The sequence below is a fragment of the Triticum dicoccoides genome, chromosome 5B, assembly GCF_002162155.2.
Source record: "Triticum dicoccoides isolate Atlit2015 ecotype Zavitan chromosome 5B, WEW_v2.0, whole genome shotgun sequence".
NCBI classification, from domain to species: Eukaryota; Viridiplantae; Streptophyta; class Magnoliopsida; order Poales; family Poaceae; genus Triticum; species Triticum dicoccoides.
In genome coordinates, this window is record NC_041389.1 from 676149070 (window position 1) to 676221158 (window position 72089).

Genomic DNA, 72089 nt, shown 5'->3' on the forward strand with positions numbered 1-72089 from the left:
ACTCTATGTGCTTCACTTATATAGCTTGATAGTTTTTGCTCTAGTGCTTCACTTATATCTTTTAGAGCACTGTGGTGGATTAATTTTGAAGAAATTGTTGATCTCTCATGCTTCACTTATATTATTTTGAGAGTCTTTTAGAACAGCATGGTATTTGCTATGGTTATAAATTGGTCCTAGAATGATGAGCATCCAAGTTGGGTATAATAAAAACTATCATAGGAAGTGAATTGGATGCTATGATCAACTTGATACTTGATGATTGTTTCGGGATAGGGAGGTAGTGATATTAAAGTCATGCTAGTTGGGTGATTATGAATTTAAAGAATGATTGTGTTGAAGTTAGCAAGTCCCGTAGCATGCACGTATGGTTAAAGTTGTGTAACAAATTTGAAACATGAAGTGTACCTGGCTTGTGCATCCTTATGAGTGGTGGTCGGGGACGAGCGATGGTATTTTCCTACCACTCTATCCCCCTAGGAGCATGCGCGTAGTGCTTGGTTTTTGATGACTTCTAAATTTTTGCAATAATTATATGAGTTCTTATGACTAATGTTGAGTCCATGGATTATACGCACTTTTACCTTTCCATCATTGCTAGCCTCTTCGGTACCGTGCATTTCCCTTTCTCACCTTGAGAGTTGGTGCAAACTTCGCCGGTGCATCCAAACTCCGTGATACGATATGCTCTATCACACATAAACCTCATTATATCTTCCTCAAAACAGCCACCATACCTACCTATTTATGGCATTTCCATAGCCATTCCGAGATATATTGCCATGCAACTTTCCACCGTTCCGTTTATCATCATCATGACATACATTACTTTTGTCATATTGCCATTGCATGATAATGTAGTTGACATCGTATTTGTGGCAAAGCCACCATGCATAATTTTTATACATGTCACTCTGGATTCATTGCACCATCCCGGTACACCGCTAGAGGCATTCATATAGAGTCATATCTTGTTCTAATTTCGAGTTGTAATCAATAGAAGTGTGATGATCATCATTATTAGAGCATTGCCAAAAAAAGGCCAAAGAAAAAAAGAGAAAAAAAGAAGGAAAAAATAAAAATAAATAAATAAATAAAAGGGCAATGCTACTATCTCTTTTTCCACACTTGTGCTTCAAAGTAGCACCTTGTTCTTTATTGAGTCTCATATATTGTGCTTCAAAGTAGCACCATGTTTTCATGTAGAGAGTCTCATGTGTTGTCACTTTTATATACTAGTGGGAATTTTTCATTATAGAACTTGGCTTGTATATTCCTACGATGGGCTTCCTCAAATGCCCTAGGTCTTCGTGAGCAAGCAAGTTGGATGCACACCCACTAGTTTTCTTTTGTTGAGCTTTCATTCATTTATAGCTCTAGTGCATCCGTTGCATGGCAATCCCTACTCCTCATGTTGACATCAATTGATGGGCATTCCCATAGCCCATTGATTATCCTCGTCAATGTGAGACTTTCTCCTTTTTTGTCTTCTCCACACAATCCCCAATCAATATTCTATTCCACCCATAGTGCTATATCCATGGCTCACGCTCATGTATTGTGTGAAGGTTGAAAAAGTTTGAGATTATTTAAGTACGAAACAATTGCTTGGCTTGTCATCGGGGGTATAGAAGTTGGGAACATCTTTGTGTGATGAAAATGAAGCATAGCCTAACTATATGATTTTGTAGGGATGAACTTTCTTTTGCCATGTTATGTTGAGAAGACATGATTGCTTTTATTAGTATGCTTGAAGTATTACTATTTCTTTTGTCAATATGAACTTTTATTTTGAATCATTTGGATCTAAACATTCATGACACAATAAAGAAAATTACATTGAGAATTATGCTAGGTAGCATTCCACATCAAAAATTCTTTTTTTTATCATTTACCTACTCGAGGACGAGCAAGAATTAACCTTGGAGATGCTTGATACGTCTCCAATGTATCTATAATTTTTGATTGTTCCATGCTATTATATTACCTGTTTTGGATGTTTATGGGCTTTATTTTATAGATTATTATCATTTTTGGGACTAACCTACTAACCGGAGGCCCAGCCCGTATTGCTGTTTTTTGTCTATTTCAGTATTTCGAAGGAAAGGAATATCAAACGGAGTCCAAATAGAATAAAACCTTCGGAAGCGTGATTTCTGGAACGAACGTGATCCACAGGACTTGGAGTGCAAGTCAAGAAGCAGTCGAGGCGGCCACGAGAGGGTAGGGCGCCCCCCCCCCCCTATAGGGCGCGCCCCCTGTCTCGTGGGCCCCTCGGGCGGCCACCGACGTACTTCTTCCTCCTATATAAGCCTGCATACCCCGAAAACATCCAAGGAGTAACCGAAACACAATTTCCACCACCGTAACCTTCTGTATCCGCGAGATCCCATCTTGGAGCCGTCGTCGGCGTTCTGCCGGAGAGGTATTCCACCACAGAGGGCTTCTACATCAACACCATAGCCCTTCCGATGAGTTGTGAGTAGTTTACCACATACCTTCGGGTCCATAGTTATTAGCTAGTTGGCTTCTTCTCTCTTTTTGGATCTCAATACAATGTTCTCCCCCTCTCTTGTGGAGATCTATTCGATGTAATCTCTTTTTGCGGTGTGTTCGTCGAGATCCGATGAATTGTGGGTTTATGATCAGATTTATCTATAGATAATAATTGAATCTTCTCTGAATTCTTTTATATGATTGAGTTATCTTTGCAAGTCTCTTCGAATTATCGGTTTGGTTTGGCCTACTAGATTGATCTTTCTTGCCATGGGAGAAGTGCTTAGCTTTGGGTTCAATCTTGCGGTGTTCTTACCCAGTGACAGAAAGGGTTGCAAGACACGTATTGTATTGTTGCCATCGAGGATAAAAAGATGGGGTTTATATCATATTGCTTGAGTTTATCCCTCTACATCATGTCATCTTGCTTAATGTGTTACTCTATTCTTATGAACTTAATACTCTAGATGCATGCTGGATAGCGGTCGATGTGTGGAGTAATAGTAGTAGATGCAGGCAGGAGTCGGTCTACTTGTTGCGGATGTGATGCGTATATACATGATCATGCCTAGATAACGTCATAATTATTCGCTTTTCTCTCAATTGCTCGACAGTAATTTGTTCACCCACCATAATACTTATGCTCTTGAGAGAAGCCACTAGTGAAACCTATGGCCCCCGGGTCTATCTCTTATCATATTTGCTTCCAATTTACTTTTATTTGCATCTTTATTTTCTGCATCTATATTATAAAATACCAAAAATATATTTATCTTATCATATTATCTCTGTCAGATCTCACTTTCGCAAGTGGTCGTGAAGGGATTGACAACCCCTTTGTCGCGTTGGTTGCGAGTTATTTGTTTGTTTGTGTAGGTTCGTGGGACTTGTTGAGAAGCCTCCTACTGGATTGATACCTTGGTTCTCAAAAACTGAGGGAAATACTTATGATACTGTTTTGCATCACCCTTTCCTCTTCAAGGAAAACCAACGCAAGCTCAAGACGTAGCAATTCCCGTTGACGGCTGCGGAGACCAGCGGCGGGAGGCGGCTGTCGATGAGGAGAGCGATCCGGAGACCCTGGAGGCAGAGCGGGCTGAGCGCGGGCGAAACTGTTCGGAGAAATTTCCAAATTTTTTGCCCTTGGGTATATATAGCCCGACCCTATCGGTGTGACCGAGTGGAACAACTCGGTGGCACCGAGATGCATTACTGCAAGTAGTTACTGCAACTCGGTGAGACCGAAATGTGCAAATCAGTTGCACCGAGATTGAAAACCTAGATCGACTTAGTGATCTCGGTATGACCGAAATGGAAGAATCGGTCAGACCGAAGCGCACAAAGAAGTTTTGGAAGTTTAAGTCTATGATGAATTGGGGACTCCGAGTGCTCCTCACACAGAGTGGTTCGAATCTGACTTGATCAAATTTTGTGATGTAGCATGAATAGAGTTTGAGACAAGAAAAGCATAGATAGCTAGATAAGGTTCTTAGGCATTCTTGTCCATCCACTTGGCCAAAGGAAAAAGAAGCCAAACAAACAAAACTACAAGTGGATGTCCTCGAATGAGTAAAATATGCAACCAACATGCTCACACAATATAATGACAAATGAAATATGTGGCAAAGCATGCACAACCAATTCTAGCATCTATCAAGCAATTGGCGATGACTAGGTCATCTATATATGAGTATATTGACTTAGGAGTCAAATGAGAACATTTGATCATAGGTGATACTCATCGTTTAAGCTCAAGTGGGGTTACCACTTTTACATAATGCATTGATGTGTTCACACCATTAGAGTTGCTTTAGCTCAATTCTTAGAGTAAAGCTCCCCCTAGATGTGAGATTCCCCCTATAGAGGGATGAACTATCCTTGGGTTTTGTCGATGATGACTTCATGTAGGTGTTGAAGATGTGGATGCTCAATGTTGATGTAGATCATTTGGAGCAATCCTTTGGAGTGAGTTGCACTTTCAATACCTACACGGGTTAGTCCCACAAGGAACAAACAAGGGTATCCATAGACATAGAGTGATGCACACACAAGATGATGTCTATGAAAGCATTAGGTTACCTTGTCCCTTTTCTTACCAACAAGAGGGTCTGTGACTCCTTGAACTAGTGCAAGATGTGAAATTTGATTGCACTTGTCCTTGCCAAACTGATATGAGTGAAGAATGTTGGCGGAGTCACCCTCAAGAACTCTCTAGTTCTTCTTCTTCGGTATCCACACCATGTTGATGGGAATCCCTGGAGTTGTAGTCGTACTTGATGAAGTAGAGCTTGACGTAGTCTTGGGAATCCACTTGACCAAGGCCTTGGGAGCTTCTTCAAATGCATCAATCTCCTCTTGAAGCTCATCCTTGCCTTTTTGCTTGTGGTCTTGTGGTGGAAGATCATCTTGAGCTTGTGTCCCTTTGAATGAAGTAGGATCATACTTCTCTTGTTGAGGAACAAACTTTGCCTTGGGGTATTGATCTTCTTCCCACTCAACTCCATTGGCATTGAACTTTCGTTCAAAACCAACACCTTGGTTCTTCCGGTGCCTTCCTTGTTTGCGTACAATTTCCTCGAATTGCTTACTCCTGGCAAGGCTCTTGTAAACTCCTTTCTCTATGATTCCCTTCAATAAACTATTTTCTTGCTCAAGTGTAACTTGGCTAAGAGAATCATTAGTGGAATCAAGAGAACTACTAGAAGCAACAATATTGGATTTAGCATGATGATTGTTACTACTAGAGGAAGAATCCTTCTTGTTTTTGTTACTAGACTTGACTTGAGGCATGTAAGTAGATAAGAGTAAACGCTTGGCAATGTAATAAGAACTTTTCTTGCGAAGATCATCATTGATTGCCTTTAAGAACTCATGCTCTTGCTCAAGGTTGAGCTTTTCAAAGCGTAACTTCTCATGAGTCCTTAAAAGTTCTCGATGATCCCCTAAGATAGTTTCATGAGCTAACTTGAGAGTGTTTAGTTCTTTAGTTAGGAGCTCAATCTTCTCCTTATCATCATCATTCGTTTTATCTTGATTAGAATGATTAATTGACGTTTCATCATAGTATTCATCACTAAAGTTGCCAATAAGTAAATCATCATCACCTAGCAAGTCATCTTCATCACTATTGAAATCAACATACTCGGGGTGTGTTACCTTTGGGCCTTTAGCCATGAAGCATCTTCCAAGTCCTTCATTTGGTGAATCAAATATGTCGTGGGAGTTGGTTGACACAAGTGCTAGACCGGCAACACCTTCATCTTGAGTATGTTCGGAGTCGGAGTGATAGCTTCTCTCGGAGTGATGTTCAGAGTCGGAACCGGATACCCATTCACCAACATGAGCTTGATGTCTTCGTTTTGTGTAGCTCCTTGATGACTTGTCCTTCCTTTCCGAATCCTTGCTTCTCCGGGATGTTCTTCGTTCATAACGATCATCTCTACTCCTTCTCTCTCTTGGCGGCGATTCTTCTCTTCTACTTCTCCTCTTAGGTGAATCTTTTCTTCTTTTGTAGGGAGCCGTACACTCATTGGAATAGTGTCCGGGTCTTCCACAGTTGTAGCAATTTCGCTCTCGACTGGAAGATCTTTTGTCATTGTAGGACCTTGACTTGGAACTTCTTTCCTTGCTTCTACTCTTGTAGAATTTGTTGAAGTTCTTCACCATTAGGCTCAATTCTTCATTAAAGGTTTGTTTCTCACTTGATGATGTGGGAGCTTCACATGAGGCTTTGTAAGCACCACTTGACTTGTTGTGCAGCTCCTCCTTATCCTTGAGTGACATCTCATGAGCAACAATTCTTCCGATGACCTCCGTTGGCTTGAGATTCTTGTAGTTGGGCATCATTTGGATCAATGTGCACACGGTATCATATTTTCCATCCAAGGCTCTTAGGATCTTCTTGATGATGAATTTGTCGGTCATCTCTTCACTTCCTAAGCCAGCAATCTCATTTGTGATGAGAGCAAGCCTAGAGTACATTTCAGCGACGCCTTCACCATCCTTCATCTTGAACTTGTCAAGTTGACTTTGAAGCACATTCAATTTGGATTCCTTGACGGAGTCGATACCTTCGTGCATATCAATCAAATTGTCCCAAATTTCCTTTGCATTCTCAAGACGGCTAGTTTTGTTGAATTCTTCGGGGCATAATACGTTGAAGAGGATATCACAAGCTTGAGCGTTGTATTGTAGCATCTTCAACTCTTCCGCGCTAGCTTCACGGTTTGGTTCTCTCCCATCAAAGAATTCACCTTGCAAGCCAATACACACAATAGCCCAAACGGCGGGGTTATGTCCGAGAATATGCATTTTCATATTATGCTTCCAACTAGCAAAATTAGTACCATCAAAGTAAGGACCTCTACGGTGGTAGTTTCCCTCGCTAGACGCCATACTCTCCTAGGTTGTGAAACCAAGGCTATTACCACCAAAAGCTATGGAAATCAATGCAAATGGAGACCAAAGATCTGATACCACTTGTGGGATCTTGAAGTATGTCTAGAGGGGGGTGATTAGACTACTTGACCAAATAAAAACTTAACCTTTTCCCAATTTTAGTCTTTGGCAGATTTTAGCAAACTTAGCACAAGTCAAGCAATCTTAACACAATTCAAGCAAGCATGAAAAGAGTACATGAGCAGCGGAAAATAAAGCATGCAACTTGCAAGAATGTAAAGGGAAGGGTTTGGAGATTTCAAACGCAATTTGGAGACACGGTGATTTTTGAGCCGTGGTTCCGATAGGTGGTGCTATCGTACATCCACGTTGATGGAGACTTCAACCCACAAAGGGTAACGGTTGCGCGAGTCCACGGAGGGCTCCACCCAAGAAGGGTCCACGAAGAAGCAACCTTGTCTATCCCACCATGGCCATCGCCCACGAAGGACTTGCCTCACTAGCGGTAGATCTTCACAAAGTAGGTGATCTCCTTGCCCTTACAAACTCCTTGGTTCAACTCCACAATCTTTTCGGAGGCTCCCAAGTGACACCTAGCCAATCTAGGAGACACCACTCTCCAAGAAGTAACAAATGGTGTGTTGATGATGAACTCCTTGTTCGTGTGCTTCAAATGATAGTCTCCCCAACACTTAACTCTCTCTCATAGGATTTGGATTTGGTGGAAAGAAGATTTGAGTGGAAAGCAACTTGGGGAAGGCTAGAGATCAAGATTCATATGGTAGGAATGGAATATCTTAGTCTCAACAGAGTAGGTGGTTCTCTCTCAAAAATGGTAAGTTGGAAGTGTAGGTTTGTTCTGATGACTCTCTCCACAAATGAAGAGGAGGTGGAGGGGTATATATAGCCTCCACACAAAATCTAACCATTACACACAATTTACCAATCTCGATGGGACCGAATCAACAAACTCGGTCAGACCGATTTAGTAAACCTAGTGACCGTTAGGGTTTTCGGTGGGACCGACATGCAACTCGGTAGGACCGATATGGTTAGGGTTTGGGCATAACGTAATCTCGGTGAGACCGATTACGCAAACTCGGTGAGACCGATTTTGGTAATAAGCTAACCAGAGAGTTGGTCAGGTAAACTCGGTGGGATCGGTTCGCTCTTTTCGGTGAGACCGAAATGTTACGAAGGGGAAACAGAGAGTTTACATTGCAATCTCGATGGGACCGATCGCTCATCTCGGTGAGACCAAAACGTTACGAAGGGAAACAGAGAGATTACAATCCCATCTCGGTGAGACCGAGATCCCTATCGGTGAGACCGATTTACCTAGGGTTTGTGGCAGTGGCTATGCCATCTGAACTTGGTGGCGCCGGATAGACAGAATTGGTGGGGCCGAGTTGGACTTTAGGTTTAGGTCATATGTGGATGTGGGAAAGTAGTTGAGGGTTTTGGAGCATATCACTAAGCAATATGAAGCAAGAACCTTATTAAGCAACACCTCATCCCTCCTTGATAGTATTGGCTTTTCCTATAGACTCAATGTGATCTTGGATCACTAAAATATAAAATGTAGAGTCTCGAGCTTGAAGCTTGAGCCAATCCTTTTATCCTTAGCATTTTAAGGGATCCATTTTTCTCATCCATGCCATGCCATTCATTGAGCTTTCCTGAAATGTTTGTCTTGGAATAGTATTAGCTCAATGAGCTATATGTTGTTAGGAATTACTAAAACCACCTAGGGATAGTTGTACTTTCATGAGTCAAAACCAATGATGGTTTTCTCGTTGCTCATCCGCTTTGCCATGAAATACACCGGGACATGCTTCTTGAAAATGGCCCGAACTAGATTCCAGCTTCGCTTTCGAGGATGAACCTGGTCTCTAAAGTTGAAACAAACAGAGCCTAGTTACTCACTCTGGTCTCTAAAGCTGAAACAAACAGAGCCTAGTTGCCGTTTACATTTAAATATTCAAAACATCTTATACTCTATATTTGTGAACAGAGGAAAGTATTACTACTAGTAGTAATATTGATCCTTTGAAAACATTTGTTTTCTTCGAGTGCACGTCAATGATGTACCATATTTTTATAGAAGAAATAACGTTATTTACAAGAATCTGTGTGCGATGCAAACATCAACACAAGTGAGCCACAACACCTACACCAACACCTAAGCCTAAGCCTACTCTCTCACAAAACGGTCCAGCCTCCTTTCATTCTTTGATCTCGTTCATGATGTGTGTGGTTCGCCAACCGTTTTCTGTTGGCTTGTCTGATTAAACATCCGAGCATCTCTTTGTTTTCAAAGCAACCAAGCTACCGCAATAACAGACGTGTCAAAACCTCTCTTTTCCCGGTTGTGTACTCCCTCCGTCCCAAATTATAAAAACATTTTTGATACTATGTTCTTATATTTTGGGACGGAGGGAGTAGCTTCTTCTAGCTTGTAGCCATCAATCCAGCAAGTTATCTTTGCACTTGTGGATGAAACAACTCCATCCTTTGAAGCTCTGAATACTGCCACTCGAGTGACACGCGTCAACCCAGTCAAGGTCAAGCACTTTGACTTGGTTCGCCGTCACCTGCCCCCTGCTCCCCGGACGAACTCCACCGAAGAAAAAAAAAATCGGCACAGGAGCAAATCCCTAGGCCACTCTCCCCTGCTCCGCGTCCATGGCGACGGACGCCTCCCCCCCTCCGCCGCGCAAGAGCCCGGGGCCTCAGCCGGCGGCGGACCCCCCTGAAGGCGCCTCGCCGCTGCCGGCCGGGTACATCTTCATGTGCAGCGGCGAGACCAGGCCCGAGTGCTTCAGGTACAGGGTGCTGGGCCTGCCGCGCGGGAGGCTGGACGCCGTCTCCCGGATCAGGCGCGGCGCCGCGCTCTTCCTCTACGACTTCCACGCCAAGCACCTCTACGGGCCCTACCGCGCCGACTCCGACGGTGGCCTCGCCCTCGAGCCCGCCGCCTTCCAGGGCCGCTACCCTGCCCAGGTACCGTCCCCATCCCCATCACCTCGCGATTAATGCTCATAAGGTCTGGAGTTCGGTAGATTAGATATGTGGGCGGAGTATGCTGGGAATCATGGTTGATTGTGCGAATCTTTCCACCATAAAGAAAGAATGGAGCTTGATGATTTGCCGCTCGATGTGTCAATGGAATGTGGATCCTGGTGCCACATTTCAGTGGCAAATCACCAGATTCCCTTTGTTAGCGCAGTTTTATGGTTTCCAGAAAGATACATGGTGGCTTTCCTGCTGTGTGATACAAGTAAGAGACAAGATATTAAAGAAAGAGAAGACTTTTCACTCTTCACCAAGTAATTAAGCTACTATCACAAGTTTATGATACGATGATTGATGAAAAGTTGGGAGTCAACTCAAGGACTGATGCTTGTAGCATACAGGGAGAACCTGAAATGCATTGGTTAGAACAGCAATGTTTCATTCTCCAGCCATACAAGCATTTTGGCCGCCCACTGTCGGCCCCTCTTAATCAGTCGTAAACTAATTTTGTTAATTTACTACCAGCTTTGGCAATGAACTTTGCCGCACTTCCTTTTACGCATGATTAAAACTCATTTCCAGTGCTATTAATGATACGTATTTTGTAAGTCTGTTATCTCCCAAAGGAGTCCTGACTATTTTAATTTTCTGAAATTTCGATTCATCTTGGCTCATAATATGCTCTTTAGTTTCCAATGACATCCAGTAATCAACTTTATAGATTTGCTATACATTATTTTTGTTATTCATAAACTGAGTTTTCAGTGTTCTTATACGTGCAGGTCAAATTTGTGGTTGATGGTGATTTCATGCCTATCCCAGAGAGTAGCATAAGAAGTGCCATAAGAGAGAATTATTCCCGTGGGAAATTTTGGCCTGAACTTACCTTTACGCAAGTAAGTGGGAACCAGTGTTTATTTATGTTTTGTATACTTGAGGAGAGTTGAAATGAACTGTGCTGAATCTTTCTTGTATATTTGTAACTCCTGTACAAAGAGGTTCTAACTTCAGGCACTCTGCCAGATGAACCTCGTTCTCTCTTATGTATGCTCTCTTGCATACATCAAAGTATCAAATTAGTCAAATCGTCTTGCTGTGCCTAGTTTGAACTTTGAACAGTAGTTTCCACCCTTACTTCAGTACTTGCTGTTGTGGTGTAAACACATGTAGAAGCAAGTCGAGATTGAGAGGGATTATTATGTAATCTGTATTCCCTATGGTTTAACTTTGAGAACTGAACTTATCTTTTGTAATGCGTTTATCCTCCCATCTTTCTGTTATGTCTTAATTTTATCCTCCATCTTTCTGTTCTGTCTTAATTTTATCAGTGCTTAGCTGTGAACTATATCATGCATTTACCTGCACTGAATTTTCATTGTTATTGGTAATTCTGTTGTAGGTTGAGAAACTGAGAGCATTGTTCCATCCAATTACTTCACTGCCAGTGCCAGAGGCACCACCCCTGCATTATGTTGACAACAGGCATCCCGCTCAATCTGCTGCTTTTCTGCCTCCTTCAGCTTCATACCCAACACAGCCAACTTCTTATGTGTATCACCCAAGCACTTATGTTCCTACTCCAGCTGCTCATCTGGTGCCAAATCAACCATACCCACGCCCAGATTCTCACCTTCCAGTGGCTGCTCAATACACCACACCTGCTTACTATGCAACCCCAACCGCGTATCCGTATCAAGCAGGTTATCAAGCATATGGTCCACCTCCTGCCACCTACCACTACGCCCAAGCGCCTCCTTTGCAATATCACTATGTGCAAGCCCAACACCCTGTGCCAGAACATGTTACAGACCCTGCCTATTCCTCTGATCCCTACTATACTGCTAATCGGAATGATCCACATCGATTTGATGCTGTGAAATCTCATTACCAGGAAACTACAGGGAGGTATGTATGTATGCTAATCGGAATGATCCATATAGATACATACTTTGCGTGTTGGAACTGACCATTTATTCATGTGTTTTTCCTTGTGGCTACATGCACAAATGATTGATGGATTTGCACTTTTGCCTCGTACATTCTTGTGTTTCAGAGCTGCCTATGGTGCACCACTACATGAAGCAGCCGCGACGAACCTGCAACTCGCCAGGCACTATGGGTACGCTCCAGGCAGCGAGGGTGCAGCCGGAGGAACCCCACAGCCCAGTGCTGAAGGAGCAGCTCCGGCGACCGACGATGACTCCTGGCCGCCCGCCCCAGCGACCGACGATGACTCCTGGCCGCCCGCCCCAGCGACCACACAGGCTGCGCCATCGGTGCATGGCGTCGCAGCTGCACCAGCTTACCTGTGACCATTCAGTTCATTTCGCCAACATGACTGACCTGAATCAAGGGTGCTGCTTGCTCTGTGCTGGTGTGCTTTGCCATTCTTTCTACCAAGGGACTGTGATTTCAGATCGGTGAAAGATGGCATCGCTCTCGTTTCTGCTGATGTGTTTGGTGTGATGTATAGGTGGATTCAGCTGTTGCTCTATAGTTTGTTAGACTGGTGGTACTATATTGATCTCTATCCCTACAAACCGCCAAAATGGTGGAAAACCCCACTCTAGCAGGTTAAAAATACACCATTGACCGTTTTGCGCAAGTTGTTGAGATGGGCCGTTGTGGTGTCATTGTGTATGTGGGTGATTTTTGAAAAAAATTGAATCATTTTTGAAAGTTCAGCCAAAAGATAAACTTCTTCTGAAATTTTAACTGAATCTAACTCTTTTGCTCAAAGTGGGCGAGATGAAGTTTCCAGTACAAGATTTTCACCCCTTTTTTTTTATCAAATCGAGATAGCAATCATAATCCAACTCCCAAAGAGATGTTTTTCTTTCTCGAGGTTGGAGATAATCTGGAGATATGATGATAAATCACCAAGGATTATTAGAAGTGTCATCTTGCCTGGTTAAGATGTTCATCATGATAACTCACATGAGAGTCTTGCATATTTAATATTTGATCTTGTTTCCAATGATGAAATTAGGGTGTGCTTGGTAGGGTGCATGAGCTCAAAAGTTCCCTACAAAACTCATTTTTGACTGTTTGGCAGGGTGTATGGGCCAACCTCAACTATGCCCATCTCATGCAAAAAGGACTCTCAGCCATGCTGAGTTGAGCACGCCTAAATAGGGTGCATGGAGGCAGCCATGCTCGCCCTGACACTTAAAAAATGTTTTGAATTTCACATTTTGTTTGAATTCTTTTTTTTTTCAGAATTACCAATTTTGTTTAGAATCTCAAAAGATGTTCATGATTTCAAATTTTGATTAAATTCACAAAAATTGTTTATTTTAAAATGTCCAGATTTTAAAAAAATGTTTAAATTTTCGGAAAATGTTCAGAATTTCAATATTTTTGTATTTTATAATGTTCAGAATTTGAAAGCTTGTTTATTTTTTTTTAAATGGAATTCCAATTTTTGTTTAAATTTTAAAAAACAGAATTCCAAAATGTGTTTAAATTTTTGTTCACGTTTTTAAAAAAAAATCACCATTCAAGAAAAGTATTTGGAATTCGAAATTATTTGTCATTTCTAAATACATGCAAGTTGCCAAACGAAGTCTCAACATGTCTCAGCACATGCACCGCTATCAAACAATAGAAAATGCATGTGCTCAACATGTTTAGATTAGGATGTGTCAAAGGATGTTTAGAGTTAGGATGTCTCGAAGGGAAGCGAACAATGCTATGGGGAAGAAGGAAAGCTAAAATTACAGTTGCAGCGTGTTTGGCAGTCCGTGGGAAAAGGCATGGGAATTTTTAAGTTGGAGTTAGCTGAGAGATTAGACATGGGAAGTGGACTATTAGTCCTAATCCCTCGTTTGGTTTGGGGTGGGAGTTAGTCGTGGGAATCTTGTTTCCGCAGCTTGCGGGATGGGAGCAACGAACATGGCGATTGGTTTTTTCTCTCTCATTTCCCATTCCCTCCTCCAATTACCAGAGCCCCGTGGGAAGAGATAGTGGGAGTTTGACGGGCAACTCCCTTTCCCCGTCCATCATCAATTCCCCTGTTCTCCAATCAAACAAGGGAATTTAAATCCCATGCCCTCCTAATTTCCATTCCCTAATACTACTTCCCCCGAAACAAACAGGCTGTTGGCGTAAAAGTTGTACAGTCAGGAAGGTGTTGACACAGCGAGAGGTTACTAATCATCAGCTTATAACAACGGCCGTTCGATCCTCTGCGCCGGTCGATCTGAACGGCGGAGGAGGCGCCCGCCGCGAGCCCCGCAACCCCATTGGCAATGGCGCTGCCGGCGCAGGTCGCCGCCTCGCGTCTCCTCCTCCCTCCCTCGCGCCGGCTCACGTCGGCTCCGAGTCCGGCGCCTCCTCTCCTCCGCTCTGGCCCTGGCCCCGGCTCCTGCCGGTGGACGCGGCGGGCGAGCGTGCGGGTCCGCGCGGGCGCCGGCGGCGGAGGCGGGCGAAGGAGGGAGTCCCCGCACGAGGTGCTCGGCGTGGCGCCGTCGGCGTCGCCCGCGGAGATCAAGCGCGCGTACCGGCGCCTCGCGCTCAAGTACCACCCGGACGTCAACAAGGAGGTGCGGTGCTCCCCTCCTATTCCCATCCAAGCAGCAGGATTCAGCGACGGAACAAGCTTCAGTACTGCTACACCAATGGAGATTTTGCTGACCAACCTCCTGGTTCAATGCAGGCGGATGCTCAGGCGAAGTTCCTGAGGATCAAGCACGCCTACAACACGCTGATGAACTCGGAGATCCAATCCAAGCACGCCGAGGCAGAAGAGGAGTTCGATTGGCTCGGTACTGACATCTCATCTCATCTCTGCTCTTCTCTTCTCTTCTGCTCCAGCAAACTACATTTCATTCTAGCCAATTTCATGGGCATCACATTGCAGTTTTCTGCCAAGAAACCACTGCTCGTAGATTTAAGGTTCCATTGCAGATTTCCTTCGTCGAATCTGCCGGTAGATAAGATGCTTATTCGGACACAAATAGGCGCGGTTGATCGAAAAATTGTTCATTTTGCTGACACAGCTCCCGTTCTCCTTTTTGTAGCGGCTATCATTGAAAGCATGGAAGCATTTCAGTTTCAGGACTCGGATGATGAGCTGGATTTCGACTGGAGACCTGAAGGCCTGTGGGAACATGTGTTTGCGTATTCTCTAATTATATCCATGCTTATCTACGTTCTCATATAATGCACTTAGTGATGTTTGTTATATATATACTTGGATGTTCTCACACTTCTAAGGATATGTGCATTTGCGTCTCGAAAGCAAATCTTAAAAAATGCACACAAATTGGGGGAGCTCGATTTGTATGGCAATCATCTCGTTTTGATACATTGTTTTCGTAATTATCTCGTGCTATAAGCCATCGATCATCGAAAGGCGGAGATTGAAAGTGGACCTCCGTTACCCTAGTTGGAAGTGAAATTCACCTACAGTCACTGGACTCATCCCCAGAATTGAGACCGGTCACTGGACTTATGAATACCGGGTTATGGTCGTGAACGTTGCATCAGTGAACAGAGACGGTCACCGCGTATGGTTTGACCACTTAACCAGCAACGTGACAAAAGTGTGTGTGTGTGTGTGGTGGTGGTGGTGGGGGGGGGGGGGGGGGCACTCCAACGTGGCGACCCAAATGAACATGCGTTTTGCCTGTTTTTTGTCCGTTTGGGTCGGCCATGAGATCATATAACTCTCGGACTCCGTAGGAATACCTTGGGTGATCATAAATGTGCTCTACAGGTATCTCCGAAGGTCTCTATTGAGTTGGCATAGATCGAGACTGGGATTTGTCACTCTATGTGATGGAGGGGTATCTGTAGGCCCTCTCGGTAATACAACATCACAAGAAGCTTGCAAACAAAGTGACTAAAGAGTTAGTTGCGGGATGATGCATTACAGAACGAGCAAAGAGACTTGTTGCTAACAAGATTGAACTAGGTATGGAGATGATCACAGACATGACGAGGAGCTCTGGAATAGTCCGGAGGTAAAGGTTAATATATGAGATAATAGTGTTTAATCTCCGGAAGGGTTCTGGAGTTCACCGGAAGGGGTTTCGGATGTTTCCCGAAATGTTTGGGGTACGAGAACACTTTATTTGGGCCAGGGGTAAAGCCCACGCGGCTTTTGGAAGGTGCAAAAGGAAGTTTTGCAGAGGCCAGGGGCCAGACGCCAGGGACCCTAGTGTCTGGGGCCAGACGCCAAGGACCCTGGCGCCTGGTCCTAGAGTCCGAGTAGGACTCTTGCCTTGCGGGCAAAACCGTCTTTGAGGATGCTCTTTCTCCAAGTTTCGACGCCGGGGCTCAACATATAAATAGAGGGGCAGGGCTAGCACCCAGAACAGATCAAGAATCACCAAGCCGTGTGCCGGCAACCCCGTCCCCTTTAGTTTATCCTCCGTCATAGTTTTCGTTGTGCTTGGCAAAGCCTTGCGGAGATTGTTCTTCACCACCACCATCACCACGCCATCGTGCTGCCGGAACTCATCTACTACTTCGCCCCTCTTGCTGGATCAAGAAGGCGAGGACGCCATCGAGCTGAACGTGTGCTGAACGTGAAGGTGTCGTACGTTCGGTGCTTGACTGGGACGGACCATGAAGGTGTATGACTACATCAACCGCGTTGATAAAATGCATCTGCTTAGCGATCTTCAAGGGTATGAAGATGCTCTCCACCTCTCGTAGCTATGCATCTCCATGGATAGATCTTGTGTGTGCCTAATTTTTTTTGTTTTTCATGCAATGTTCCCCAATAGTGGCATCATATGCCAGGTCTATGCGTAGATGATATGCTCGAGTAGAACACAAAGGAGTTGTGGGTGTTGATGTTCATACTGCTTACCACCAACGCCTTATTTTGATTCGACGGTATTATGGGATGAAGCGGACCGGACCAACCTTACATGTCCACGTACATGAGACCAGTTCCACCGATTGATGCAACTTATTTTTGCATAAGGTGGATGGCGGGTGTCTGTTTCTCCTACTTTAATTGAATCAAATTTGACTACGGCCGGTCCTTGAAGAAGGTTAAAACAACAAACTTGATAAATCACCGTTGTGGTTTTGCGTAGGTAAGAACGGTTCTTGCTAGAAGCCCGTAGCAGCCACGCAAAACTTGCAACAAAAAAGTAGAGGACGTCTAACTTGTTTTTGCAGGGCATGTTGTGATCAGATATATGGTCAAGACGTGGTGTGATATACATTGTTGTATGAGATGATCACGTTTTGTAATATCGACAACCGACGGGAGCCTTAGGGTTGTCTCTTAATTATTGTATGAAATGCAAGCGCCATGTAATTGCTTTACTTTATCGCTATGTATTAGCAATAGTTATAGAAGCAATAGTTGGCGAGACGACCCCGATGCAACGATGGAGATCAATGTGTCGCGGCGGTGATGATGGAGATCGTGACATTGCTTTGGAGATGGACATCAACAACACAAGATGATGATGGCCATATCATGTCACATATTTTGATTGCATGTGATGTTTATCCTTTATGCATCTGATTTTGCTTAGAACGATGGTAGCATTATAAGATGATCCCTTCACTTAATTTCAAGGTAAAAGTGTTCTCCCCGAGTATGCACCATTGCTAAAGTTCATCATTTCGAAGCACCTCGTGATGATCGGGTGTGATAGATTCTATATTCACATACAACGGGTGTAAGCCAGTTTTGCACAAGTAGATACTTGGGTTAAACTTGACGATCCTAGCATGTACAGACATGGTCTCGGAACACTGGGGATCAAAAGGTCGAACATGAGTCATGTAGTAGATATGATCAACATAGAGATGTTCACCATTGATGACTACCCCATCTCACGTGATGATAGGTCATGGGTTAGTTGATTTGGATCATGTATCGCTTAGATAACTTGAGGGATGTTAATTGAGGTGAGAGTTCATTAGTAGTTTGATTAATTGAACTTAATTTATCATGAACTTAGTCCTAATAGTTTTTGCAAATCTATGTTGTAGATAAATGGCCCGTGCTACTATTCCATTGAATTTTATTATGTTGCTAAAGAAAGCTAAGTTGAAAGATGATGGTAGCAATTACACAGACTAGGTCCGTAACTTGAGGATTATCCTCATTGCTGCACAGAAGAATTATGTCCTTGATCTTGATGCACCACTAGGTGACAGACCTGCTGCAGGAGCTGCTGCAAATGTTGTGAACGTCTGGCAAGCTCGATCTGATGAATACTCGATAGTTCGGTGTGCCATGCTTTACGGCTTAGAACCAGGGCTCCAAAAGTGTTTTGAGCACCACAGTGCATATGAGATGTTCCAAGAGCTGAAATTGATATTTCAAGCTAATGCCCGGGTTGAGAGAAATGAAGTCTCCAACAAGTTCTTTAGCTGTAAGATGGAGGAGAACAGTTTTGTCAGTGAACACATACTCAAAATGTTTGTGTATCATAACCACTTGACTCAGCTGGGAATCGAGCTCCCAGATGAGTGTGTTATTGATAGAGTTCTTCAGTCACTGCCATCAAGCTATAAAGGCTTCGTGATGAACTATAATATGCAAGGGATGATGGAAACGATTCCCGAGCTCTTCGAGGTTGAAATCGGCGGAGGTAGAAATCAAGAAAGAGCATCAAGTGTTGATGGTTAACAAGACCACCCGTTTCAAGAAAAAGGCAAAGGGAAAGAAAGGGAACTTCAAGAAGAACGGAAAGCAAGTTGCTGCTCCTATGAAGAAGCCCAAAGCTGGACCAAAGTCTAAAACTGAATGCTTTTACTGCAAGGGAATTGGTCATTAGAAGCAGAACTGCCCCAAATATTTGGCGGATAAGAAGGATGGCAAAGTGAACAAAGGTATATTTGATATACACGTTATTGATGTGTTCCTTGCTAATGCTCGTAGTAGCACCTGTGTATTTGATACTGGTTCGGTTGCAAATATTTGTAACCTGAAACAGGAGCTGCGGAATAAATAAAGATTGGCTAAGGACGAGGTGACGATGCGCTTCGGAAATGGTTCCAAGGTTGATGTGATCGCCGTCAACACACTACCTCTACATCTACCTTCGGGATTAGTTTTAGACCTTAACAATTGTTATTTGGTGCCAACGTTGAGCATGAACATTATATCTGGATCTTGTTTATTGCGAGACAATTATTCATTTAAATCAGACAATAATGGTTTTTCTATTTATATGAGTAACATCTTTTATGGTCATGCACCCTTGTTGAGTGGTTTATTTTTGTTGAATCTTGATCGTGGTGATACACATGTTCGTAATATTGAGGCCAAAAGATGAAAAGTTGATAATGATAGTGCAACATATTTGGGGCACTGCCATTTAGGTCATATTGGTGTAAAGCGCATGAAGAAACTCCATGCGAATGGACTTTTAGAATCACTTGATTATGAATCATTTGATATTTGCGAACCATGCCTCATGGGCAAGATGACTAAAACTACATTCTCTGGGACAATGGAGCGAACTAATGACATATTAGAAATAATACATACCGATGTATGCGGTCTTATGAGTGTCGAAGAACGCGACGGGTATCGTTATTTTCTAACCTTCATAGATGATTTGAGTAGGTATGTATATCCACTTGATGAAATATAAGTCTGGAACATTTGAAAAGTTCAAAGAATTTCAGAAGTGGTGAATCATCATAACAAGAAAATAAAGTTTCTACAATCTGATCACAGAGGTGAATATTTGAGTTACGAGTTTGGACTACATTTAAAACAATGTGGAATAGTTTCACAACTCACGCCACCTGGAACACCACATCGCAATGGTGTGTCCGAATGTCATAACCGTACTTTATTAAATATGGTGCGTTCTGTGATGTCTCTTACCGATTTTACCACTATCATTTTGGGGTTATGCATTAGAGACAGCCGCATTCACATTAAATAGGGCACCGTCTAAATCCGTTGAGATGACACCGTTCGAACTATGGTTTGGCAAGAAACTTAAGCTGTCGTTTCTTAAAGTTTGGGGATGCAACACTTATGTCAAAAGGCTTTAGCCTGATAAGCTCGAAACCAAAGTGGAGAAGTGCGTCTTCATAGGATACCCGAAAGAAACTATTGGGTATACTTTCTACCACGGATCCGAAGGCAAAATCTTTGTTGCTAAGAATGGGTCCTTTCTAGAGAAGGGTTTCTCTCGAAAGAAATGAGTGGGAGGAAAGTAGAACATGATGAGGTAATTGTACCTTCTCTCAAATTGGAAAGTAGCACATCAGAGAAAGCCGTTCCCGTGATGCCTACACCAACCAGAGAGTAAGCAAACGATGATGATCATGAAACTTTAGAACAAGTTACTACTAGACCTTGTAGGTCGACCAGAGCATGTTCCGCACCAGAGTGGTATGGCAATCCTGTCCTGAAAGTCATGTTGTTGGACAACAGTGAACCTACGAACTATGAAGAAGCTATAACAAGCCTAGATTCCAAAAAATGGCTTGAAGCCATGAAATCTGAGATAGGATCCATGTATGAGAACAAAGTGTGGACTTTGGAGGATTTGCCCGATGATCGGCAAGCCATTGAGAATAAATGGATCTTTAAGAACAAGACAAACGCTGATGGTAATATCACTATCTATAAAGCTCGACTTGTTGCAAAAGGTTTTTGAAAAGTTCAAGGGGTTGACTACGATGAGACTTTCTCACCCGTACGATGCCTAAGTCTGTCCGAATCATGTTAGCAATTGCCGCATTTTATGATTATGAAATCTGGCAAATGGACGCCAAAACTTGCATTCCTTAATGATTTTCGTAAGGAAGAGTTGTATATGATGCAACCGGAAGGTTTTGTCGATTCTAAAGGTGCTAACAAAGTATGCAAGCTCCAGCGATCCATCTATGTACTGGTGCAAGCATCTCGGAGTTGGAATAAGCGCTTTGATGAGGTGATCAAAGAATTTGGTTTTATATAGACTTATGGTGAAGCCTGTATTTACAATAAAGTGAGTGGGAGCTCTCTAGCATTTCTAATATTATATGTGGATGCCATATTGTTGATTGGAAATGATATAGAATTTCTGGAGTGAAGTTGCTTACATATTAGGCCTCAAGATCTATAGGGATAGATCAAGACGCTTAATAGGACTTTCACAAGTTCAAAATGGGTCAGTCCAAGAAGGGGTTCTTGCCTGTTTTGCAAGGCATGAAACTGAGTAAGAATCAAAGCCCGACCATGGTAGAAGATTGAGAGAGAATGAAGCTCATTCACTATGCCTCAGCCATAGGTTTTATAATGTATGTCATGTTGTGTACCAGACCTGATGTGTGCCTTTCCATAAGTATGGCAGGGACATACCAAAGTAATCTAGGAGTGGATCACTGGATAGTGGTCAAGAATATTTTGAAGTACCTGAAAAGGACCATGGATATGTTTATCATTTATGGATGTGACGAAGAGCTCATCATAAAGGGTTATGTTGATGCTAACTTCGACACAGATCCGGATGACACTAAGTCATAAACTGGATACATGTTTGTATTAAATGGTGGAGCTGTCAGTTGGTGCAGTTCTAAGCAGAGCGTCATGGCGGGATCTACGTGAAGGAAATATGCCCTAGAGGCAATAATAAAGTTGTTATTTATATTTCCTTATATCATGATAAATGTTTATTATTCATGCTAGAATTGTATTAACCGGAAACTTAGTACATGTGTGAATACATAGACAAAACATAGTGTCCCTAGTATCCCTCTACTTGACTAGCTCGTTAATCAAAGATGGTTATGTTTCCTAACCATGGACATGCATTGTCATCTGATAAACGGGATCACATCATTAGAGAATGATGTGATGGACAAGACCCATCCGTTAGCTTAGCATTGTGGTCGTTACAGTTTTATTGCTACTGCTTTCTTCATGAGTTATACATGTTCCTCTGACTATGAGATTATGTAACTCCTGAATACCGGAGGAACACCATGTGTGCTATCAAACATCACAACGTAAGTGGGTGATTATAAAGATGCTCTACAGGTGTCTCCGAAGGTTTTGGTGGGTTGGCGAAGATCAAGATTAGGATTTTTCACTCCGTGTATCGGAGAGGTATCTCTGGGCCCTCTCGGTAATGCTCATCACTATAAGCCTTGCAAGGAATGTGACTAATGAGTTAGTTGCGGGATGAAGCATTACGGAACGAGTAAATAGACTTGCCGGTAATGATATTGAACTAGGTATGATGATAACGACGATCAAATCTCGGGCAAGTAACATACCGATGACAAAGGGAATGACGTACATTGTTATGCGTTTTGACCGATAAAGATCTTCGTAGAATATGTAGGAACCAATATGAGCATCCAGGTTTCGCTATTGGTTATTGACAGGAGATATGTCTCGGTCATGTCTACATAGTTCTCGAACCCGTAGGGTCCGCACGCTTAACGTTCGATAATGATTTGTATTATGAGTTATGTGATTTGATGACCGAAGTTTGTTCAAAGTCCCAGATGAGATCACGGACATGACGAGGAGTCTCGAAATGGTCGAGAGGTAAAGATTGATACATTGGAAGGTTATATTTGGAAAACGGAATGGTTCCGGAGTAATTCGGGTATTTTTCGGAGTACCGGGAGGTTACTGGAACTCCCCCGGGGAAGTAGTGGGCCTTCATGGGCCTTAGTGGAAAGGAGAGGAGGGCCGCAAGGGTGGCCGCGCGCCCCCCATGGCAAGTCCGAATTGGACTAGGGAGGGGGCGGCGCCCCCCTCTTTCCTTCTCCCTCTCCTCCTCCTTCCCTCTCCCCCTCTTGGAAAAGGAAGGGGAGTCCAACTAGGATTGGGAATCCTAGTTGGACTCCCCCTATGGCGCGCCCCTCCTGGCTGCCGGCCTCCTCCGCTCCCTCCTTTATATACATGGCCAAGGGGTACCCAAAAGAATAACAGACAATCTCTTAGCCATGTGCGGTGCCCCCTCCACAGTTTAACACCTCGGTCATATCGTCGTAGTGCTTAGGCGAAGCCCTGCGCCGGTAACTTCATCATCACCGTCGCCATGCTGTCGTGCTGACGGAACTCTCCCTCGTCCTCAACTGGATCAAGAGCACGAGGGACGTCATTGCACTGAACGTGTGCTGAACACGGAGGTGCCGTATGTTCTGTACTTGGATCGGTTGGATCATGAAGATGTTCGACTACATCAACCGCGTTACTAAACGCTTCCGCTTTCAGTCTACGAGGGTACGTAGACACACTCTCCTGTCTCGTTGCTATGCATCTTCTAGATAGATCTTGCATGATCGTAAGAATTTTTTTGAATTACTACGTTCCCCAAGAGTTGCATCCGAGCCAGGTCTATGCGTAGATGATATATGCACGAGTAGAACACAAAGAGTTGTGGGCGATAATAGTCATACTTCTTACCACCAACGTCTTACTTTGATTCGGTGGTATTGTTGGATGAAGCGGCCCGGACCGACATTACATGACCGCATTCATGAGACTGGTTCTACCGACGTGTTTTGCACACAGGTGGCTGGAGGGTGTCTGTTTCTCCAACTTTACTTGAATCAAGTTTGACTGAGGACGATCCTTGTTGAAGATTAAAATAGCAGACTTGACAAAAAATCATTGTGGTTTTGATGCGTGGGTAAGAACGGTTCTTGCTAGAAGCCCGTAGCAACCACGTATAACTTGCAACAACAAAGTAGAGGACGTCTAACTTGTTTTTGCAGGGCTTGTTGTGATGTGATATGGTTAAGACATGATGAGATATAAATTGTTGTATGGGATGATCATGTTTTGTAACAGAGTTATCGGCAACCGACATGAGCCATATGGTTGTCGCTTTATTGTATGAAATGCAATCACCATGTAATTGCTTTACTTTATCACTAAGCGGTAGCGATAGTCGTAGTAGCAATAGTTGGCGAGACGACAATGATGCTACGATGAAGATCAGGGTGTCAAGCCGGTGGCGATGGAGATCATGACGATGCCTCGGTGATGGAGATCATGAGCACAAGATGATGATGGCCATATCATGTCACATATTTTGATTGCATGTGATGTTTATCTTTTGTGCATCTTATTTTGCTTAGTACAGCGGTAGCATTATAAGATGATCCCTCACTAAATTTCGATGTATAAGTGTTCTCCCTGAGGATGCACCATTGCTATAGTTCGTCGTGCCGAGACACCACGTGATGATCGGGTGTGATAAGCTCTATGTTCACATACAACGGGTGCAAGCCAGTTTTGCATGTGAAGAATACTCGGGTTAAACTTGTCGAGCCTAGTATATGCAGATATGGCCTTGAAACACTGAGACCGAAAGGTCAAACGTGAATCATATAGTAGATATGATCAACATAGTGATGTTCACCATTGAAAACTACTCCATCTCACATGATGATCGGACATGGTTTAGTTGATTTGGATCACGTGGTCATTTAGATGACTAGAGGGATGTCTATCTAAGTGGGAGTTCTTAAGTAATATGATTAATTGAACTTTAATTTATCATGAACTTAGTCCTGATAGTTTTTTTGCATATCTATGTTGTTGTAGATCAATGGCCCATGCTACCATTCCCTTGAATTTTCATGTGTTCCTAGAGGAGGCTAAGTTGAAAGATGATGGTAGCAATTACACGGACTGGGTCCATAACTTGAGGATTATCCTCATTGCAGCACATAAGTATTACGTCCTGGAAGCACCGCTAGGTGCAATGCCTGCTGCAGGAGTAACTGCGGACGTTATGAACGTCTGGCAGAGCAAAGCTGATGACTACTCAATAGTTCAGTGTGCCATGCTTTACGGCTTGGAATCGGGACTTCAAAGACGTTTTGAACGTCATGGAGCATATGATATGTTCCAAGAGTTGAAGTTAATATTTCAAGCAAATGCCCGGGTTGAGAGATATGAAGTCTCCAACAAGTTCTATAGCTACAAAATGGAGGAGAATAGTTCTATCAGTGAAGACATACTCCAAATGTCTGGGTACCATAACCACTTGACTCAGCTGGGAATTAATCTTCCTGATGATAGTGTCATTGACAAAGTTCTTCAATCACTGTCACCAAGCTATAAAGGCTTCATGATGAACTATAATATGCAAGGGATGACGAAAACGATTCCCGAGCTCTTCGCAATGCTAAAGGCTGTAGAGGTAGAAATCAAGAAGGAGCATCAAGTGTTGGTGGTTAACAAGACCACTAGTTTGAAGAAAAAGGGCAAAGGGAAGAAGGGGAACTTCAAGAAGAATAGCAAGCAAGTTTCTACTCCCGGGAAGAAGCCCAAGTCTGGACCTAAGCCTGAAACTGAGTGCTTCTACTGCAAAGGGACTAGTCACTGGAAGAGGAACTATCCCAAGTATTTGGCGGATAAGTAGGATGGCAAAGTGAAAGGTATATTTGATATACATGTTATTGATGTGTACCTTACTAATACTCATAGTAGCGCCTGGGTATTTGATACTGGTTCTGTTGCTCATATTTGCAACTCGAAATAGGGGCTACGGATTAAACGAAGATTGGCTAAGGACGAGGTGATGATGCGCGTCGGAAATGGTTCCAAGGTCGATGCGATCGTCGTCGGCACGCTACCTCTACATCTACCTTCGGGATTAGTTTTAGACCTGAATAATTGTTATTTGGTGCCAACGTTGATCATGAATATTATATCTGGATCTTGTTTAATGCAAGACGGTTATTCATTTAAATTGGAGAATAATGATTGTTCTATTTATATGAGTAATATCTTTTATGGTCATGCACCCTTGTTGAGTGGTTTATTTTTGTTGAATCTTGATCGTGGTGATACACATGTTCGTAATATTGAAGCCAAAAGATGCAAAGTTGATAATGATAGTGCAACTTATTTGTGGCACTGCTATTTAGGTCATATTGGTGTAAAGCGCATGAAGAAACTCCATGCTGGTGGGCTTTTGGAATCACTTGATTATGAATCACTTGGTGCTTGTGAACCATGCCTCATGGGCAAGATGACTTAAACTCTGTTATCCAGAACAATGGAACGAGCTACTGTCTTATTGAAAATAATACATACTAATGCATGCGGTCCAATGAGTGTTGTGGCTCGTGGCGGGTATTGTTATTTTCTGACCTTCACAGATGATTTGAGAAGATATGGGTATATCTACTTAATGAAACATAAGTCTGAAACATTTGAAAAGTTCAAAGAATTTCAGAGTGAAGTGGAAAATCATCGTAACAAGAAAATAAAGTTTCTACAATCTGATCGTGGAGGCAAATATTTGACCTACGAGTTTGGTCTTCATTTGAAACAATGTGGAATAGTTTCGCAACTCACGCCACTTGGAACACCACAACGTAATGGTGTGTCCAAACGTCGTAACCATACTTTATTGGATATGGTGCGATCTATGATGTCTCTTACTGATTTACCGCTATCATTTCGGGGTTATGCTTTAGAGATGGCTGCATCCACGTTAAATAGGGCACCATCAAAATCCATTGAGACGACACCATATGAACTGTGGTTTGGCAAGAAACCCAAGTTGTCATTTCTTAAAGTTTGGGGCTGCAATGCTTATGTGAAAAAGCTTCAACCTGATAAGCTCGAACCCAAATTGGAGAAGTGCGTCTTCATAGGATACCCAAAGGAAACTGCTGGGTACACCTTCTATCATAGATCCGAAGGCAAGATATTCGTTTCTAAGAATGGATCCTTTCTAGAGAAGGAGTTTCTCTCGAAAGAAGTGACTGGGAGGAAAGTAGAACTTGATGAGGTAATTGTACCTTCTCCCGAATTGGAAAGTAGTTCATCAGAGAAATTAGTTCCAGTGATTCCCAAACCAATTAGTGAGGAAGCTAATGATGATGATCATGAAACTTCAGATCAAGTTACTACCGAACCTCATAGGTCAAACAGAGTACGGTCTGCACTAGAGTGGTACGGTAATCCTATTCTGTAAGTCATGTTACTAGACCATGATGAACCTACAAACTATGAGGAAGCAATGATGAGCCCAAATTCCGCGAAATGTCTTGAGGCCATGAAATCTGAGATGGGATCCATGTATGAGAACAAATTGTGGACTTTGGTGGATTTGCCCGATGATCGGCATGCCATAGAAATTAAATGGGTCTTCAAGAAGAAGACTAACGCTGAGGTAATGTTACTATCTACAAAGATCAACTTGTTGCGAAAGGTTTTTGACAAGTTCAAGGAGTTGACTACGATGAGACCTTCTCACCCGTAGCGATGCTTAAGTCTGCTCGAATCATGTTAGCAATTGCCGCATTTTATGATTATGAAATTTGGAAAACGGATGTCAAAACTGCATTCCTTAATGGATTTCTTAAAGAAGAGTTGTATATGATGCAACCAGAAGGTTTTGTCGATCCAAAGGGTGCTAACAAAGTGTGCAAGCTCTAGGGATCCATTTATGGACTGGTGGAAGCCTCTCGGAGTTGGACTATACGCTTTGATAATGTGATAAAAGCATATGATTTTATACAGACTTTTGGAGAAGCCTGTATTTACAACAAAGTGAGTGGGAGCTATGTAGCATTTCTAATATTATATGTGGATGACATATTGTTGATTGGAAATAATACAGAATTTCTGGATAGTATAAAAGGATACTTGAATAAGAATTTTTCAATGAAAGACCTCGGTGAAGCTGCTTACATATTGGGCATCAAGATCTATAGAGATAGATCAAGACGCTTAATTGGACGTTCACAAAGCACATACCTTGATAAAGTTTTGAAGAGGTTCAAAATGGATCAGTCAAAGAAAGGGTTCTTGCCTTTGTTATAAGGTGTGAAGTTGAGTCAGACTCAATGCCCGACCACTTCAGAAGATAGAGAGAAAATGGAAGTCATTCCCTATGCCTCAGCCATAGGTTCTATCATGTAGGCAATGCTATGTACCAGACCTGATGTGTGCCTTGCTATAAGTATAGCAGGGAGGTACCAAAGTAATCCAGGAGTGGAGCACTGGACAGCGGTCAAGAACATCCTGAAATACCTAAAAAGGACTAAGGATATGTTTCCTATTAACGGAGGTGACTAAGAGCTTGTCGTAAATGGTTACGTCGATGCAAGCTTTGACACTGATCCGAATGACTCAAAGTCGCAATCCGGATACATATTTATATTGAATGGTGGAGCTGTCAGTTGGTGCAGTTCCAAGCAGAGCGTCGTGGCAGGATCTACGTGTGAAGCGGAGTACATAGCTTCTTTGGAAGCAGCAAATTAAGGAGTCGGGATGGAGGAGTTCATATCCGATCTAGGTGTAATACCTAGTGCATCAGGTCCAATGAAAATCTTTTGAGACAATACTGGAGCAATTGCCTTGGCAAAGGAATCCAAATTTCACAAGAGAACCAAACACATCAATAGACGCTTCAGTTCCATCCGCCATCAAGTCACGGAGGGAGGCATGGAGATTTGCAAGATACATACGGATCTGAATGTGGTGGACCCGTTGACTAAGCCTCTTCCACGAGCAAAACATGATCAACACCAAGACTCCATCGGTGTTAGAATCATTACTTTGTAATCTAGATTATTGACTCTAGTGCAAGTGGGAGATTGAAGGAAATATGCCCTAGAGGCAATAATAAAGTTGTTATTTATATTTCCTTATATCATGATAAATTTTTATTATTCATGCTAGAATTGTATTAACCGGAAACTTAGTACATGTGTGAATACATAGACAAAACATAGTGTCCCTAGTATGCCTCTGCTTGACTAGCTCATTAATCAAAGATGGTTATGTTTCCTAACCATGGACATGTGTTGTCATTTGACAAATGGGATCACATCATTAGAGAATGATGTGATGGACAAGACCCATTCGTTAGCTTAGCATTATGATTGTTATAGTTTTATTGCTATTGGTTTCTTCATGACTTATACATATTCCTCTGACTATGAGATTATGCAACTCCTGAATACCGGAGGAACACCTTGTGTGCTATCAAACATCAGAACATAACTAAGTAATTATAAAGATGTTCTATAGCTGTCTCTGAATGTGTTTGTTGGGTTGGCATAGATCAAGATTAGGATTTGTCACTCCGTGTATCGGAGAGGTATCTCTGGGCCCTCTCGGCAATGATCATCACTATAAGCCTTGCAAGCAATGTGACTAATGAGTTATTTGCGGGATGAAGCAATACGGAACGAGTAAAGAGACTTGATGGTAACGAGATTGAACTAGGTATGATGATACCAACGATCGAATCTCGGGCAAGTAACATACCGATGACAAAGGGAATGATGTATGTTGTTATGCGGTTTGACCGATAAAGATCTTCGTAGAATATGTAGGAACCAATATGATCATCCAGGTTCCGCTATTGGTTATTAACCGGAGATATGTCTTGGTCATGTCTACATAGTTCTCAAACCCGTAGGGTCCGCACGCTTAACTTTCGATGACGATTTGTATTATGAGTTATGTGATTTGATGACTGAAGTTTGTTCGGAGTCCCATATGAGATCACGGGCATGACGGGGAGTCTCTAAATGGTCGATAGGTAAAGATTGATATATTGGAAGGTTATATTCCGACACCCGAATGGTTCCGGAGTGATTTGGGTATTTTTCGGAGTACCGGGAGGTTACCGGAACCCCCCGGGGAAGTAGTGGGCCCTCATTGGCCTTAGGAGGGCCGCAAGGGTGGCCTCCCCCATGGCAAGTCTGAATTGGACTAGGCAGGGGGCAGTGCCCCCCTCTTTCCTTCTCCCTCTCCTCCTCCTTCCCTCTCTCCCCCTCTTGGAAAAGGAAGGGGAGTCCAACTAGGATTGGGAATCCTAGTTGGACTCCCCTTATGGCGCACCCCTCCTGGCCGCCGGCCTCCTCCTCTCCCTCCTTTATATACGTGGCCAAGGGGCACCCCAAAGAACAACAGACAATCTCTTAGCCATGTGCAGTGCCCCCTCCATGGTTTAACACCTCGGTCATATCGTCGTAGTGCTTAGGCGAAGCCCTACGTCGGTAACTTCATCATCACCATCGCCATGCCGTCGTGCTGACGGAACTCTCCCTCGTCCTCAACTGGATCAAGAGCACGAGGGACGTCATAGTGCTGAACGTGTGCTGAACACGGAGGTGCCGTACGTTCGGTACTTGGATCGGTTGGATCGTGAAGACGTTCGACTACATCAACTACGTTACTAAATGCTTCCGCTTTCGGTCTACGAGGGTATGTGGAACCACTCTCCCGTATCGTTGCTATGCATCTCCTAGATAGATCTTGTGTGATCTTAGAATTTTTTTTGAATTACTACGTTCCCCAACACTACGTGTGAAGTGGAGTACATAGCTGCTTCGGAAGTAGTGCATGAATTGAAGGAGTCTGGATGAAGGAGTTCATATCCATCTAGGGGTAATACCCAGTGCATCGGGTCCAATGACATTTTTTTGTGACAACACTGGATCAATTACCTTAGCGAAGGAAGTCAAGTTTCTTAAGAGAACAAAACACATCAAGCGATGCTTCAACTCCATTCATGAATATGTCGAGGATGGAGATATAGAAATTTGTAAAGTGCATATGGATCTGAATGTTGTAGACCCGTTGACTAAGCATCTTCCATGAGCAAAAGATGATCAGCACCAAGACTCCATGGGTGTTAGATTCATTACAATGTAATCCAGATTATTGACTCCTGTGCAAGTGGGAGACTGATGGAAATATGCCCTAGAGGCAATAATAAAGTTGTTATTATTATATTTCCTTATTCATGATAAAGGTTTATTATTCGTACTAGAATTGTATTGACCGGAAACTTAAATACATGTGTGGATACATAAACAAATACTGTGTCCCTAGTGAGCCTCTACTAGACTAGCTCGTTGATCAAAAGATGGTTAAGGTTTCCTAACCATAGACATGAGTTGTCATTTGATAACGGGATCACATCATTAGGAGAATGATGTGATGGACAAGAACCAACTGCTAGCATAGCATATGATCATTCAATTTATTGCTACTGCTTTCTTAATGTCAAATACATGTTTCTTCGACCATGAGATGATGCAACTCCCGGACTTCGAAGTAATACCTTGTGTGCCATGAAACGTCACAATGTAACTGGGTGATCATAAAGGTGCTCTACAGGTATTTCCGAAGGTGTCTGTTGAGTTGGCATGGATCAAGACTGGGATTTGTCACTCCGTGTGTGATACGTCTCCAACATATCTATAATTTTTGATTGTTCCATGCTATTATAGTATTTGTTTTGGATGTTTAATGGGCTTTAATATGCTCTTTTATATTATTTTTGGGACTAACCTATTAACCGGATGCCTAGTGGCCAGTTTCTGTTTTTTTGCCTATTTTAGAGTTTTGCAGAAAAGGAATACCAAAAGGAGTCCAAACGGAATGAAACCTTCGTGATGATCTTTCTTGGACCGAAAGCAATCCAGAAGACTTGGGGTTTAAGTCTGGAACGCCACAAGGAGGCCACGAGGCAGGAGGGCGCACCCAGTGGGTAGGCGTGCCCCCACCCTCGTGGGCCTCTCATAGCTCCACCGACGTACTTATTTCGCCTATATATACTCTTATACCCTAGAAACATCAGGAAGAGCCACGAAACCACTTTTCCATCGCTGCAATCTTCTGTACCCGTGAGATACCATCTTGGGGCCTTTTTCGGCAATCTGTCGAAGGGGGAATCAATCACGGAGGGCTTCTACACAAACACCATTGCCTCTCCGATGAAGCGTGAGTAGTTTATCACAGACCTTCGGGTCCATAGTTATTAGCTAGATGGCTTCTTCTCTCTCTTTGATTCTCAATACAAAGTTCTCCTTGATGTTCTTGGAGATCTATTTGATGTAATATTCTTTTGCGGTGTGTTTGCTGAGATCCAATGAATTGTGGATTTATGAACAAGATTATCTATGAATATTATTTGTTTCTTCTCTGAATTCTTATATGCATGATTTGATATCTTTGCAAGTCTCTTCGAATTATCGGTTTAGTTTGGCCTACTAGATTGACCTTTCTTGCAATGGGAGAACTGCTTAGCTTTGGGTTCAATCTTGCGGTGTCCTTTCCCAGTGACAGTAGGGGTAGCAAGGCACGTATTGTATTGTTGCCATCGAGGATAAAAAGATGGGGTTTATATCATATTTCTTGAGTTTATCCTTCTACATCATGTCATCTTGCTTAATGCGTTACTCCGTTCTTATGAACTTAATACTCTAGATGCATGCTGGATAGCGGTCGATGTGTGGAGTAATAGTAGTAGATGAAGAATCGTTTCAGTCTACTTGACACGGACATTATGCCTATATTCATGATCAGTGCCTTAGATATCTTCATAATTATGCGCTTTTCTATCAATTGCTCGGCAGTAATTTGTTCACCCACCGTAATTCATGCTATCTTGAGAGAAGCCACTAGTGAAACCTATGGCCCCCGGATCTCTTTCCTATTATATTATATCTCTTTTCTATTTTATCACATCTTGTTTACTATTTTGCAATCTTTACTTTCCAATCTATACAACAAAAATACCAAAAATGTTTACTTTACTATCTTTATTAGATCTCACTTTTGCGAGTGACCATGAAGGGATTGATGACCCCTTTATCGTGTTGGTTGCAAGATTCTTGATTGCTTGTGCAGGTACTAGGTGACTTGTGTGTCGTCTCCTACTGGATTGATACCTTGGTTCTCAAAACTAAGGGAAATACTTACACTACTTTGCTGCATCACCCTTTCCTCTTCAAGGGAAAAACCAACGCAAGCTCAAGAGGTAGCAAGAAGGATTTATGGCGCCATTGCCGAGGAGATCTACGCCAAGTCAAGACATGCCGAGTACCCATCATAAATTCTTCTCCATCGCATTACATTATCTGCCATTCGCCTCTCGTTTTCCTCGCCCCCACTTCTAAAATGATTTTCGAAAACCTTTGCCTTTTCTTCACCCCTCTTCCGTTCGCCTCTTTTCGTTCTCTTCTTGTGTGCTCGTTTGTTAGAGCGGTTTCTTGCCATCATGTCTAAAACTGGGGAGGTTATCGTTGAAAAAGATAGTAGTAACAATGGGGGAACCTTTGATGCTTTTGATAATCCTCCTGAAGAACCTACTATTTTACACACTAAAAAGTTACGGATTGGTAGTGGTAATATTATTGGAAAAGGAGTCATTCAAGATTTCTTTACTTGTGCCGGTGATTTGCCCACTATGGGTGGGTCTATTCTTCATAGAACTAGTAGTATTGCGGATGCTATATCTTTGCTCGTAATTGAACTTGAAAGACAATTTATCCACATGCATCCTTGCATACAAAGGATTTTTCTAGAGTTTTCTAATATTGAGCATTCTTCTGTTAAGCGAGCGGCTACCATCTTTCTAGCACATGAGTTCAGATTTATAATGAAAGAGGCCAATGAAGTTTTTGTGCACTACAGGGTGGATGCTGGTCGTCCTCCCATAGAAGCAATTCTTTTTAATCAAGAAGACATAATGCGTTTACGATCTTTAGATCATGTTGCTTATAATGAAAACCTTAGAAAAAGGGTTCCTACCGATGTTCTAGTTGATAGGATTGCTGAACTTAATGATAATTTTGCTATTCAGAACAATGGGTTAGGTTTTCCTCTTGATCAAAGGCTCATGACTTTTTGCCAAAATAATGCTTATAATGATGAATTGGTTGTGCAATATGAACGGCCAAAGGAGGAACCAATTCCTCCCGAGCTTGATCTTGGGGACTTTTGCCCCAAATAAATTTAGCCCTTTTGATTACTTTTGCTTTCCACAAATAAAACTTGCTGATGAATGTAGGGTGTACGAGATGACTTTTCGCAATTTGCCCTATCATTATTATGGCAATACCGATCTGTTCGTGTTTTTATGCCTAGCCAGGGGCGTTAAACGACAACGCTTGTTGGGAGGCAACCCAATTTTATTTTTGTTCTTCGCTTTTTGCTCCTATTTAGTAATAAATAATTCATTTAGATTCTGGTTATATGTGGTTTTATGTTTTAATTAGTGTTTGTGCCTAGTAGAACCTTTGGGAAGACTTGGGTGAAGTCTTTGCGATCTTGCTATAAAAAACAGAAACTTTTGCACTCACGAGAATAGATGTCATTTTTTACAGGAGAGTAATCTTTAGTTGATTATTTTTTCAGATGATTAATAGACAAATTCCTCGCATCCACCAATTTATTTCAGAATTTGTGGAGTTACAGAAGTATTCGAAAGTTACAGATTGTTACAGACTGTTCTGTTTTTGACAGATTCTGTTTTTCGTGTGTTGTTTGCTTATTTTGATGAATCTATGAGTAGTATCGGGGGGTATGAACCATAGAGAAGTTGGAATACAGTAGGTTTAACACCAATATAAATAAAGAATGAGTTCATTATAGTACCTTAAAGTGGTGGTTTATTTTCTTATACTAACGGAGCTCATGAGATTTTTCTGTTGAAGTTTTGTGTTGTGAAGTTTTCAAGTTTTTGGGTAAAGATTTGATGGATTTTGGAATAAGGAGTGGAAACAACCTAAGCTTGGGGATGCCCAAGGAACCCCAAGGTAAAAATCAAGGACAACCAAAAGCCTAAGCTTGGGGATGCCCCGGAAGGCATCCCCTCTTTCGTCTTCGTCTATCGGTAACTTTACTTGAGGCTACATTTTTATTCACCACATGATATGTGTTTTGCTTGGAGCATCTTGTATGATTTGAGTCTTTGCTTTTTAGTTTACCACAATCATCCTTGTTGTACGTGCCTTGTCGTGGTATTTCCTTGACATATGCCAATGGGTGGCTAATCATGTGTGGGGTCAAAAGGACATTGCCGGGCTCTAGAACGTGGCTTCAGTGGTTGGGGTGGCCAACACCCCGGCCGCCCCCCGCCGTGTGGACCCGCTTGCCGACCTCCAGGAGGCCACGGAGAGGAACACACAAGAGGCGTGCGAGGAGCGGGAGGCGGCCAGGGCAGCGCAGGCGGAGGCCGATGCCGTAGCCAAGGCGCAGGCCGAGGCGGAGGACAAGGAGCGGGCGGACGCGGCCGCCAAGGCGCAGGCCGCCAAGGCGCGGGAGACAAAGTCGTCCCGTGGCCAGGCCTCCGGGCCGATCGACTTGCAGCACCCGAAGCCGCCTTCTCCGGAGGCCCCGGAGCCGGCCGGCGGAGCCGGCGTTGTCCAATCGGTCGTGGAGAAGGAAGGAGGTGGCCCCGTGCTCGGGGAAGAGGTGGCTCCGCCCCCACCGACTGCCGACACCTAGGTCGGCCAGCCCGAAGGGCCACAGGCGGTGCTAGCTGACGGCCAGCTGACGGTGGGGCCGCTTCCCATGGTCCGCATCCCGGCGCACCGGCGTCCGGCGAAGGCGAGCTCTGCGTCGCGGCCGAGGGAGACTGGAACCTCCAAGTTGGTGATGCCCGACGTTGAGGCCACTACCGCCAACACGGTGGACTGGGCGGCTGGCGATGGTGGCGGCGCCCTGAACATGTCGGTGAAGGACGTCCAAACCCAGCTCGCCGCCGAAGGCGCCGCTCTCTAGAAGTTGGTGTGGGAGTTCCTGGCGTCGCGAGCGGTTGTTCGGGTACGCACTCGCTTCTTGTTTTTGTCTTCGTGCAATCTTTGGTGGGGGCGGGCCAGCACACCCATCGGGTGTAGCCTCCGAGTTCTAGGCCGGCTGCTGAGCAGGCAGCCCGGAACTTTTAGGTGAGTTCTGAGTGTTAATCTTGCTTTTCTTTTCTTCTTTTGTCCTTGCCGCAGGACTACCACAACCTCCACGCAGACACCTACAATTCCCACGTCAAGGAGCTGGCCAAGCGGACCAGCGACTTGAACGAGAGCCGGAGTGAGTGTTCCGCCTTTCTTCTCATGGGGGCGCGCCAGCGCATCCGCTAGGTGTAGCTCCCGAGATTCGGGCCGACTGCTGAGCAGTCGGGCCGGATCTTCCGGCAACTACCTTCTTTTCTTTCTGGCTGATGCGGATGTCTTCTTCTTTATCTTTGCAGAGGCGGCTACCACCCTGCAGCAGCGCTTGGGCGAGCTCGAGACCGAGCTCCGTGCCAAGGAGGTGGAGCGCAGTCAGGCGGCGCAGGAATGCGAGCACTTGAACAAGGAGCTGGCCGACCAGGCGGAGCGGCACAAGACGGAGGTCCAGCAGCACAAGGCCGAGATCCAGCAGCTGAAGGACGGTGAGGACCTCCTCAAGGCCGAGTTCAAGACTCAGTGCTCGAACTGGGCCGAGAAGGACGAGTTCCTGAACGCCGGCTATGGGGAGATCAAGGACTTGATCGATGGTAAGTACTTCTCATCTTCTTAAGTGGTTGCCAACTGCTGTGGGAGTCGGCTTCCATCTTCTCATTTCTTGGTCTTTTTCCTCTTTAGAGTACTTCCCGGGCTACTCCGTCGCCGTCACCTAGGCTATCGAGGCGCGGCGCGTCATGCGAAGGGCGGGGGGCGCAGACATTCCGCCAACGCGCCCTGGAATCGTGGCGAGCAGCTCCTGACTGTCAAGACTCGCCTGCAGCCGGCCCATCGGGTGCTCCGCCGCCTGCAACGCGCCGGTGCTCTGGTGCTGGCTGCTTTGTGGCCGGGTGCTCAGATCCCGCGCACCCCAGGCCGAACCACCGAGTGGCTGGAGGCTGCAGCCAGCCGCTTCGAGGCCTGGAAGGGCGTCACGACTCGAGCGGGTGCCCAGATAGCCTTGGAGTTTGCGAAGGCGTGGTATCCCAACCTTGACTTGAACTAGCTGGCTACCTTCCAGCTGGAGGCTGCAGAAGAGCTAGTGGAGGCAGGTCCTGAGCTCACATGGTGCACGGCGGCGCTCGCCGATTACACCAACACGGCCATCTTCGTCCCCGAGTTGAATATTGACGGCAACGTGGTGCCGCAAGCTGGTTTGGGTTGGACCAACTGGGCTAGGAGGACTCGGTGGAAGAAATTGCCTCCAGCAATGAGGGAGATGACGACGATAAGGACGAGGAGGGTGAAGATGATGCGCCGGTCAGTGGGGCGGGCGGCCAGCCTCATCCTGACCAAGCTTCAACCAGCGAGCCGCGGGTGGCTACGTCGGCTTCCGCCAACCAGACCGAGACCAGCCAGCCGACCACTCCACCAACCGGCGATGCCGCCTCTGCTGACCCCTCGAACCCACCTGCTGCTCCTCTTGCCTAGGCGGTCGTACTTACTTTGTCCCACGGCTTGAATCAACTGTAAAATGGGCGGAGCAGATTCGCCTTCCATGGCCGCTCCGTCTCTTCGCCGGATGTGCATCTCTTGCGTGCTCTGGGCTTCTGAGCGGCAATGAGGTAATATGAGTCGTTGCCTAGGGCCTTGTTGATGATGAAGGGGCCTTCCAAAGGTGCCGCGAGCTTGTGCTGTCTAGCTGATCGCTGGATCGGGTGGAGCACAAGGTCGCCCTCACGGAATGAACGCGACCTAACCTTCTTGTTGTGGTAGCGATGCAGGCTCTGCTGGTAGATGGCGGACCGGCTGCATGCTAGCAGTTGGGCCTCTTCCAGCAGATCAACGTCGTCTTCTCGCACCTCCTTGGCCTCCGCCTCCGTGTACATGGCAACCCGAGACGAGTCGAACTCGATATCTGTGGGGATGATCGCCTCGGAGCTGTACACGAGGAAGAAGGGCGTGAAGCCGGTTGATCTGTTCGGCGCAGTTCGAAGACTCCAGAGGATGGTCGGCAGCTCATCAATCTAGCAGCCGGCTGACCGCTCTAGCGTCTTGATCAGGCGGGGCTTGATACCGGACAATATGAGGCCATTTCCTTGCTCCACCTGGCCGTTTGACTGCGGATGGGCAACAGATGCTAAGTCCAGTCGGATCCCCTGATTCGCGCAGAAGCAGGCCAAGGCGCCTTTGGCAAAATTGGTGCCATTGTCGGTGATGATGCTGTGAGGAACGCCATATCTGACAGTGATGTCGGCGATGAATGTGATAGCAGTCAGCCCATTCAGCTTCTTGATTGGTTTTGCTTCTATCCATTTTGCGAACTTGTCCATGGTAACCAGCTGGTGGGTCATGCCGACGCGTGCTGTCTTGAACGCGATACCATATCCAATCCCCACACGGCAAAGGGTCAGGTGATGGGGATGGTCTTGAGGGCAGAAGCCGGCAAATGTTGCTTGGCGCTAAACACTTGGCACCCCTTGCACTTCTTGGCTAGCTCTTTGGTGTCGTCCAAAGTAGTCAGCCAGAAGAACCCATGGCGGAAAGCTTTGGCCATAAGGGATTTGGAGGCGGCGTGGTGTCCACACTCGCCTTCGTGTATATCTCTAAGGATCTCTATGCCTTTTTCTGGTTCTACGCAGCATTGGTGGACGCCAGTCACACTCCGCCTTGCGAGCTCTTGGTTCACAATGGTGTAGGAGCCTGCTTTGCGATGGATCTGTCTTGCTAGCACCTTGTCGGTTGGCAGCACGCGGCTGACCAAATAGTCGTGGATAGGCTGCACCCAAGATGCAGCTACCACCACTGTGAACATGGCGACTGTACGAGGGGGGATGGGTTGGGAGGCGACGGGCTAGAGCCGGCCGCTTCGGATGGTGGTGAGCAAGTCCCTTGGCCGACTGCAGCAGCACCCAGGCCGCCTGCTGAGAGCACGAGGCCGGGTGCTGGTGGTGCAGTCCCCGGGCCGCTTGGCGAAGTCCTTGAGCCCGCCGCTGAAGTCCCCGCGCTGTCGGGGAAACCGATCACCTATGGGGTTGCCAGGATCCCCTTTTACGTTGGGCAGGGAGTTAGTTGCATGAAGAGCAGGTCGCAAAGGATTTTCATCCAGGTTTGGGCTGCAGAGATGCGTAATACCATAGTCCTGCTTTTCTGGTTATATGTGTGTTCTTGAGCTTTTGAACTAGCTACGATGCGTGCCTTGTCCAAAAGTCTGAATCCTTTCTCTGTATGCCTCGGGCCTCCTTTTATACACAAAGGGGTTGCCATAGCGGCATACAGGAGGTGGCAAGCTATGGTGATCAAGCTTATCACTTGGTCCACGTAGGACAGACGCATTTAATGTGCTGCTTAAGTGTCCTTCCACTTTATTGGGGACGGCAACAGAACCCATCCTGTCCTTCGCCGCTCCTCCTTGCTCCGACACGCGTCCAAGCTAATAAGGCATGCAGCGCCACACTGGCTAACTAGCTGTTGCGTTGGCGCAATGGTAAGCATCCACGAAGATCTGCATGCCGCCACGCAGTTGCCTGCTTGGTTGGCATGCTTATCATCGCACTAGAGTGGTGGTGAGGTGGCGAAGCCTTGCCGGGCACGGGTCTGGCCGCGGTCCAGCGATCGTCCAAGGCTTGCCGGGGGCCTTGGGGTCATCCCCGGCAAGGGTCTTGCCGGGGGTCTTTGTCTTCTGGTCCCTCGTGGACCCGCGGGCTGCCAATCTTTGTGACGGGCTGCATGCTACCAGGCATGTGCTCTCCAAACCTTGGTCTTAACGTTGTCGATGGTTTCAGAGCTCTCAACCCCAAGGGTGATGAGCTTGCTGGTCTCTTCGCAAGCTGCCCCAGCAAGGAGCTTGTTGGGGGCCTTGCAGGTTGCCTCGGCAAGACTTGTTGCCGGGCATGGCTCTGCTAGCCTTCTGCTACTTGTTACTTTGAGCATATGTCTTGGTGGACTTCGTGTCTTGTCTTGCTTCCTGCCATCTTCCTCTGCCTCGCCAAGCCCTGTCGTGGGAGTGGCTGCGACCGTCCGTGCACAAGTAAGGGGTACAGAAGTACCCACACTTTTGTACACCAACAGGAGCCCCCGGGCCTGGGCCACACATAAGTGCAAGGCGTAGTTAGGCCAGGCCCAAAGCAGTGCACGGGCGGGCGTGGCAGAGGCGAACCGCCATGATCTTTCTGGCAGTTCTCTTCCCCACGAGCCGCATTGAGCGCATGACGTGGGGGTCATGCGTGGAGTGAGCATGGCACACATGCGTCATCTGCAGTAAATGGTAAAGAGGCGGCCCGCGCCTTCCCCATAAAAGGGAAAAATCCATGAGGCGCTGCTCATTTACCCTCTCTGCCATTGTCACCTTGACTTGCCTGTATCCTTCTGTCTTAAATCTCTTTGGTTTCTGGCCTTGCCTCACTCCTCTCTTTGGCGCCAGATCCTCCCCTGGCGAACCAGGCGGATGTTGATGCTGTGATCATGGAGACCGCCAAGGACGCCAAGGCCGAGGCTACCAACATCGCTACCGAGGAGGCAGCCAAGGCCACCGTCATAGACACCGACAAGGCCACTGCCGAGGAGGCCTCCAAGGCTGCCGCCGCAGCCACCGCCAAAGCTGCCACAAAGGAGGCTGCCAAGGGGCCTGCCAGAGGAACTAGCGAGGCCTTTGCTGAGGAGGCCGGCGAGGCCGCTGCCGGGGCAGCCGGTGGGGCTGCCACCGAGGAGGCTGCCAGGAAGCTTGCTGGGGAAGATGTACTCCACGACCAACCCTCTTCCTCCTCAGCCCCCGGCCCAAGCAAGTATCTGAGGGTTGGTGACGATCTATTTGTCAGCCTCCTAGGGATGGCAAGCACCGAAGCGCCAGTCGAGGGGGAGGTGTTCGACGATAAGGTTCTCACTGCCGCCGGGCTCCAAGTTGTTGATGAATCGAGCACTGGTAGCAGCGGCACCAAGGAAAATCAGCTCCTTCAGGCCATGAGCGCAAACTTCCAAAAGCTCCAGGCACTCTACCGCGCCCGCCAGGACAAGGTGATCTCCAGGATGGCCACCATGGACAAGGCCGAGGCGGACTTTCAAGAGCGTGTCACCTAGACGCAGATATGGTTTGCCGAGGCCCGGGAGAATCTGAGGGCCACCCAAATCCAGCAAGATGAGCGCCAGAGGAAACTTCTCCTGAAGCAGGCCGACATTGAGAAGGCCCAGGATGCAGCAAAGGCACAGGCTGCCAAGGACAAAGCTAAGCAGCGGCAGCACGAGGCTTCGCTCGACTCCTAGGAAGAGGACCTGGCTACCCTTGAAGAGGCGCTTGTCGCCAAGCTCCATGCCAAGGACGAGGAGATTGACAGGCTCGTCGCGCAGCGAACCCAAGAGCTGAAACAGAGGCACAAAGAGGCGCTCGATGCTCTAGCCCTGGATCAATCCGGCAAGCTAAAGGAGGTCGTTGATGACGCCGAGGCCGCAAAGGCCGCCAAGGACGAACTGGCCGCCAAGGTGGAGAAGCTGGTGCTAGAGCTGGTGGGGCTGAGGGAGGAGACCTCGAAGATGAAGGAGGACAGGGACATGACTGCCCATACCCTGGCAGAGCTACAGGTCACCATCTCCGACAAGACCAAACTGCTTACTATTGCCAATGAATCCATTGATGATCTGAAGCTGAAACTAGAGTCTTAGGACAAGACGCTCTTGGAGTCCCAGGCTCGTGAGCGGACCTTGGCCAAAGATCTCGCGGACGAGCAGCTGCTATTGCGGACTGCCATTTCTTCCCACAACAAACTCGTGGAGAGCACGAAGCTCTAGACCGGCCACCTGGTGGACGTCGCGGAGAAGCTCACCGCGCAGCTGACCGCCATGGGCATGCCAAACTTCAGGTTCTCCCGCGAGGCGAGAGTGGCCGAGAGCGCCAGGCTATCCGAGTTCTTCGAGCGCGTTCTTGACGCCGTGAAGCTGCTCCAGTCCACCAGGGCGGCCTACCTGGCCGAGGAGTCCCGGCAACTTTGCCGGGATGCCTTGATCAAGGTGCTCACCAAGGTGGCGCACTGGAACCCTAGCATCAACTTTGCTCATGCACTTGATAGCTCGCCGGAGGACGTCGACCGTCAGGCGCTCGAGGAGTGCATCGAGCCCATCATCACCTATGTTAGCGAAGTCGCGAGGCTGGAGGGCCACCATTGGGATTAACTGCTTTGTTCCTTGTAGTTGCTACGAGTTCATACCCAAGACAGATTATCTTAAGTTAAAATCGCGGCAACTTTTGATGTAATACAACTTTTGCTGCACCCTGAACTGGTTGCATGTTATCTTCCCTGTTTAATTTATCCTTGTATTTTCTGCACCCTACGCCTAGTTGGATAGGCCCGCCGGCATGTGGACCCCTCGCCGCAGGCGCTAGAAGGATGGATCCTTAGCAGCCTATGGAGGGCATCGACGCCAGCGGGCTACCCTGGCGCTCTTGGTGAAGCACCTGGACTGTTGAGCGGACTCGAGGCAGAACAAGGGCGCTGTCGATTACGGCAAGGTACCCCATCGTTCTTAGCAGAGCACAACACCCGAACTGTTGAGCGGACTCAAAACAGAACAGGGGCGTTGCCAATCGTGGAAGGGTTCCTTTTGTGTGCAGGCTCTCCATACAAGGACTAAAACCATTGAGGGGGATAACCTCATAAAAAGGAAGTTAAGATAACTTAGCTTTTCATTGTTGTGCGAATCATCGTTGCGAACATGGACGCCGTCGCTTGCCTGGCCCTTCGCACCAGGATGGCATGGACGGTCTCGATCGGGCGGGCCACTGCGGTCGTCTTCTTCTTCGGCGCCATGGCGACGAAGAAACTATGGCCCTAACCAACGGACCAGATTCTCACAACTAATGTCGTCCCTACCTGGTGCGCCAGCGTTGTCGGGGAAACCGATCACCTATGGGGTCGCGAGGATCCCCTTTTATGTTCAGCGGGGAGTTAGTTGCATGAAGAGCAGGTCGACCCGTTAGCGCACAAAGGATTTTTATCCAGGTTTGGGCCGCAGAGATGCGTAATACCCTAGTCCTGCTTTTCTGGTTATATGTGTGTTCTTGAGCTTTTGAACTAGCTATGATGCGTGCCTTGTCCAAAAGTCTGAATCCTTTCTCTATATGCATCGGGCCTCCTTTTAAACACAAAGGGGTTGCCATAGCGACATACAGGAGGTGGCAAGCTACGGTGATCAAGCTTATCACTTTGTCCATGTAGGACAAATGCATTTAATGCGCTGCCTACGTATCCTTCCACTTTATTGCGGATGGCAACATAAGCCATCCCATCCTTCGCCGCTCCTCCTTGATCCGACACGCTTCCAAGATGGTAAGGCATGCAGCGCCATGCTGGCTAACTAGCTGCTGCGTTGGAGCAATGGTAAGCTTCCACGAAGATCTGCATGCCACCATGCAGGCGCCTGCTTGGTTGGCATGCTTATCGTCACACTGGAGTGGTGGTGAGGTGGCGAAGCCTTGTCGGGCATGGGTCTGGCCACCGTCCAGTGATCGTCCCCGGCAAGGGTCTTACCGGGGGTCTTCGTGTTCTAGTCCCTCGTGGACCCACGGGCCGCCAATCTTTGTGAGGGGCTGCATGCTACCAGGCATGTGCTCTCTAAACCTTGGTATTAACATTGTCGATGGTGTCAGAGCTCTCAACCCCAAGGGTGATGAGCTTGCTGGTCTCTTTGCAAGCTGCCCCAGCAAGGAGCTTGCCGGGGGCCTCGCAGGTTGCCTCGGCAAGGCTTGTTGCCGGGCGTGGCTCTGCTAGCCTTATGCTACTTGTTACTTTGAGCATATGTCTTGGTGTCCTCCGTGTCTTGTCTTGCTTCCTTCCATCTTCCTTTGCCTCGCCAAGCCCTGCTGTGGGAGTGGCTGCGACCGTCCGTGCACAGGGGTACAGAAGTACCCACTCTTTTGTACACTGACACGCGCCGACTGCTAAAATCCCTGAGCCGGATCCGGCTGCTCCTGGGGCAGTCAGCACAAAGATGGAGTCGGACTCTGGTGAAGGCTTGATGGATGGCTTGCGGAGGTGCTCGAGGGAGACGACGAATGGAATGGCCTGCCGGATGGATCCCGAAGATGAGCGCTTCATACTCGGCTATGTTGTTGGAGGCAGCGAAGTGGATCTGCAACGTGTACTTCAACTTGTTGCCTTTGGAAGAGGTGAGGACGCTGCCGGCTCCCAGCCCGGTGCGCATCTTTGAGCCATCAAAGTGCATCCGCCAATGCGTGGAGTCCAGAGCTGGCGGCAGGTACTGGGACTCAGCCGAGTCAACGAGGAAGTCGGCCAGTGCTTGGGACTTGATGGTGGTGCAGGGCTCGTAGAAGGTGGTGTGCAGGCCCAGCTCGATGGTCTACTTGGCCACCCGGCCCGAGGCATCTCTATTGCCTATGACCTCGACAAGGGCAGCGGTCCAGACAACCATGATGGAGTGCTCTTGAAAGTACTTCTTCAGCTTCTTGGCGGCAATGTACATGCCATAGCACATCTTCTGGTAATGGGGGTAATTCTGCTTGGAGGCCGACAGGACCTCGCTTAGGTAATACACCGGCCTCTGGATGGCTATGCCATGCCAGCTTCTGGGCGCTCGACGATGATCACCGTGCTAATAACTCTGTTGGTAGCAGCGATGTAGAGGAGCATGGGCTTTTTAGTAGCCGGAGCCGCTAGGATAGGCGGTGTCGACATCATCTGCTTGTGCTGGAGGAAGGTGGCGTCCGCCTGGTCGTTCCATTCGACGCAGGTGGTTTTCTTCATGAGCTGGTACAAGGGGAGTGCCTTTTCACTCAGCCGGCTGATGAAACGGCTGAGTGATGCCAGGCACCCGGTGAACTTCTACACATCACGCAGCTTGGTGGGTTTCTCCATCCTCTCAATGGCCTTGATCTTCACAAGGTTGCACTCGATGCCGCGTTCTGAGACTAGAAAGCCCAGGAGCTGGCCGGCTGGCACACCGAAGACACACTTCTCCGGGTTGAGCTTGATGTTGAAGCGGCGCAGATTTTCAAAGGTTTCTTTCAAGTCCTCCATCAGGGTGCCATGCTTCTCCGTGTTCATCACAATGTCTTCCACGTAAACAAGGGCATTTCATCTGAGTTACTTAAGCAAGCACTTCTGCATACAACATTGGAAGGTGGTGCCGGCATTCCTCAAGCCGAACATCATGGTGATGTAACAGAAGGCGCTGAATGGCGTGATGAAGGCGGTCTTCAGTCGATCAGCCGAATCCAGCTTGATCTGGTGGTAACCAGAATAGGCATCAAGGAAAGATAACGGCTCGCATCCGGCTGTTGAGTTAATCACTTGATCTATTTGCAGCAGAGCGAATGGATCTTTGGGGCAGGCTTTGTTGAGACTGGTGTAATCAATGCACATGCACCACTGGTTATTCTTCTTCAGCACAAGGACCGGATTGGCAAGCCAGTCCGGGTGGAATACTTCCATAATGAATCCGGCTGCTAGCAGTCAGGCGACTTCTTCTCCAACAATTCTTCTCTTTTCTTCCGACAGGCGGCGGAGGGGTTGCTTGACTGGCTTGGCATCTGACCTTACATTAAGTTTGTGCTCGGCAATATCCGTCAGGACACTCGGCAAGTCTTTGGGGGACCATGCAAAGATGTCTCGATTCTCACGGAGGAAATCGACGAGCGCGCCTTCCTATTTGCTGTCGAGGCTAGTGCCCATGACGGCAAACCTCTCTGGGTGGTCCGGGTCCAAGGGAATCCGCTTGGGTTCTTTAGCCGGCTGGAATGAGGCCCCTGCTTCGGCTTCCTGGGATCAGTCAATATGGCCGGCTTCTCGCTGGCCATTGCTACCATCCGATCGAGGAGCCGTCTTTCTTGACCTATGACGAGGGACTCAGCCAACCGGCTGCTGGCAGCCGCACAATCTTGTGACTTATTGTAATCTCCAGCAACAGTGATAATGCCCTTGGTGCCTGGCATCTTGGCTTTCAGGTATGCATAGTGAGGGACCATCATGAACTTTTCCAGCACGGGGCGGCCCAAGAGTGTGTGGAAGGGCCTTTCCAAGTCCACCACCTCAAACCAGATTGGCTCGCGGTAGAAGTGGTTGCTATCGCCAAACATGACGGCAATCTTTATCTTGCCGATTGGGGAGCAGGACAGGCCTGGGACTATGCCATGAAAAACAGTCCGGCTTGGATGAAGTTGCTTTGCTTTGATGCCCAGTCGGTCCATGGTCTCCTTGTACAGGATATTGATGTTGCTGCCACCATCTATCAACACTCGGCTGAAACGACAGTTCCGCCTCTCTGTTGCAAAGGTCATCTCAAGCACTAGGGCATATGAACCCGGATTGGGCATCACAGCCGGGTGGTCAGCTTGGCTCCAAGTGATAGGCTTTTCCGACCAGTACATGCGGGTGGGAGCTTCTGTACTGACAGCATTGACCTCTTTGTGCTGCTGCCGCCTGCTGTGCCTGTCACCGGCTTGGCTTGTGAAGACGACGTAAGCGGCATGCTCTTCAGGAAACTCATCCTGAATGGTGCCGACTCGCCAGGCTGCTGGCTGCTGACCGACTAGAGCTAGAGGGCCAGCTGGCGGGGGAGGCGGGAGGGCCTCGCCCTGGGCGATCCTAGCTAACCAGTTGCACTTCTGGGTGGTGTGGTTGGACGACTTTGCGCCACTGTGGAACTTTCACGAGGCATCAAGGGCTTGCTCGAAGGAGAGGGCGGGCAGCCATGCTCCCTTGCCAGATTTCTGCCGCTTGGTGTTAGGCTGACCAGTCGGCTGCTGATCTTCGACTGCTGCTACCTGCCGGCTGTTGGAAGCCGCCTGCTGGGCCTTGTGCTTGTTGTCGTTTTGCTGGCGCCAAATGGTGTCACCAGCCGGTGTTTGGGAAGCCAGAGGGAGCACCTTTCCGGTCATGTCCACTCGGAGCTCCGACTTCATGGAGGAGTTGTCCGTGGCGTATTTGTCCACTATGACCAGCAGTTCGTCTAGAGTGGCTGGTTCGTTGCAGAGAAGCTTGTGCTTGAGCAAAGTACCCTCTCAACACCCTACCGTGAGGTATTCTATGGCCTGCACCTCGTGCACCCCTTTGCAGGAGTTGCATAGCTCGCCCCAGCGTGTCAGATAGTCATGAGTGGACTCAGTCGGGACTTGGACGCACAAGGAGAGTTGGTGAGGCTTGGGCGGCCGCTTGTAGGTGCTGGTGAAGTTGTGGACAATACGTCGGAGAAGTCTAGCCAGCTGTTGATGCTGTATGGCTTGAGGCTGTTCAGCCATGTCAGGGCCGTGCCCTAGAGCATGAGCGGAATGTACTTCATGGCAATGCGCTTGTTGTCGTTTTCTATGTTGACAGCGGTGTAGTAGTCGACCAACCAATCTTCCGGCTTCACGGAGCCGTTGTACTTGGGAGTGTCTCGTGGCAGTGAGAATCCTTTGTGGAAGGGCTCGTTTCAGATGCGGGGGCTGAAGCAAGGCGGGCCGACCGTATCTTCTTCTTCTTCCGCTAGGGATCGAGCAAGCTGGTTAATTCAGTGGCGGGCATCATTCTCTCTAATTCCTTTGCAGTGACCCACCCGGTCTCCGAGAGTTGGGTGCCCAACAGGCGGCGGGGAAGCATGCCTCTCCCTACGCGGGGGAAGTAGGCGGTCGCTGCGTCGCTCTACTGCTCTTAGGTGGCTGTCAGCGCCGCGCTCGATCGAGATGTGTGTGCGCTGACTACGGCTTGCAGCCGGCTCCGGATTGCCTCGGCCGCTTGTGAGGGACCGAGAGGTCGGGCCATGTTCTCAGCGAGGGAGGCGGGTCTCATCTGGCACGCCGGGCTCTGCTGCACGGCGGGCGGCTTCTTGCTGGATGGCGGCCGCGTCAAGGAGCCGCTGGAGGCGCTCCTTCATGAGGCACCTCTCTTTGCCCTCCAAGTTGTCTAGCTCCTCTGCTGCCGACTGGGTGGCGCGCAGGTTTTCGGCGGACGTGGGGTAGACAGGGCGGTAGGCCCTGAAGATGCTGGTGATGGTGGCGCCGCGATTCCGGATCGCGCCCAGCGGGCTGGGCTCTCCAGCAGCCGGCGTGCCGCCTGCAGCACGGTCGAGCTCGCGCTGGTAAGCCTCGACGAGACGCTTCACAGTAGCCAGCTGCTTGGCGCTGTCGAGGAGCGAAACGCGGTGTGCCTCCAAAGTTGCGTTGTCCACGCCATCCTCGACCGGAGTGGCAAGGGTGCGCAGGGTCAAACGGATCGGATCCTGGCTCGCTCCGGCTGAGGCTCCGTCCTGACTGATGACCAGCACCTCTGTGGCGTTGCTGGTGCTGGCGGTGCTGTCCGCGCGAGGGAGAAAATCGTCGATGATCTCTACGTGCTCGGGGTAGACGTCTGCCGTGTCGGAGTCGATGATCATCTTGATGGGCGGGTCGGTGGAGCCAACGGACTCCAAGTTGGAGGTGGGCTCGTCGATGATGTGGAGCTTGTCGAGGAGGTCGACGAGGCAGCTCTCGGAACTGGCCAAACCCACGCCAAGGGCAGGCTCATCGGCGAGGTGGACGCTGCGGAGGAGATCGGCGAGGGAGCTCGCGGCGCAGGCGGCCTCCTCGTGACGCAGATCATCAACGCGAACACCAGTGGGCGAGCCGGGTTGGCTGCGCTCTCGGGGGAGGAAACGAGTTCCCGTCTAGAACGTGTCTCTAGACAACGGTGCGCCTTGCACCATGGTGGGCGCCAAATGTCGTGGTATTTCCTCGACATATGCTAACGGGTGGCTAATCATGTGTGGGGTCAGAAGAACGTTGCCGGGCTCTAGAAGCGGGAGTAGGCAAGACCGTAAGCGACGCCGGGTCTTACCCAGGTTCAAAGCTCTCTGTGGAGATAACACCCCTAATCCTGCTCCGCGGGGTCTTTGCATCACTATGATCAATAGCTAGTACAAGGGTGCTCCTTGAGCTGTTCGGGCTAGAGGAGGAAGAAGGTTTCTTGCTCTACTCCTCTCTAGCTATGGGTGTGTGTATGATCTAAGGGGGCTGAAGCCTTTGCATGGGTGACCCCGGGGGGTTTATATAGGCTTACCCCCCGAGGGTACAATGGTAATCCGGCTGGTCCTCGGACTCGGCAGTCGGTGCCTCTGAGCTCCGGCTTCTTCGCTGGCTGCTGGGGCCCGCCGCCTGGTGGGTCCCACCGGCTGCCTTAAGCTCTGCCGACAGGTAGGGCCCACTGCCTGCGGGCCAGGGGGACCAGGACGCACTATAGCCTTGCCCCTGATGACGATGGCTTGGTCGGGGGCGTGTGGCTACAGTGCCACCGCCTGGCTGGCGATCACTGTAGCCACACCCCGTCGCTTCTGGTTAATTGTGCACAGACTCCAAGGGGAGGGGCGGCGGCCTGCTAGGAGCCAACCTCCCCTTAAGGACGCCTGCTCAGGCCTTGTCGTCTTCTGGTGCATGCAGACAGGTAGGTCCCGCCGCCTATGGGTCGTACCGACCGCCCATCATGGGGGCATGGCCCTGCCTAACGTAGGCACCGTCACAGGCCGCGTGGCTACAGTGTCGTGCCAGGCGGATGGTGTCCGCTTGGTACGCACGCACTGTAGCCACGTTCCTTTCGGGATTCGGGGGTGGCAGGTGGCACTGTTGCCACACCCTGTCTTGTCGTAGCAGGTGGGTGCAGAATCTGAGGTGGCGATGGGCCGCCGGCTAGGAGTTGGCCCACACCCTCGCCGCCTTCTGAGGTGCACCGCCTTCTAGGAGGCCGCCGGTTGGCTCTATCCGGCCACGAAAGCCGGCCTTACGGCCAGTCGGACTGAGGGGCTAGGCTAGCCCCGATGTCTCGAAATCTGCTAAGGTGTGGATGAGGCTACCTGGGGTCTATCCCCCATCACACCTTTTGAGAGAGACACGCATGAATCAGAATTTATTAGAATACTCTTATGTGCTTCGCTTATATCTTTTGAGCTAGATGGTATTGCTCTAGTGCTTCACTTATATATTTTTAGAACACGGTGGTGGTTTTATCTTATAGAAATTATTGATCTCTCATGCTTCACATATATTATTTTGAGAGTCTTTTAGAATAACATGGTAATTTGCTTTGGCTATAAAACTAGTCCTAATATAATGGGCATCCAAGATGGGTATAATAAAAACTTTCATATAAGGTGCGTTGAATATTATGAGACGTTTGATTTTTTATGATTGTTTTGAGATATGAGGATGGTGATATTAGAGTCATGCTAGTAGAGTAATTGTGAATTTGAGAAATACTTTTGTTGAGGTTTGCAAGTCCCATAGCATGCACATATGGTAACCGTTGTGTAACAAATTTGAAGCATGAGGTGTTTCTTTGATTGTCTTCCTTATGTGTGGAGGTTGGGATTGCGCAATGGTTAACTTCTACCAACCCTTACCCTAGGAGCATGCGCGTAGTGCTTGGTTTTGGTGACTTGTAGATTTTTGCAATAAGTATGTGAGTTCTTTATGACTAATGTTGAGTCCATGGATTGCACACACTCTCACCCTTCCACCATTGCTAGCCTCTCTAGTACCGTGCAACTTTCGCCGGTACCATAAACCCACCATTTACTTTCCTCAAAACAGCCACCATACCTACGTACTATGGCATTTCCATAGCCATTTCGAGATATATTGCCATGCAACTTTCCACCGTTTCGTTTATTATGACACGCTCCATCATTGTCATATTTCCTTGCATGATCGTGTAGTTGACATCGTATTTGTGGCAAAGCCACCATTCATAATTTTCTCATACACGTCACTCTTGATTCATTGCACATCCTGGTACACCGCCGGAGCATGCATATAGAGTCATATTTTGTTCTAAGTATCGAGTTGTAATTCTTGAGTTGTAAATAAATAGAAGTGTGATGATCATCATTATTAGAGCATTGTCCTGTGTGAGGAAATAAAAAAGGGCCAAAGAAGCCAAACAAAAAAAAGAGAGAGAAAAAAAGAGAGAGAAGGGACAATGCTACTATCCCTTTTCCACACGTGTGCTTCAAAGTAGCACCATGATCTTCATGATAGAGAGTCTCCTATGTTGTCACTTCCATATACTAGTGGGAATTTTTCATTTTAGAACTTGGCTTGTATATTCCAACGATGGGCTTCCTCAAAATGCCCTAGGTCTTCGTGAGCAAGCAAGTTGGATGCACACCCACTTAGTTTCTTTTGTTGAGATTTCATACATTTATAAGCTCTAGTTCATTTGTTGCATGGCAATCCCTACTCACTCACATTGATATCTAGTGATGGGCATCTCCATAGCCCATTAATACGCCTAGTTGATGTGAGATCATCTTCCTCCTTTTTGTCTTCTCCACAACCACCATTCTGTTCCACCTATAGTGCTATGTCCATGGCTCACGCTCATGTATTGCGTGAAAGTTGAAAAAGTTTGAGAATACTAAAGTATGAAACAATTGCTTGGCTGAAACCAGGGTTGTGCATGATTTGAATATTTTTGTGATGAAGATGGAGCATAGCCAAACTATATGATTTTTTAGGGATGAACTTTCTTTGGCCATGTTGTTTTGAGAAGACATGATTACTTTGTTAGTATGCTTGAAGTATTATTATCTTTATGTCAATATTAAACTTTTTTCTTCAATCTTTCGGATCTGAACATTCATGCCACAATAAAGAGAATTACCTTGATAATTATGTTAGGTAGCATTCCGCTGTTTTTATCATTTACCTACTCGAGGACGAGCAGGAATTAAGCTTGGGGGTGCTTGATACATCTCCAACGTATCTATAATTTTTTATTGTTCCATGCTATTATATTATCTGTTTTGGATGTTTAATGGGCTTTAATATGCTCTTTTATATTATTTTTGGGACTAACCTATTAACCGGAGGCCCAGTGCCAGTTTTTTTTTCCTATTTTAGAGTTTTGCAGAAAAGGAATACCAAACGGAGTCCAGAAGGAATGAAACCTTCGCGATGATCTTTCTTGGACCGAACGCAATCCAGAAGATTTGGAGTTGAAGTATGGAACGCCACGAGGAAGCCACGAGGGAGGAGGGCATGCCCTCCACCCTAGTGGGCCCCTCGTAGCTCCACCGATGTACTTCTTTTGCCTATATATACTCTTATATTCTAGAAACATCAGGGAGAGCCACGAAACCACTTTCCATCGCCGCAACCTTCTGTACTTGTGAGGTCCCATCTTGGGGCCTTTTCCGGCGATCTGCCGGAGGGGGAATCAATCATGGAGGGATTCTACATCAACACCATTGCCTCTCCGATGAAGCGTGTAGTTTACCACAGACCTTCGAGTCCATAGTTATTAGCTAGATGGCTTCTTCTGTCTCTTTGATTCTCAATACAAAGTTCTCCTCGATATTCTTGGAGATCTCACTACAAAAAAAGACACATCCGTGACATTTTTAGCCGAACGGATTTTTTCTATCATACTTATGACACTTCGATGATGATAATTGACAAAACCCGGTATCATCATAGATGTGGTGGGATCCTACTTCTATGAGAAAAAATCATGATAGAAAATGGGATTTTCATTCTGGGCGGGCTGGAGAAGCAGCTGCATGACATTCTTTGGGCCGTCCATGACGGAAAAAACTGTGGTAGAAGCGATGGCGAAGAAAATATCGGGGAGTTCCCGGTTACGATGGGTGGTCGGTGGCCGAGCGATGCGCATTTCTCTCGTACACGTACGTGCGTGGGTGCGAGGCGTTGGGATCTAACTGAACCCGAGCGAGGCATTCTCCTAACTGAACCTGAGCGATTGCATTGTAGGCTGAACCTGAGCGATTCATTCGCTACTGCTGCTAACTGAAGCCGATTGATGCTGCCTCTAGATGAACAGTGAGCGTTGCTGGGGGATTTGGATGAACAGTTCCCGGTGGGGGTTGGATGAACAGGACCCCATGGTGTTGTCGCTGGATGAACAGGACCCCGATCGATCTAGCCTGTTGGGCGTGGATGAACAAGACTCCGTGGAAGGCTGGATGAACAGGACCCCGTGGTGGGAAGGTTGAATAGTAGCCGGTGGAGGGCTAGTTGAACAGTAGCCGGTGGAGGGTTGGATGAACAGTAGCCCATGGAGGGGTGGTTGAACATGACCCCGTGGAGAGGGCTGGTTGAACAGTAGCCGGTGGAGGAGCACGCGGTGGAGGCTGGATGAACAGGAGCCCGTGGATGAACAGTCGCACGTGGAGGCTGGAGGAGGTCGACGGTGGATGAATAGTCGCAGTTGGAGGCTGGAGGAGGTCGACGGTGGAGATGAACAGTATCCTGTGGAGTCCCATTTTGCGGTACGCCACACCCCTCCCGATGAACATGACACCCGTTTCGACCATAGCGCTCCAACAGAAGTCTGTTTCCTTCGTTTTGCGATACGCCACACCCCTCCCGATCAACAGGACCCCGTTTCGACCGTAGGAGGTCCAACAGAAGTATGTTTCCTCTGTTTTGCGGTACGCCAGACCCCTCCCGATGAACAGGATCCCGCAAGGCCGTTTCCTCCGTTCTGCGGTACGCTAGGCCTCGTTTCCATTGGCTGTTCCGTCCAAGCCGGTTGGCTCCCGATGAACAGCACGTGTTCCGTTGCCTCCTGATGAACACGACACATTCCGTTGCCTCCCCATGAAGACGACGACGATGCAGTTTCTCCATTCTGACCCAGCCATGTACACGAGCCCTGGCCATACGTATGCGCGAGTAGGCGTTCGAGACCCCACCCGTATGTACGTACGTGGCCGTATTTACTTTCTTCACCCTAGCCGCTGTACGTACGTGTACATGCTACGTGCACGCCTTTACTACGACACATGCGCGCCTCTGCTACGACACGTGTGCGCCTCTACATTGACCAGTATGTACGTACACTTTCGCGACCAGAATGACAATGCTACGTACACTTCGAGCAGGTGGGTCCCGATTGTCAGGCACTTCCTTGCGTGCAAAGATGTAGCTGGTGGGTCCCAACAGTCAGGGGGCGAATCATTTTTTTGCCCGTAATATGGACGCACTTCCTTGCGTGTGAAGATGTAGCTGGTAGGTCCCAGCAGTTAGGGGGGAAATGTTTTTTTCATGAAATATGGTGGCCCGTCCGGTGGGCCCCTACTGTCAGCTGGAGGAATCATTATTTTCTACGTAATAAGAAGGCACTTCCTTGCCGCGGCCGTGGACCCAGCTATCAGCCTCTCCATATACAGTACTCTTCTGATGAAAGTCGGTCGTTGACTACATTGACCATGCCGCGCCGAGAGCACCAAGGCGGTGGACGACGGCGAGGCCTAGGAAGGGGACGACGCGGAGCCGGGGAAGACATGACGATGGATGCCCACTCATAGAGGAGTACGAGGGTTCACTGGTTCGGCTGCGGTGTGAGGCTGCCGTCGCCGCAGAATAACAGGGGGTGTGGGTGAGTAGAGGGATGGCCTAGCCAACGGTGGGCGTAGTAGGGGGCGGTGAAGCCTCCACGGCATCACAGCCGACCACGGGAGGCAGGAGCACGCGGCACGACCGACGCTAGTTTGGGCGGCTGGAGCAAGAAGACCAGAGGTTGAAGAAGCACTACGGACATTGGATGAACATCGTATGGTCACTGGAGCTAGAATCATTCATATTGACTAAGTTGACAAAGCCCTCCGTCTCCATCAACTTAGTAGGCCCACAAGTCAGCCTCCCACTATGCTGGGTCTCAGCTAGTAGGGGGTATTCATTATTTGTGCGTAATAAGGAGGCACTTCCTTGCGTGCGAAGATATAGCTGGTGGGCCCGATCTGTCAGTGGGGGGAACGTTTTTTTTTTCACGAAATACACAGGCTCTTCCAGTGGGTCCTAGATGTTAGGTGGAGGAATCATTATTTTGCACGTAATAAGGAGGCATTTCCTTGTGTGCGGCCGTGGACCCAGCTGTCAGCCTCTCCTCGTACAGTCCACTTCTGATGGATGTCGTTCGTTGACCACATTGACCACGCCGCGCCGAGAGCACCAGGGCGTTGGACGACGGTGAGGCCTACCAAGGGAACGACACGGAGCAGGGGAAGACACGACAGTGGCTGCCCACGCGGTGGGGCGTACGAGGGTTGACTGGTTCGGCTGCCGTCGCCGGAAAATAACAGGAGGTGTGGGTGAGTAGAGGGATAGACAGGCCAGGGATGCGAGTATGGTGGGGCCGTGAGGCCTGCCCGGCAGCACAGCCGGCCATGGGAGGCGGTTCCGTCGGCGCTGGTTTGGGCGGCTGGAGCAGGAATATCAGAGACTGAAGAAGCACGATTGCCGTTAGATTGACATCTAACAGTCTGACGGCACGATTGCCGTTAGATTGACATCTAATGGTCTGACGCTTATAGAGTCAATTGTTGACTAAGTTTTTTTTTTGAGAAACCTTGTGTACGCATGAACTTAGTAGGCCCACAAGTCAGCCTCCAAATCTGTGGCACACAACATAGAGCCCATTTGCTAATTTTTTTTAACTAGAAGTGTGACCCGCACATTTGCGCGGCTAGATCCGATATTTAAATTTTTATTTATGTGAGGTAGCCTTGAAAAAATCATAGGCAGACTTATAATAAAACAATAAAAATGTGTTGACATGTTGGCCTCGTGGATATTTTATTTAATTGCATAAACCTATTTAATATTTAACACTTGTATATCTTTCAAATATATATAAATATTGTCGCCATATTTCCATCCTACAAAATAGTGCCTTGTCATGCCAAACTATCGAGTTTTACAATATAATTAGCTTTGTTTTTTCCTTTTGTTTCTCAAGTATTGATGTGCATAACTTTGTATTCTCCAAGCCAAACCGATTATGACTGTTCTTTATGCTCTATTGTATGTACATCTTATTTAAATTCTTGTAAGATCTTAATTAGTATCACTCTATTTTTATGCACAAATGTTTTTTCCAAAGATAAATCACATCACACACTTACGAAAAACAGTTGCTTCAAATAGGAATTCTGGAGGACTTGAATTCTAAGGATTTTTTTGTACGAAAGAAATTTGATTCATAGGATTAGTGTCAGAGTAAATGACCACGGGTAGCCTTGCTGGCTCCCCCTGGCTCTTCGAAACATTGGGCCGACTGCGCCCCTCAAGCATCCAAGATGAAGGGCCGCCTTCCCGTGGCCGGCTGTGACACGACCGACTGCAGGAAGGCGGCAGAGATCAGTATAACAGCCTAAAGTGGGCCGACTCCTAGCAGGCGGCCACTAAAGCGGCCGACCTCTAGTAGGCGGCCCATCCTCATATGCCCTCAAAGTTTCCACCCACATAATAGCGATAAGACAGGGCGTGGCTACAGTGAAGCCAGCCACCCCCGAATCCCGGAACGGGCATGGCCACAGTGCATCGTACCGGTCGGCCATCTCCCGCCCGGCGCGGCACTATTGCCAGGTTGACCGTGACATCACCCATGACAGACTGTCAGTACGGCCTGCAGGCGGCGGGCCCCCCATGCCAGTGAGCCCCCCCCCCCAAGGCGGCCAAGCCAGTCCAGTCGGCACAAGGGAAAGCTGGCTCCCAGAAGCCGACTGCTACCTCCTGAGCATGCATTGGTTTTTCCCTTGAATGGGAAAGGGTGATGCAGCAAACTAGCGTAAGTATTTCCCTCAGTTTTGAGAACCAAGGTATCAATCCAGTAGGAGGCTCCTCAAATGTCCCACGCACCTACACAAACAAACAAGAACCTCGCAACCAACACGATAAAGGGGTTGTCAATCCTTTCATGGTAACTTGCGAAAGTGAGATCTGATAGAGATAATAAGATAAGATAAATATTGTTGGTATTTTTATGATATAGATTGGAAAATAAAAGATGCAAATAAAAGTAGATGGAAAACTTATATGATAAAAGATAGACCCGAGGGCCATAGGTTTCACTAGTGGCTTCTCTCAAGATAGCATAATTATTACGGTGGGTGAACAAATTATTGTCGAGCAATCGATAGAAAAGTGCATAGTTATGAGAATATCTAGGCATGATCATGTATATAGGAATAACGTCCGCAACAAGTAGATCGAAACGATTCTGCATCTACTACTATTACTCCACACATCGACCGACTCCTGCCTGCATCTAGAGTATTAAGTTCATGAAGAACAGAGTAATACATTAAGGAAGATGACATGATGTAGAGGGATAAACTCAAGCAATATGATATAAACCCCATCTTTTTATCCTTGATGGCAACAATACAATACGTGCCTTGCTTCCCCTGCTGTCACTGGGAAAGGACACCGCAAGATTGAACCCAAAGCTAAGCACTTCTCCCATTGCAAGAAAGATCAATCTAGTAGGCCAAACCAAACTGATAATTTGAAGAGACTTGCAAAGATAACCAATCATACATAAAAGAATTCAGAGGAGATTCAAATATTTCTCATAGATAAACTTGACCATAAACCCATAATTCATCGGATCTCGACAAACACACCGCAAAAAGAGTTACATCGAATAGATCTGCAAGAATAGGAAGGAGAACCTTGTATTGAGAATCAAAGAGAGAGAAGAAGCCATCTAGCTAATAACTATGGACCCGAAGGCCTGTGGTAAACTACTCACAACTCATCGGAGAGGCCTTGGAGATGATGTAGATGCCCTCTGTGGTTGATTCCCCCTCCGGTGAAGTGCTGACGAAGGCTCCAAGATGGGATCTCGCGGATACAGAAGGTTGCGGCGGTGGAATTAGGTTTTCGTGGTGCTCCTCAATGTTTTCGAGGTCCGTGGATATATATAGGAGGAAGAAGTATGTCGGTTGACGCTCGAGGGGCCCACGAGGGTGGGGGGCGCCCACCCCCTTAGGGCGCTTCGGGCATCCTCGTGGCCGCCTCGTTCGTTGCTTGAGGTCCACTCCAAGTCTCCTGGTTGGCATTTGTTCCAAAAAGATCGCTCCTGAAGGTTTCATCCCGTTTGGACTTTGTTTGATATTCCTTTTCTTCGAAACACTAAAATAGACAAAAAAACAGCAATTCGGGCTGGGCCTCCGGTTAGTAGGTTAGTCCCAAAAATGATATAAAAGTGTAAAGTAAAGCCCATAAACATCCAAAACGGGTAATATAATAGCATGGAACAATCAAAAATTATAGATACGTTGGAGACGTATCAAGCATCCCCAAGCTTAATTCCTGCTCGTCCTCGAGTAGGTAAATGATAAAAACAGAATTTTTGATGTGGAATGCTACCTAGCATAATTCTCAATGTAATTTTCTTTATTGTGGCATGAATGTTCAGATCCAAATGATTCAAAATAAAGTTCATATTGACATGATAAACAATAATACTTCAAGCATAGTAACAAAGTAATCATGTCTTCTCAAAATATCATGGCTAAAGAAAGCTATCCCTACAAAATCATATAGTCTGGCTATGCTCTATCTTCATCACACGAAGTATTTAATCATGCACAACCCCGATGACAAGCCAAGCAATTGTTTCATACTTTAGTATTCCCAAACTACGCAATACATGAGCATGAGCCATGGACATAGCACTATATGTGGAATAGAATGGTGGTTGTGGAGAAGACTAAAAAGAGGAAGATAGTCTCACATCAACTAGGCGTATCAACGGGCTATGGAGATGCCCATTAATAGATATCAATGTGAGTGAGTAGGGATTGCCATGCAACGGATGCACTAGAGCTATAAATGTATGAAAGCTCAACGAAAGAAACTAAGGGGGTGTGCATCCAACTTGCTTGCTCACGAAGACCTAGGGCGTTTTGAGGAAGCCCATCATTGGAATATACAAGCCAAGTTCTATAATGAAAAATTCCCACTAGTATATGAAAGTGACAACATAGGAGACTCTCTATTATGAAGATCATGGTGCTACTTCGAAGCACAAGTGTGGTAAAAGGATAGTAGCATTGTCTGTTCTCTCTTTTTCTCTCATTTTCTTTTTTCTTTTTTCTTTTTTTATTTGACATTTCTCTTTTTTTATTTGGCCTTTCTCTCTCTTTTTTTGAAGTCCGAAGTCTCATCCCGACTTGTGGGGGAATCATAGTCTCCATCATCCTTTCCTCACTTGGGAAAATGCTCTAATAATGAAGATCATCACACTTTTATTTACTTACAACTCAAGATTACAACTCGATCTTAGAACAAGTTATGACTCTATATGAATGCCTCTGGCAGTGTATAGGGATATGCAATGAACCAAGAGTGACATGTATGGAAATCATGAGGGTGGCCTTGCCACAAATACGATGTCAACTACATGATCATGCAAGAGCAATAAGACAATGATGATGCATGTCATAATAAACGGAATGCTGGAAAGTTGCATGGCAATATTTCTCGGAATGGCTATGAAAATGCCATAATAGGTAAGTATCGTGGCTGTTTTGAGGAAGGTATATGGTGGGGGTATGGTACCGGCGAAAGTTGCGCGACACAAGAGAGGCTAGCAATGGTGGAAGGGAGAGAGTGCGTATAATCCATGGACTCAACATTAGTCATAAAGAACTCATAAACTTATTGCAAAAATCTACAAGTCATCAAAAACAAAGCACTAAGCGCATGCTCCTAGGGGGATAGATTGGTAGGAAAAGACCATCGCTCGTCCCCGACCGCCACTCATAAGGAAGACAATCAATAAATAAATCATGCTCCAACTTCATCACAAAGCGGTTAACCATACGTGCATGCTACGGGAATCACAAACTTCAACACAAGTATTCCTTAAATTCATAATTACCCCACTAGCATGACTCTAATATCACCATCCTCATATCTCAAAACAATTATCAAGCATCAAATTGATCATAGCATCCAATTCACTTTCTATGATAGTTTTTATTATACCCAACTTGGATGCTCATCATTCTAGGACCAATTTCATAACCATAGCAAATACCATGCTGTTCTAAAAGACTATCAAAATAATATAAGTGAAGCATGAGAGATCAACAATTTCTACAAAATCAAGCCACCGCCCTGCTCTAAAAGATATAAGTGAAGCACTAGAGCAAAAATTATCTAGCTCAAAAGATATAAGTGAAGCACATAGAGTATTCTAATAAATTCTAAATCATGTGGGTTTCTCCCAAAAGGTGTGTAAAGCAAGGATGATAGTGGTAATCTAAAAAGCAAAGACTCATATCATACAAGATGCTCCAAGCAAAACACATATCATGTGGCGAATAAAAATATAGCTCCAAGTAAAGTTACCGATAGACGGAGACGAAAGAGGGGATGCCTTCCAGGGCATCCCCAAGCTTAGGCTTTTGGTTATCCTTGAATATCTTGGGGTGCCATGGGCATACCCAATCTTAGGCTCTTGCCACCCTTTATTCCATAGTCCATCAAATCTTTACCCAAAACTTGAAAACTTCACAACACAAAACCCAACAGGAAATCTCATAAACTCCGTTAGTGCAAGAAATAAAAACCACCACTTAAGGTACTGTAATGAACTCATTCTTTATTTATATTGGTGTTAAACCTACTGTATTCCAACTTCTCTATGGTTCATAACCCCCGATACTAGCCATAGATTCATCAAAATAAGCAAACAACACACTAAAACAGAATCTGTCAAAAATAGAACAGTCTGTAGCAATCTATAACTTTAGAATACTTCCGTAACTCCAAAAATCCTACCAAAATAGGACGTCCCAGGAAATTTGTCTATTACAGCAAAAAGAAGCAACACAAAAGCACGTTTATGTGATTTATTAAATTTTTTTTCTCGTGAGCGCAAAGTTTCTGTTTTTCAACAGAATCAAATTAACTTTCACCCAAGATGATCCTATAGGTTCTACTTGGCACAAACACTAATTAAAACATAAGACCAAATCTAGATTATTTATTTATTTAATAACAACAAGGAAAAATATTGGGTTGTCTCCCAACAAGCGCTTTTCTTTAAGGGCCTTTCTTTAAAGCCTTTTTAGCTAGGCATTGAGATTTCAATGATGGTCACATGAAAGACAAGAATTGAAGCATAAAGAGAGCATCGTAAAACATGTGAAAAACACACTTAAGTCTAACACACTTCCTATGCATAGGTTTCTTATAAGCAAACAAATTATCAAGGCAAGCAAAAACTAGGATATGCAAGGAAGAAGATGATAGCAATCTCAACATGAAGAGAGGTAATTTAGTAACATGAAAATTTCTACAACCATATTTTCCTCTCTCATAATAATTACATGTAGGATTATAAGAAAATTAAACAAAATAGCTATCACATAACATATTTTCAATACGATCCATATGCATGCAAAGTTGACACTCTTCCAAAATAGTGGGATTAACATTAACTAAAGTTATGACCTCTCCAAGACCACTTTTATCAAAAACTTCATAAGATTGAACATTATCCAAATATGTGGGATCTAAAATTGACACTCTTCCAAACCCACTTTCAATATTACTATTATCAATCTGATATTCATCATGGGGCTTAAATTAATTTTCAAGATCAAAAGAAGAATCACCCCAATCATGATCATTGCAACAAGTAGTAGACATAGCAAAGCTAGCATCCCCAAGCTTAGGGTTTTGCATATTATTAGCACAATTGACATCAAGAGAATTTATAGTAAAATAATTGAAATAATGTTTTTTATTCAAGGAGTTATCGTGAATCTCTTCATAAATTTTTTCATCATAATTTCCAGATTCACAAATTTCGAGCAAAGCTTCATAATGATAATCTAGTGCACAAAACTCACTAGCAATTGGTTCATCATAATTGGATCTCTTAAAAAGATTAGCAAGCGGATGAGGATCCATAGATCTTAGGTTCTCTGTTTAGCAATAAATAAACAACTATTCCAACCAAACGAGCAAACGAGCCAGGTAAGACATCAAAGCAAATGAAAAGACGAATAGAAGAAGGGCGAATAAAACGGCAAGGGTGGAGTGGGGGAGAGGAAAACGAGAGGCAAATGGCAAATAATGTAATGCAAGGGAGATGAGTTTGTGATGGGTACTTGGTATGTCTTTACTTGAGCGAAGACCTCCGTGGCAACAGCTCCAGAAATCCTTCTTGCTACCTCTTGAGCATGCATTGGTTTTTCCCTTGAAGAGGAAAGGGTGATGCAGCAAAGTAGCGTAAGTATTTCCCTCAGTTTTGAGAACCAAGGTATCAATCCAGTAGTAGGCTCCTCAAAAGTCCCACGCACCTACACAAATAAACAAGAACCTCGCAACCAACGTGATAAAGGGGTTGTCAATCCCTTCACGGTAACTTGCGAAAGTGAGATCTGATAGAGATAATAAGATAAGATAAATATTTTTGGTATTTTTAGATATAGAATGGAAAATAAAAGATGCAAATAAAAGTAGATGGAAAACTTATATGATAAAAGATAGACCCGAGGGCCATAGGTTTCACTAGTGGCTTCTATCAAGATAGCATAATTATTACGGTGGGTGAACAAATTACTGTTGAGCAATTGATAGAAAAGTGCATAGTTATGAGAATATCTAGGCATGATCATGTATATAGGCCTCACCTCCGCAACAAGTAGATCAAAACGATTCTGCATCTACTACTATTACTCCACACATCGACCGACTCCTGCCTGCATCTAGAGTATTAAGTTCATGAAGAACAGAGTAATACATTAAGCAAGATGACATGATGTAGAGGGATAAACTCATGCAATATGATATAAACCCCATCTTTTTATCCTCGATGGCAACAATAGAATACATGCCTTGCTGCCCCTGCTGTCACTGGGAAAGGACACCGCAAGATTGAACCCAAAGCTAAGCACTTCTGCCATTGCAAGAAAGATCAATCTAGTAGGCCAAACCAAACTGATAATTTGAAGAGACTTGCAAAGATAACCAATCATACATAAAAGAATTTAGAGGAGATTCAAATATTTCTCATAGATAAACTTGATCATAAACCCATAATTCATCGGATCTCGACAAACACACCGCAAAAAGAGTTACATCGAATAGATCTGCAAGAATAGGAAGGAGAACCTTGTATTGAGAATCAAAGAGAGATAAGAAGCCATCTAGCTAATAACTATGGACCCCAAGGTCTGTGGTAAACTATTCACAACTCATCGGAGAGGTCTTGGAGATGATGTAGACGCCCTCTGTGGTTGATTCCCCCTCCGGTGAAGCGCCGACGAAGGCTCCAAGATGGGATCTCGCGGATACAGAAGGTAGCGGCGGTGGAATTAGGTTTTCGTGGTGCTCCTGGATGTTTTCTGGGTCCGTGGATATATATAGGAGGAAGAAGTATGTCGGTTGACGCTCGAGGGACCCACGAGGGTGGGGGGCGTGCCCACCGCCTTAGGGCGCGCCGGGCACCCTCGTGACCGCCTCGTTCGTTGCTTGACGTCCACTCCAAGTCTCCTGGTTTGCATTTTTTCCAAAAAGATCGCTCCTGAAGGTTTCATCCCGTTTGGACTCCGTTTGATATTCCTTTTCTTCGAAACACTGAAATAGGCAAGAAAACAGCAATTCAGGTTGGGCCTCCGGTTAGTAGGTTAGTCCCAAAAATGATATAAAAGTGTAAAGTAAAGCCCATAAACATCCAAAACGGGTAATATAATAACATGGAACAATAAAAAATTATAGATACGTTGGAGACGAGGTAAGGCTACAGTAAGCGCCCTCCAGGCAGCGGTACTGTAGCCATGCTTGTCTCGAAAAAAGCATCATCATCTAGGATGATGCAACAGTGATTAGCCGTCGACAAGGCCCCCAAGCGGTGGGCCCAGCCTATCGACCAAGAAGCCGGTAGCCGGCGGGACCCACCAATCGGTGGGCCCCAGCAGCCGGCGGTGAAGGCGGCGCCAATAGACACTCACGGCTTGGACCCGCGTCCAGCCGGATTACCATTGTACCCCTGGGGGGTAGGCCTATATAAACCCCCAAGGGCACCCATGCAAAGGGTTGAGCTCTTAGGATTTCACACACACATATAGAGAGAAGAGGATAGCTAGCCTTGCCCTTCTTCTTCCTCTAGCAAACAGTTCAAGGAGCCTCTTGTAGCTACATACTGATTTAGTGATCATGCGGAGACCCCACAGAGCAGGACTAAGGGTATTATCTCCTAGGAGAGCCCAAAACCTGGGTAAGATCCGCCGGCGTGCATGTATTTGCCTTATCCCGCTTCCAGGCACCGGCGACGTCTTACAGGTTCCCACTATGATTAGCCATCCTTTGGCATATGTCGCACCTACCACCCGACATTTAACGCCAACAGCAGGGTCAGGTGCACCGTCATCCGGAAACCTGCTCTCGACGGGAACCTTGTTCCTCCCTAGCGAGCGTAGCCAGCCCGGCATGCCCGATGGCGCTTGCCCCGATGTACTGCACGACGTCGATGCCGCCTGTGCAGCGAGCCACCACGCCGATCTTGTCGGTGAGGTTCGCATAACCGACGAGCCCGCACCAGCCGCGGGAACGACCAGCTCCGAGAGCTGCCTCATCGACCTCCTTGGCAAGCTCGACATCGCCAACGAGCCCACCTCCGACCTGGAGTCAATCGGCTCCACCCACCCGATGCTTGTCGACTCCTACACGACATCCCTCGACGCCTTCCCCACCAACGTGGTGGTGATCGACGACCCTCTACCTCGCACCGACAGCGGCGGAAGCACCGTCACCGAAGTGCTGGTCATCAGCCACGACGCCACCTCCGGCGAGAACTCTCGCGACGCTCTGCAAACGGTGTTGCACAACTTGTCCGCGCCCAACCCGGCGGACGCCGACGTCGAGACACTGGAGGCTCGCCGCCTCGCCCTCATCGAGAACGGCAAGAAGATAGCCACCATGAGACGCCTTACCAAATCCTATCAACGTGAGGTTGATCGCGCCGCCTCCGGCACACGGGCTGCTGGAGAAGGGTTCTCGCTCCCAAGAGACACGCCCAAGTACAACGGCTCGGTGAAGCCAGAAGATTGGCTAATCGATTACTCCACCACAGTCAGCATCGTGAATGGCAACATGCGTGTTGTCGTAAAGTACGTCCCCCTCATGCTTCAGGGCATGGTGCGCACTTGGCTGAACAGCCTCAAGCCCTGCAGCATCAACAGCTGGCTGGATTTGGAGGTCTTCAACCGCAACTTCACCAGCACGTACAAGCGGGCACCCAAGCCCCGCCAACTTTCCTTGTGCATCCAAGGCCCGACTGAGTCCAGCCGCGACTACCTGACGCGCTGGGCCGAGCTCCGCAACTCCTGCGAAGGGGTGCACGAGGTACAAGCCATAGAGTACTTCACCATCGGGTGCCGAGAAGGCACCCTCCTCAAGCACCGGCTTCTCTACGACGAGCCGGCTACACTCGATGAGCCGTTGATCATAGCAGACAAGTATTCCACTGCCGACTCTTCAATGAAGTTGGAGCTCCGGGTGGACACCTTCGTAAAGGTGCTACCTCCGGCTCCCAAGACACCGGCTGGCGACACCAACCGGCGCCCGCATAAGAACGACAACAAGCGAAAGACCATGATGCCAGCTTCCACCAGCCGGCAGGTGGCCATGGTTGAAGACGAGCAGACGGAAGGGCAGCCTATGCCAAAGCATCAGAAAGGTGGCCGCCCGGCTTGGCAGCCTGCCTTCTCCTATGAGCAGACCCTCGATGCTCCCTGGAAGTTCCATAGCAGCACGAAGCCGTCCAACCACACAACTTGGAAGTGTCATTGGCTCACCCGAATCTCCAAGGGCGAAGGACTGCTGCCTCCGCCTCCTCAACAGCCGGCCGCCCGCCCAGCAGTCGGAGCTATTCAAGACGAGTTCCCTAACGAGCATGCAGCCTACGTCGTCTTTACCATCCAAGCCGACGACAAGCGTAGCCGGCGCCGACAACATCAAGAAGTCAATGATGTCGCCTCTAAAGATCCAGAATTCGTGCACTGGTCTAAAAACCCCATCAGCCGGAGCCGAGCTGATCATCCAGAGGTGATACCCTCTCCGGGTTCCTACGCTTTAGTGTTGGATGCCACCTTTGCCACCGAGAGATGAGTTGTCTGTCTCTCCCGAATTCTGATCGATGGAGGAAGCAGCATCAACATCCTGTACCATGACACCATGGAAAAACTGAATATCAAGGCGAAGCAGCTCCAGCCCAGTCGGACTATCTTCCATGGCATTGTACCCAGCCTTTCATGCTCACCAATCGGCAAGACCAAGATAGATGTTCTCTTTGGAGACAAGGATCACTTCCGTCGCGAAGCAGTCTGGTTTGAGGTAGTGGATCTCAAGAGCCCTTACCACGCTTTACTTGGCCGGCCTGCTCTGGCCAAGTTCATGGCCGTGCCCCACTACTCCTACCTCAAGATGAAGATGCCGAGCTCCAAGGGCATCATCACCATAGTCAGAGATTACAAGAAGTCCTCCGACTATGCTGCAGCCAGCAGCTGGCTGGCCAAGTCCCTCGTGATTGCTGTAGAAAGATAGATCCTTGATCGGGTTGTGGCCATGGCCGGCAAGTAGCCAGACCTATCGCCCGATCCCAAGGAGTCAGAAACTCAGGGATCCTTCCAGCCGGCCAAGGAAATGAAGAAGATATCGTTGGACCCGGAGTACCCAAAGAGGTTCGCTCTGGTAGGAACAATTCTGGACAGCAAATAGGAAAGCGAGCTCGTCTATTTCCTCCGTGAGAATCGGGATATCTTCGCATGGTCCCCCAAAGACATGCTGGGTGTTCCAATGGATTTCGCCGAGCACAAGCTACATGTCCGATCAGATGCAAAACCAGTCAAACAACCCCTCCGTCGACTGTCAGAGGAGAAGAGAAGAATTGTTGTGAAGAGATAGCCCGGGTTCTGGCAGCCGACTTCATTATGGAGGTGTTCTTTCCAGAATGGCTTGCCAACCCAGTCCTTGTACTGAAGAACAAGAAATGGCGCATGCATATAGATTATACCAGCCTCAACAAAGCCTGCCCCAAAGATCTGTTTGCCTTACCAGAATTGAACAAGTGATAGACTCCACAGCCGGATGCGAGCTGTTGAGTTTCTTGGATGCCTATTCGGGTTACCATCAGATCAAATTGGACCCAGCCGACCACCTGAAGACCGCCTTCATCACACCATTCGGAGCTTTCTGCTACCTGACTATGACATTCGGCCTAAGAAATGTTGGTGCCACTTTTCAGCGTTGCATGCAGAAATGCCTCCTCAAGCAACTCGGCAGAAATGCCCACATCTATGTATACGATATTGTGGTGAAGACGGAGAAGCGCGACACCCTGTTGGAAGATCTCCAGGAAACATTCGATAACTTGCGCCGCTTTCAGATCAAGCTCAACCCAGAAAAATGCATGTTCGGAGTACCAGCCGGCCAGCTCCTTGGTTTCCTGGTCTCTCAACGGGGCATTGAGTGCAACCCGGTGAAGATCAAGGCCATAGAGAGGATGGAGATTCCCACCCGGCTACAGGACGTCCAGAAGTTTACCGGATGCCTGGCTTCCCTCAACTGCTTTATCAGCCGGCTTGGGGAGAAGGCCCTTCCCCTGTATCAACTCATGAAGAAAACCACTCACTTTGAGTGGAATGACCAAGTGAATGAAGCCTTTCACCAGTTGAAGAAGGTGCTAGTCATGCCGCCTGTCCTGGCGGCTCCGACTGAAAAGGAGCCCATGCTCCTTTACATTGCCGCAACTAGCCGGGTGGTCAGCACAGTCATCGTGGTTCAGTGCCCAGAGGAAGGCAAAGTTCAGCTGGTCCAGAGACCGGTATATTACCCGAGCGAAGTACTATCAACATCGAAGCAGAACTACCCCCACTACGAGAAGATGTGCTACGGCGTGTACTTTGCCGCCAAGAAGCTCAAGCCCTACTTTCAAGAGCACCCCATCACGGTCGTTTGCACTGCGTCGCTGGCCGATATCATGGGCATCCGGGATGCATTCGGCCGAGTGCCCAAGTGGGCTATTGCGCTGGCTCCTTATACCATCTTCTACCAGCCCCGCACCGCCATCAAGTCCCAAGTGCTGGCCGACTTCCTCGTCGACTAGGCTAAGACCCTGTACCTGCCGCCAGCACCCGACTCCACCCATTGGCGGATGCACTTTGATGGATCCAAGAAGCACACCGGATTGGGAGCCGGTGTCGTCCTCATCTCTCCCAAAGGCGACAAGCTCAGATACACATTGCAAATCCATTTTGCCACCTCCAACAACGTAGCCAAGTATGGGGCGCTCATACACGGGCTCCGGCTGGCCAAGGAACTCGGCATCCGCCGGATCCTGTGCAATGCTGACTCAGACTTGGTGGTCCAACAGTCATCTAGTGATTGGGACGCCAAGGATGCAAATATGGTGAGCTATCGCTTCCACGGTCAGCAAGTCAGCGGATATTTTGAAGGGTGCGAGTTCCTCCACGTGCCACGGGCCGACAATGAGCAAGCAGATGCGCTGGCACGAATCGGCTCCACCCGGCAAGCTATACCAACCGGCGTCTCCCTTCAACGCCTCCTCAAGCTGTCTGTCAAGCCTTCGCCAGAATCCGACTCCATCTTCGTGTCGGCTGACCCCGAAGCAGTCGGATCTGGCTTGGGGACCTCAGCAGTCGGCACAGGGACTTCAACAGGCGGCTCGGGGACTACAGCAACTGCACCTGGCCCGGGGACTTTAGAACCCGGCCCGGGGACTGCAGCAGTCGGCCCGGGAACTTCAATGATACAAGAGGTGATGGCCGACTCCAACTCGCCACCTTCCATCACTACGGGAAACAGGAGATTTTCCGTCTGTGGATTACAGACGGCAAAGACCAAATTCCAGACGGCAAAGACTTTGCCGTCTGGAAGCAGACGGCAAAATCAGATGGCAAAGAATAGCCGGCAAAGAATACTTTGCCGTCTGCTATTTATCGGGATGACGGCAAAGACTTTGCCGTCAGTCAATTCGGTTTTGCCGTCTGCCTCAAAAATAACAGACGGCAAAAAACGTATTCTTTGCCGTCAGTCAAAACATGTGCTTTGCCGTCATCCAGACTAAAGTACAGATGGTAAAGATTGTTTTTCATTTTTTTTAAAAGTGACATCCTAGCAAAGCATCTCAACGGAACCAGGAACAACAAACCAAAACAGGTGTCTAGCTCACGGAGATTTTGGATTCAGCACGGCCTTGCTGTCTTGCAATCATCATCGGTGGTTACAAAGAAGTTACAAGAGCTGTCCTAAAATTTACACAAGGACCCCTAGAAACTAAAAATAAAAAGCAATCAAGTCCTCCATGTCCTCCATTCGCAGCAACAGGTACTTCACCGCCGGCCTTCCTTCGCCTCGCCCTGCTCACCGCGCAGCTCGCCCGGCCCTACTCGCCGTGCCACCGGACAGCCACGCTCGCCCGCGCCGATTGCCCGACCCTGGTATCCGCACCGCCGCCCGGCCGTGCTCGCTGGATCCTGGAGAGAGAGAGGGGGCCACCGTCGCGCGCCAGTACAACGTCGGGCCGCTGCGCGTCGGAGGGACGAGGCCGCCGCGCGCCCGAGGGACGAGGCCGCCGTGCGCCTGTGCTCACCACCCGCGGGTCCGCCATGCTCGTGCGTCGAAGGGACGAGGCCGCCGCGCGCCCGTGCTCGCGACCTGCGGGTCAGCCATGCTCGCGCGCCGAAGGGACGAGGCCGCTGCGCGCCCGTGCTCGCCACCCGCGGGTCAGCCATGCTCGCTGCCCGCGCGGCTGGGGGCAGGCGAGAGTGACGAGGGCTGGGGCCGAAGGTAGGCAGGGGCGATGGGGGATGAGCCGAGGCCAGCGGCCGGTGGGGGCGACGGGGGACTCGCGCCGGGGGCCGGTGGGTGCGACGGGGGACTTGCTTCGGGGGCCGGCAGGGGCGATGGGATCGAGGATGGTGAGGCAGAGGCCGGGAGGAGAGATGGTCGGGGCGTGGGGGAGAGACGTACGAGAGGGAATAGTGGTGGGGCGTGGGGGTGTCGGATGGATAAGGTGGAGAGAGGACGTGCGAAGTGGGGCTGGTGGGTTTTGCTTGATGGGGATGTGCGGAGGAGATTTAGCCATGTCAGCGATCCGCATGATCGATCCGTGGACTTGTGTTTTCTCTTTGCCGTCTGTTGTTCTATTTACAGACGGCAAAGTAAGCACTTTGCCGTATGTTAATAAATTCACAGACGGCAAAGTTCTTTGCCATCTGCGTTTTATATTAAAGACGGCAAAATGAGCTCTTTGCCATATATAATAAAAAAGGCAGACGGCAAAACTCTTTGCCGTTTGTATTTATTGTTACAGACGGCAAAGTTTACTCTTTGCCGTCTGTAATATAAAAGGCAGACGGCAAAGTCTATTTTGCCGTTATTTTTTCTTTGCCGTCTGTTGATGACGGCAAACCCTTTCTTTGCCGTCTGCCCCGACGAAATGCTGACGGCAAAGAAATTACTGACGGCAAATCTCCTGTTTCCCATAGTGCATCCCAACCGCCCTAGTTGCAGTAGCTGTGTTGGCAATAGAAGATGTCACAGCTCCATCATGGGCCCAGCCCATCCTCAACTTTCTGTTGAACAGAGAGCTGCCGACTGACGAGATCTCGGCAATACAAGTTCTACACCGAGACAGAGCCTACACAATAGTAAACAGAGAGCTTGTTAGGCACAGCATGACTAGAGTCTTCCAGCGCTGCGTTGAGCCACAAAAGGGCATAGCAATCCTTAGAGACATCCATCAAGGCGAGTGTGGCCACCACACGGCCTGAAGATCACTTGTCGCCAAAGCTTTCCGCCATGGTTTCTTCTGGCCGACTGCTTTGGAAGACGCCAAAGAGTTAGTCAAACACTGCAAAGGGTGCCAAGTTTTTAGCTCCAAGCAACACCTGCCGGCTTCTGCACTCAAGACCATCCCCCTCACCTATCCCTTTGCCGTCTAGGGGCTGGATATGGTGGGACCATCCAAGACGGCACGCGGCGGCATGACTCATCTGCTAGTCGCTGTTGATAAATTCATCAAGTGGATCGAAGCAAAGCCAATCAAGAAGTTGAATGGGTCGACTGCTGTGACCTTCATTGCGTACATCACAACCCAGTACAGCGTACCGCACAGCATCATCACCGATAATGGCACAAATTTTGCCGAGGGAGCCTTGGCCCATTTTTGCGCGATGTAGGGCATCCGACAGGACTAAGCGTCCGGTGCCCATCCGCAATCAAACAGACAAGTCAAACGAGCAAACGGCCTCATCCTCTCCAGCATCAAGCCCCGATTAGTCGAGCCACTGGAGCGTTCGGCCGGCTGCTGGCTCGAGGAGTTGCCGGCCGTCCTTTGGAGCTTGCGCACTACTCTGAACAAGTCGATCGGCTTCACTCCCTTCTTCCTTGTGTACGGTGCCGAGGCTGTCATTCCAACTGACATCAAGTTCGACTCTCCTCGAGTCACCATGTACATGGAAGCAGAGGCGAGGGAAGCATGAGAAGACAGTGTTGATCTGCTGGAAGAGGGCCGACTGTTAGCACTCAGTCGGTCCGCCATCTACCAGCAGAGCATGCGCCGTTACCACAGTCGGAAGGTCAAGCCAAGATCCTTCCAAGAAGGCGACCTTGTGCTCCGGCTGATCCAGCGAACAGCCGGCCGACACAAGCTCTCGGCCCCTTGAGAAGGCCCCTTCATCATCAGCAAGGTCTTGGGCAATGATGCCTACTACCTGATCGACGCACAAAAGCCCAAGGCGCGCAAGAGAGATGATTCTGGCAAGGAGTCAGAACGCCCATGGAATGCAAACCTCCTTCGAAGATTTTACAGTTAATGCAGCATGTACCATGCTACCTTTTGTGTTAAGTACAAGACATCGGGACCCCCGAGGAGCACTCGGGGACTGCCCTCTTTTATCTATATGATAAGTTCCTATGCCTATGAATGTGTTAGTACATTTGTTCTTTCGTCCTGCACCGGGTTCGACCAGTCGGTCCGGGGACTTGCCGCCTTTTGATATGAAAACACTACCTGCAGTCAGACAAGTAGTGTGTCGGCATCTAGCCCCCTCTTGCCAAAAGCCGCAGCACGCAGAGCGGCTGTCCGGCTGGAAAGAGTCAAAGGCAAGAAATGGTGCCCACACGAAAAATGGCTATGGACTAATGAGTTTTGCATAGCACAAGCCGGCTCCTCGCCCTGCCAACCGACTGCTAAACAACCGGTTGGCCGGCTTCCTACTTACCTTGCCACAATCTAAGAAGGCTGAAGTACTTGCCCTCCCAAAACGGCCGCGTACTTGCCCACCCATAGGCTGCAGAGCAGTTGTCCGGCTGGAAAGGCGGCTGCCAAGAAAGGGCGGCAAAGGAAAAAGCCGAAAAAAGATTAAAAGCAAGAAAAGTCAGAAGCCGACACCAGCATAGCACATGCGAGATAATATTTACACAAAAGGCGTTCGAAGGCCGGAGTTCAACATAGTTTGAGTACACCCACAGTGGGTGGAACGGCGCAAATTTAACAAGATATTGTTCAAAAGATCGACAAAGCAGGATAAAACTGGCCGCCTAGGCCAAAGGAACCACAGGCGAGCCTGGCAGGTTGGTAGAGATGGCGGCGCTGGCTGGTGGAGTGGCCGGATAGCGGGTCTCGCCCTGATCGTCTCCAGCACCAGGCGGCGTGCTTGCACACGCCTCGTTGCTTGAGGCGCGGTTGGGTTGAGGCTGGCCGTCTGCTCCATCACCCGGCGCAGCGTCTTCGCCGACCTTGTCTTCCTCGTCCTCGCCCTCGTCACTAGAGTCGATCTCCTCCGCCGAGTCCTCGCCG

General features: G+C 47.6%; 2 protein-coding genes across 2 annotated transcripts; both read left to right on the forward strand.

Annotated features, from left to right (window-relative positions):
• The first annotated feature begins 9504 nt into the window (after positions 1-9504).
• LOC119312552 lies at positions 9505-12542 on the forward strand. Its single transcript, XM_037588282.1, has 4 exons — positions 9505-9897; positions 10692-10805; positions 11309-11814; positions 11963-12542. Exons 1-4 carry the CDS (start codon positions 9580-9582, stop codon positions 12219-12221), a joined length of 1197 nt encoding a protein of 398 aa, XP_037444179.1. The 5' UTR covers positions 9505-9579; the 3' UTR covers positions 12222-12542.
• A 1602-nt stretch (positions 12543-14144) lies between these two features.
• Positions 14145-15174, forward strand: LOC119306629 (chaperone protein dnaJ A7A, chloroplastic-like). Its single transcript, XM_037582802.1, has 3 exons — positions 14145-14453; positions 14567-14675; positions 14931-15174. The coding sequence occupies exons 1-3, from the start codon at positions 14160-14162 to the stop codon at positions 15071-15073; spliced, it is 546 nt and encodes a 181-aa protein (XP_037438699.1). The 5' UTR covers positions 14145-14159; the 3' UTR covers positions 15074-15174.
• Positions 15175-72089: the final 56915 nt, after the last annotated feature.

What these genes read in the sequence shown, in the direction of transcription:
- LOC119312552 (XM_037588282.1), top strand. Translation starts at nt 9,580, where the DNA reads ATGGCGACGGACGCCTCCCCCCCTCCGCCGCGCAAGAGCCCGGGGCCT. An exon ending in AGGGCCGCTACCCTGCCCAG is followed by an intron (nt 9,898 to 10,691) that starts GTACCGTCCCCA and finishes TTATACGTGCAG; the next exon opens with GTCAAATTTGTGGTTGATGG. An exon ending in TACCAGGAAACTACAGGGAG is followed by an intron (nt 11,815 to 11,962) that starts GTATGTATGTAT and finishes CTTGTGTTTCAG; the next exon opens with AGCTGCCTATGGTGCACCAC.
- LOC119306629 (XM_037582802.1), top strand. Translation starts at nt 14,160, where the DNA reads ATGGCGCTGCCGGCGCAGGTCGCCGCCTCGCGTCTCCTCCTCCCTCCC. An exon ending in ACCCGGACGTCAACAAGGAG is followed by an intron (nt 14,454 to 14,566) that starts GTGCGGTGCTCC and finishes GGTTCAATGCAG; the next exon opens with GCGGATGCTCAGGCGAAGTT. An exon ending in AGAGGAGTTCGATTGGCTCG is followed by an intron (nt 14,676 to 14,930) that starts GTACTGACATCT and finishes TCCTTTTTGTAG; the next exon opens with CGGCTATCATTGAAAGCATG.